Below are 72,089 nucleotides of genomic sequence, written 5' to 3' on the forward strand. Positions count from 1 at the left end.
TATTAGTGTTTGCAATATATCAGAACATTCCTCCTGATTATGCAGAGCTGAGGTTATAGCGCAATGCAGTAAATTATAACTTCATCATGTATGGAGAACTAAGGACAGCTGGATTACATTTTCCTGACTCTATTGCAGTGTTTAACAAAAATGAATGTCATAAATTTTTATATAACTTGTAAATATATGCGAACAATATTTTGTACTATGTAATTTTAACACATGTTGCCTATCTTTTCCATATCAACGATTAGAACGTTAGCAAAACACTCAAGTAGAAACCAAAAACATTTGTAGTCTACTTGTACTAAGTAATATACACGTAGTTAGCTAACATTGTAGGCCATTAGTAATTTCATACTAGTTATACAATTCTACTTGATTATCGTTCATAATTTAATTTATTTTTGGCGGTATGTTGACTTTTGACTTGATTACGTATCTACATTACGTCTAACCATACAGATTTCTCACAAATTATAAACACAAGAAAACTCCGAAAAATATGAAGAATAAAACATAAACACTAATTGTAATTAACACTGTTGGTAATTTATTTATAAATAAGTACATAGTTACAAAACTCATATATTTGTATAGTAAGTAAATTAATCAATCTCAAACCAAACCATGATGGAGAACCTCATAATTATTCAGTAAAACGAATATTTGTTTAATGATGAATAAGTATCCAATGTTATGTATACACATTTCACTACTCTAAACTAATATCGTATATACATAGTGGTGAACGAGGAACACTAATTGCTTAGTTAGTTATCAGTTGACAATGAAATTATATTAAGCAGCTCAATAAACCTAACCCGGTTAATTACATCTGATACAACAAACACTGTATTTCCATCGGTGACTGATTGGACAGTTGTAACATTAGATTGGCACATCCATACACAGTAGTTGTTGAAATACTGTTCGATAACGATAACTGTAAATCAAAACCTGTTTTGAATAAACATTTAAAAAGTGTTGGATAAAGTTTGTTAATTGTTTTCTATAAGTATATATCAATATTGAGCAACGATCTGCAAGTTAACACATACTCTGAAAAGCAATAACACAGATGCAACATTATTATACACAAAATCCAAGTAGTTTATCTCATCCAATGTACGTCTTCTCTGATATCTTACAGTCTTTTTTTCCTCAAAAGCAGTGTAATTTTCCTCAGCATTCTTACCAACATGTGGCTTTCATCTACTACATGTAGCTTTACCCTCTCTGACTTCACAACGTAAACTATATAAAAACTGAGGATCTATGTAAATGTACTATTTTAACATCTGTATACCTTATAGTTGAATATTTAAAAATCAAATAATAAGACTAAACGTGTAATACAATAATAGTCCGTTTCTGCCTCTCAAATAAAAATTTTGTATTTAATTTATTACCCATCTCGCGGCTCTAGATAATTTAAATTATTATTAAAGTTTAGTACCAGATGACAAGGTAATAATAGTAATAATAACATTATGCATAATATATTAAAGTACGAATAAAATTATAATTCTCATATCTGTATGTTGATCTTATGCGTAACTCTGGTAACGATAAAACTAAATAAAAATATTTAAAAAAAAAGCATAGAGTACAATAGAAATGTTAACCATATGACATTTTACAGTACGCTATCATCACATGTAATAAAGTTACTTTGTTTTATAGAAATCTTAAGTATTTTAATTTATATTAATATCTTAACTTTGAGAAAGATATTTTAAGGCAGTAATTTGGACTCTTGACCATGAAGAATCCACGTCTTCTGGAAATTTATTTTCTCCATAAAGTACTCCATGGGAGCTCAAATATCAACTTTTATTTTGGTCTCAGGTATATCCTTCAATGTCCAGGACAGTATTTAACTATTTTCATCTAGACGTCAGTTGGATATCTTATTTAAACAAAAATGTATCCTCAGTCCTTATTGGGCACTAATGGAGTTTTATGGGATTTTTTAGTCGTTTTTTTACTATAGGTTATTGGTTAACCAGATAACACGATTTTGAGAGGTTGTAATAAATTGGATAGGAAGATTTAAATTTTAAATTGCTACTCCATAAAATTTAAGTTTTGGAGAGAATTTTTGTTTTGTAGAATAATCGCAAGAACTTATATATGAACATCTTTTGAAAGAGGAGTACTAGCTGCTTCTTAAAGAATATTAAGAATACTTCATGATAAATTGGTCATGTTTATTGGTATTGTTTCCAGTATCTAAGCCCAGCATGACATCTAATAACACTCACTATACGTTAGATTGTAGTAATAGAGAATAAACACTTATCAATAAAACATATTTACTAATCAATAACCGATACCTGGCCTTTGCACGACATTCTTACTCATCAAACATGCATACGTTAACAGACATGGTGAACCAAAAATAATTTAAACAAATATACCATTTTCTCTAACTTCATTTGATATCAGTTATATACATACATATGGCAGTTTATTAACATAACTGTACATGTAGGAATTGAGAATTAAATTGCAAAAAAAATATTTTTCTCTTCCATTATGAGTTATCTAACTTTTGCTAGCTACTGTTTATTCGTCAACCTTAAGCAAGGAAGGTGGTAGACATAGTTATGAGAAACGACATCACTATTTTCACTTATAACCTAAGAATATAAACTCTTTATGACACGTTTTACCATATAGCAAAAGTGGCCTTGAATTAAATATTTAGTAATTCGTACTACTTCATGTTAACTGTAACTATTAAAATTTGATTTAGACGAACGATTAAGTAAACCTTCGTAAATATACTATATTGTAAGACAAAGATACATTATATAAAATCTCACAAAGATCATCTGAGTACTACAGTGAACTTTGAAACATTACGGAGATGGTGATACTGTTATTATGAAGGTTCCAAACTCACACTGTGCTCAGTGAACCGACTAATTAGATTTCTCCCTGTAACCTTCTCTCATTGTGTGTGTATCTGATCATACGATACTATAGAGTGGATCAGAGGTATATTTCAACCGTTATAATGTTATTGTTTTATAATTTAAGAGTGTATTACACAAGATTAACATCACGCCAAACTTCTGGTCAGCGCAGGAGACTTCCTTTATCGCCTAAAATCGAGGCCCGAAGAGTATCTCCTAATGGACCAATTTTATTATAGAGGTAGTAGATGTTAAGTTTCGATTCAAATTTCAAACCTCCAAATAATTCTTTTATACAGTTTCTTGCTTCTGGCATAGCTATTTTTAAGTATTTGGACATTTTTAAAAGCACAATCCTGGATTTTACAATTAATAAGTTTATTGTAACCTGTACACTATTAATACACAAGACCACACAAATCAGGTTCACTTGCGGCTTAGAAACCACGCAAATAAATAAAAAGCGCGTTATCAAGTGACAAACATATATTAATTTTAAGGTTATAGAAAGTATTCTCTCTAATATAAAGTCATCATTCTAGGAATATGCTAACACTTGCATAAGTGCATATATCTATTTAATCAAATGTGTGTGTGTGTGTGTGTGTGTGTGTGTGTGTGTGTGTGTGTGTGTGTGTGTGTGTGTGTGTGTGTGTGTGTGTGTGTGTGTGTGTGTGTGTGTGTGTGTGTGTGTTTTATATAAGAAAATTTAGAACATTTTCATAGAATATTTTAGAAATCTGGTACAATTTTAATATTTACGACACGTAATCCAAAGTGAATTGACACTTAACAGCTGTTGACACTTTCAGCTGAAGTTCGTCAAATAGGCAGAAACATTTGTATACATATAAATTTTAGAAAATATTAGAAATTCAGTGCTTAATCATTAGTGTAATGCACATTGCAAAGACGGAGTTACTAACTAATTTTTACCTTAGTGACGAATGAACCAGCTAATGCATTGAAAATTCTATTCACACGATACTATAACCCAGTTTAGTGATCAAAGCTGTCAATATTTTCACGTAAAGTATACGAAATTGGTTGGCTCCCTTGACATTGCATATAGTGTTTTTACTCTAGCTTAAGAAGTACTAAAGGGATAGCACACTCTTTCCCCTTAAACCGGAAGCAGAACACAAGCAACGGAAGTAGATATTTTATCAAAGTTGTGTTTTTATTTTAATTTGGATCCTAAATTCAAAATGAGTATTTATTTCCTTGGTCAGTGCAACAACATAAACTCAAATTTGTATCTTAAAAGTAATTAGACCGGGAGTGAATTTAATCAGCCGTAACTGACACATCTCATCTAACTGCAGTGATTGTTTTAACCGTATGCTATATTTTTTCAATAAGTCAAGCTCAAATTTGAGACCGTAAAAATACATTATGCTAGAAGTGAATTCAAACGACCTGAAGACGCTTTTTGACCGAATTATGCGCCTCAGAATTACGTTTGTGTATATTATTTACTTATATTGGCAGCATGTTAAATTTATAGGCCTCTCAGTCTGCCAATGATTCGCTTAGAGTGTGCGTTACATGGTCGGTGAACAAGAGCCCACCTTCCAACATAAGCATGATTCTTATTCCCTGGTCGTCTTGTTCTATACAAAATAGTGCGGAGCTAGATGAAGGGCACTGCACCTTCTTCTGTTGAGGGGACCAGGTAGTGGCAATCTCGCCCATGTAAAATTTACCGTTTTTAGGTACACTTTTCTCAAAAACTAAAAGAGATATTGCAATGAAACTTTCACACTATTTTGTTTGTTGCTCTGTTAACAATAATAAGGATTTTCAAACATAAATTTTTTACAACTTTTTTTTATTGATTTTTGAATCTTAAAACATTTTTTTTTCATAAAAGTGTTATAATTTTTTATTTTTTATTTTCATGTAATAATACATCTTATTATTGTTTATTGTGATAATACAAAGAATGTGTGCAAGTTTGGTCAAATTTGGTTCAATAGTTTGCAAAATAATGGTACCAAATGACAAAAAAAAAACTTTCGGAAAACCAACATTTAATTTTGCCCTAAAACTAACAAATGTGTATAGGCCTACCTACTTGAACATAATTAGTGTGCACCATAGCCATAGGCTGGGTCATCTGGGTCTTCCTCATTCTCAAGTATTCTACGTTTCACTGTTTTTCTGACTTCTTTTGCTTTTTTTCTATATCTTTCATGGCTTTTTCAGCTTCAAATATGCGGAGTTCATCTTGTCGCTTGAGTCCTACAACACAATTAGTTCCTGCTTGGCCACATAACTTATCAAGAACTTTTATCTTCCCAAGAGCTCCATCATTGTAACACAATATTGCATCTTGCACTCCAATTGTCAAAGTGGAAAGTCCAACAAAATTGTTTTTGGAAATCCTTGTCCAAATCATATTATTGAAGGACTCGTTTTGGTTTTGTGTCTTTCAGTGAACACATTTTTTTTAATAAATTTGGGTCTGCTAAGTCTTTATATATTGGTTTTATGTGCTCCATCACAGCAATTGGTAAATTGTTAGTGGGTGTAGGGGAAACTTTAGGGAAAACAAATGGGAAATCCTACTGATATGTGTATCAGCTCAGTGCGTTCCCGCACAAAAAAATTAAAATTAATATGAATTAGTGCTTAGATTTGCATATATTTGGTATCAAATTGTTCAGAAAAAGATTGGCAACAATAATAAATAATTAAAAAAAATGTTTTAAATTAAAATATTTCACTACCTGGTTCCCTTAATTTTTCGACGGTTCCTGACTAACCTCCTTAAATAGATTTAAGATCGTCATTGGTTGAAGGAACAGACTTCTTGGTCGAGAAAGGCTCATATAATTCATAGGACAAGTTCAGCTGACAATAATCTTACTGGTTAGCCTTGCAGCCAACTGTTGAAGTCGGATGTAGTCAAATTGAACAATAAAGCTCTCAAACAACTTCCTTGAGGCACACCTCTGCCTGATGAAAACAGTAGTTCACTTCTCACCTTTGAACATGTATTCATTCTTCCAAGTTAAATTTGATCTACTCGACTAATCTCATGTTCGGACGGACCTAATACGGTAGTTTCATCTTCTTCAATACAAGTTAATGAGTGAATAAGTCAAACTCCTGCGAATACTTCACCATTACCTGTAAACCTGTTCGATCCTGTTTCTTTCCGATCTAAGTGATTACTTAATGTATAATATAACAGGGCTGGGCAAATGTGATTCTTTATAATCCAAATTGAAGATCTGGCAAATTTATTCATCTTTCATAAAATAACATTAATGCCAAATTCTCTGCTTTTAATTTAATTAATTGGAGATTTTACATATTCTTTTGAAACTTTTGGAAAATGTTAAAAAAATTCCGTTTGCATTTCTTGTACTTTCTTTAAAATGATCTATCACGTAAGGACGTGTGTATAGATTTACTTTGCAATCATTCCCAATTTCGGGATTTCTTTTATTATCAATACTTATTGGTTTAGATGATTATGTTTTCTTTCACTTATTATTAAAATGGATCATTTTAAGCAGCCTCAGAGCTCTTTTGGAGTATTTTTATATGAAATCTTTCAGTTTAATATAATTCCTTTGTTTTTCACATATAGACCTTTGTTTATTTCGTTCCTTATTTTAAAATAGCAAACCGAGTCATTAAAAAACCCCAAATTTCATATTTTATATTTGTTTTTTACAATACTTTTTTATTTATTAATTCGTTTTTTATGTGGCTATATTTATTTTAATTCTCTTGCAAAGCACTATAATAAGTTTAACAAAAACTTTATTTCATCTCTATTGTGACCGAATGTTCTATTTGACCTTTCTTGTATCTGTTCCGAATCAACAAGATAAATCATGCATCTGTGGATTCAAGATAAAAAATTTAAAAATCGATGTTCCTTTCCATGGGATACTTCAGTATACAGACTTGTGGTCCGTTATACTCAACTCTCTATGGTCCACAACACTTAAGGTGTCAGTAACATCGGTCCTATTGACCTCGTCCTTTCAGTTCACTTTGATGGGATCTGACAAGATGAGTTAGGTTACAGTAACTATCGGTGGCTCGTTTATTAAGGTGAAATGTATTTCATTCCTTCAATAACTTGTGTAACTACTTTAGTTTGTGGGAAATTTTAGATATCATGTCGATGTTGGTGTCACCTAAATAGATGACTTCACATGAATCCAAAAGTTTAAAAATAGGAAGGGAAAAATGCTGAAAGAGAAGTGTGCATAACAGGCAAAGGCCTGTATGCGTGTCCAAGCTTAGCCAAGGGCTGTGATCGCTGTGAATAACACTAACAGACACGATATTAAAGCTGGAGCTCTGGTTATATAAAGTGCATGTGTCCACATTCAATGTTAAAAATTACATTCTCGACATCTCTTTTTTCAAGACTGCTATTTTAATACTGGCCTCCCCGATACCCTTTCCTAGAATAATTAATAAACACATTTATACAAGTAATAGGACAGCGTACACATAAATAAAATATAAAAATATTTTTATATATGAAATCTTGCCCACAGGACAACAATTAAGGTAAATAACCCTTGTCAGCACATTTTTGAAATCCTTTAATCAGCTCCACTAGATGATGTGAGATGAAAAGAGAGATGTAGAGTAGTGGTGGTCTCGAAGTTATCAGAGGATTCTGGCAGTCTAGTTGGCGGTAAGGGAGCGAGCTACGTGCTGTCGTTTCTTCAATGGATAGCTCCTCCAAAAGATTAGTATAAACTATTATATCACTTGACACTCCTCTGTCTATACTGATCCTTCTATCACCTATGTTGAGCATTTAAACATTTTATCGATAAAATCCGATGCTTCAAGCTCCTCCACCGTTGTTAGAAGCACACACAATTTAAACCATTTATAAGACATAGGGATGATTTCATAATGTGCTACAAAAACAATTCAGTTATCTAGAACACTATGAAGCATACTGAAGAATCTATTCCTGTGATGAAGTTTCTAACTCACATAGTACTTAGTGGACCAACTTATTTCCAGTGTCTTTTATGGCGTGTGAAGCGGTTTCGCCAACGGACATCTACTCAATAACATCGGTCGATCTCATTAGAGCCCTGAGCTAGATGTGCCCCCGCATGTGCCTGGCCTTGAGCGATTACGACTTTTGTGAGTTGACATCAATTTAACCCTTCTCTGTAACGTCTCCTGAATCACCTGTCTCCTTTAGCGGATAACACATATTATTCATTGCTCCACTGAAACCGGATCTAAATCTTATTTTATGCTTAGCTCGTTAGTATCACAGTATTCAAAGGATATTACGAAGTCCTTAAATACCTTCTTATTGTTCAGTGAAACATGAAATAATAACATTATAATACATAATATTGTTATTTTTAAGCTTGTAACAGGTTGTGCTCAGCGTACCGACTAATTCAGTATTTACCATCAATGCTTTCCCTTTGATTATAAACTTGAACCGTATTTTGACGGAATTACCGGTTTATTGAACAATTATAGCGATATTATATTATGAATCCGGAAGGATATTACTTTAAGAGTTATCAAGACCAGCGAATTGCTCTCTAAAACTTTGAAACATTGCAGAGCAACTCAGGATGTTATTACGAAGCTACCAGCTCACATTGTGTTCAGTGGACCGTCTAAGTCAATATCTTCCTTCAATCTTCTCCCATTGTGTGTGTTCTTGGACCGTATTATAGACCGGATCAGGGTTATGTGCTGCATTATAACGATAGTCTAATACATTTATAACAGGATTATGGATATAAGCATTATTTTCTTACAAACTACACATTTTTATTATATAGCAACAAGGGAAGGATACTTAATGAGTCATGATGAAACTTAACTGATCATAATACTTAATCAAAATATACATTGTAAATAAGAATAATTTTAACTACAAATAACTAAGTTTTTTTATTTTAATTTTTTAATCTTATTTTTATTTCTACAAATTGTAAGCGTGTGTGACCATTTATTGGTCATTAGCCAAGTCTATAACTCGAGTGGCTTGAAATTGTATTTCTGTATGTCTCTCTATCGTTCTTTCGACACGAAATGAATAAAACGAACTAATCTATAGGCTTGAAGTTTTGTATGAAGCTTTATTTCTATCTGTATATGTATATATATGTATATATATATATATATATATATATATATATACATATATATATCCTTCATTGAAAAAACGAACAAAAAACTATTGCACTGGAAATATGTTAAACAGAAAGTAAATATCAACAGCTGGGAATATACAGTTTTTCAAAGAAAGCAGATTTGTATGTATATATATATATATATATATATAATATATATATATATATTATATATATATATATATATTGATCAGGGCAATAAGGTAAACTCAGCTGTGGAAAAAAGGGGATATAATTTGAACCAGAAATGCTCATATACGCGCAAAACTACATAGGGTCAGCCCCTCAACCTCTGAGCGTCTAACCATGAATACTGAAATATGTACATATTCATATGCCTACTTACGTTTGAAAATATCATAGGGGAATATCATATTGCATCATAAGTGTTTGACTGACTACGTAGGCTACGGAGTTTTATTGTTTAAATTGTGTGTGAAGCCGTGGGTAACATCTAGGAAATAATACGTCTTTGTTACAACTTTTAGGAAATTATTATTATTTACGACATAAATTAGATGCGTTTTCACTGAAGTAGAATTTCCATACATTTGGTTACCTTGCCTACAAGGCAAATACTACTAAGGTAGGAAATATCTTTGGACGCAATTCGATTACAATGGCTGGAAATAAATACTTCAATATTGAAGTAAACTTCTCAAAACTACACATGTATGTACAAAATTTCTTGATCGATGCAGCAATGCAAACGCTACTACGGCACTGGATAATACATTGTACTGGAAATAGACAACAAGGGCTTAAAGTATACGCTTTTTGAGCGAAGCAGACTTCTCAGGCCTGTATATGTTTATTTTTTGTATCTACACCGCACTGTAACGCCCGTACTACACATAATTACTTTAATAACTAAAACATAATGTCTGAGAACGTATAGCCTACTACTACGACGCATAGTGAAAATTGCAACAAGCACGACAAATATGTACAAAACTGCGGTATTCAGCCTTGCTATTATTGAATTTACAATCGTTTTAAATAGCCTCGAATACCTTGATACTTCATATACATCAGAGCAGCATATCACTGTTTAACAGTTACATTTGAGGCACTTTGTGTATACTTTGCTGTTAATTTTCGAATTCAGACATTTAATTCGATAGAGTAAACATACAGTAAATCCCAGAGTAAATATACTTGAAGTAGTATTTAGGACCTAAATGCCATCGGACTTGTTCTAAAGCAACGAGGTAGGATAGGCTGCATGAAAATGTCAAGAAAGATGTTGGTATAAAAAGGCGTTAGTTTAATATTGTTTTTATATTAATTACTACCAAAGAAATAAATTTAGTTCGGTAACTGTTTAGAAAACTACGTAACCACACAAAATAATTTTATCTCTCTTAGAAACTGAAAACAAACTAATAAACTAATTACGAAATCATTTAATCAATAAATACCTAATAGCGACGGTGTCTCTATCTATGAGAGATAACATCGAATATTATCTCATCAATACCAGTACATATATTTCAAAGTAATCATTGTTATTAGAAGTTCAGTTGGAATAAATACTCCTACAACTAATTGAAAATGTTAAATAGTTAATGGAAAAACTATTTCAGTGGAATTGCTAATGAATAGAATTATGAATTTCATATCCATTAGTTGCAGAATGTAAATTGGTAAATTTATTGTCCAAGGTTCTCAGTTATTAATATACTAAAGTGTATTACTTTTACCATACAATTCTTTTTTCATTACGAAGTCGTTCTTGAATATGGATATTTAGTCCCAGTTCTCTCAGTGTGCGGTGCTTCGGCTACGATCACTTGAGAGGATATTCATAGAAAATCCGTCATTTTTATTTTAATTAATTTAAAACAATAAAGTAAGAAATACTTATCTTGTTTCTTTACTCGTGTATGATTATTAACACATTATAGCAATTAAATACATATTAACTAATTATCTTTATTTGTTTATGATTGTAGCGTAATTACCAGAAAACACGACTAACACTATAACCGAAGTTTGTATAACTACTATATGTAGAATAGTATTGAATTGTAAGTACAAGATCCCTGTCTACCACACCATGAGGATAATAAGTACTGGTATACAATAAGTTCATGCAAGATAATATATAAGCAAAAGAAAAGCCCGCACTGACTTCAGTCACTCATCGCTAATTCTCTAACTTATTAATAAAATAACATTTAATTTAAATTATGACACATGTAGGAGCCTAATCACTTAAATGGGTTTAAGTGGAAAATAGTAGCCACATATCCGCTTATTGGTTTTTAAAAGAGTTGAGACCCCGAGAAGAACTATATTTTTCTTCTTTTTTAATTAAATATAACCCATGAAAATGAAATTCAACCCAATAACATGTTTTTGTGATTTTAGAATTATGACTGTTCTGTTTTAATACGAATGAGAAGTAATTGTATTATTATGTTCTTAAAGAATTATGATGTAACTTTTTAGGTTGTAAACGTTATTGACGAAGTAGATATATCAGACAGACGTATTTATTTATTTGCTTGAATGGGGAAACAAGGCATACTCTACTAAGGCAGAAAATAGCTTTAACCGGGAGTCAATTACATGGCCGGAGGTGAGCACTTGATAATCAAGTAGTTTTCTAAGAGCTATGTATTAAAAATTAGTTGGTTTTAAAATTTAATTAGGTGGCCATAGATAAGTTACAACATTTTGCACCATTTCTCTTCGCCCAATTCCAGTGTCTTTTATAGCGTGATATCGGTTTCGCCAACGGACATCTACCCATGAACATCGGTCGATCCCATTAGAGCCCTGAGCTAGATGTACCCCCGCGTGTGCCTGGCCTTGAGCGATTACGACTTTTGTGAGTTGACATCAATTTAACCCTTCTCTGTAACGTCTCCTGAATCACCTGTCTCCTTTAGCGGATAACACATATTATTCATTGCTCCACTGAAACCGGATCTAAATCTTTTTATTTTATTCTTATCTCGTTAGTATCACAATATTCAAGGGATATTACAAAGTCCTCAAATACCGTCTTATTGTCCAGTTAAACAGGAAATAATAAAATTAGTATACATAATATTGTTATGTTTAAGTTTGTAACAGGTTGTGCTCAGCGTACCGACTAATTCTATATTTACCATTAATGCTTTCCCTTTGAGTGTATCCTTGAACCGTAGTTTGATAGGATTAAGGATTTATTGAAAAACTGTAGCGATACTATATTATGAGTCCGAAAGGATATTACTTTAAGACTTATCAATACCAGCGAATTGCTCTCTAAAACTTTGAAACATTGCAGAGCTACCCAGGCTGTTATTATGAAGCTACCAGCTCACATTGTGTTCAGTGGACCGTCTAAGTCGATATCTTCCTTCAATCTTCTCCCATTGTGTGTGTTCTTGGACCGTATTATAGACCGGATCAGGGTTATGTGCTGCATTATAACGATAGTCTAAAACATTTATAACAGGATTATGGATATAAGCATTATTTTCTTACAAACTACACATTTTTATTATGTAGCAACAAGGGAAGGACACTTAATGAGTCATTATGAAACTTAACTGAACATAATACTTAATCAAAATATACATTGTAAATATGAATTATTTTAAATGGTAATATCTAAACAATAAGTTTTTTATTTTAAACATTTTTATTTTATTTTTATTTCCACAAATTGTAAGCGTGTGTGACCATTTATTGGGTAAGCATTAGCCAAGTCTATAACTCGAGTAGCTTGAAATTGTATTTCTGTCTCTCTATCTTTCTCTCGACATGATATTAATAAAATGAACTAACCTATAGGCTTGAAGTTTTGTATGAAGCTTTATATTAATATTAAAAAAATATATTAAACCGAAAATAAATAACAAGAGCTGGACTTATACGGTTTTTCAAAGAAAGCATATTTGTATATATTTTCCTGATCAGAGCAACAAGGTAAATTCAGCTGTGATACTACAAATATAATTTTTTGAACCAGAAATGCTCATATACGCGCAAAAGTTCATAGGGTCAGTCCCTCAACCTGTGATCGTCTAACCATGAAAACTGAAGCTTGGTTAGTGAGATGATGATAAGTACTGATATACAATAAGTTCCTGCAATATAATATATATGTAAAAGAAAAGTCCGCACTTAGTCATTCACACATCAGTAATTCTCTAAGTTAATAATAAAATAAAATTTAAATTAAATCATGACACATATAGGAACCTAATCACTTGAATGGGTTAAAATGGGCAATAATAGCAATTATATCCGCCCATTGGTGTTTAAAAGGGAGTTGAGACCCCGATAAAAACTATATTTTTCTCCTTTTTAATTAATTACTATGAAAATGAAATTGAACCAATAAAATATTTTTGTGATTTTAGAATTATGACTGTTCTATGTTAATAAGAATGATTGGTAATTGTATTATGTTCTTAAAGAAATATTATGTACTTTTATAGGTTGTAAACATTATTGACCGAAGTAGGAATATCAGACTGACGTATGTATTTATTTGCTTGAATGGGGAAACAAGGCCCTCTACCAAGGCAGAAAATACCTTTAACCATGAGTCAATTACATTACCGGAAGTACGCTCTTGATAATCAAGTAGGCTTTAAGAGCTATGTAAAAACTCATTTTATACTTTCATTCTTATTCAGTAGTTAGCCATAAATGTGAAATTTCTGACAGGTTGGCTTCTTAATAGCTAATACTCTTCCCTATTTTCACTTTTGTAGCGTAATTACCAGAAAACTTGACCAAACTTATTCTCGAATTATATATTGGTATGTAACTCTAACTTATTTTTGAACCGTGAAAGTATACACACTTCCTCTCTTTTGTATCATATAACTATAAAACATAACAACCATTACATAGAGCAATAGGCTTGCTTAATAAACGTAAACTACATGTATATGCATTGATGTTTCTCTGGTCTGGTAGCAGAGGAAAGGATCAAGACTATATTCTGATCCTGGTCTGGAAAACCCAACGCTCGCTTTAACTAATTTCCAGATCTCGGTAACTTTTATAACTGAATTTGGATAGAAAAGTTACCTGAAATCTAAAACTATCATTCGTCAACTAATCAGCATCCCTCTCTGATGTAGTAAGGAATCTATGAGATTGTTTATATACATCCAAGTCTTCAGTACTTCGACAATTGCTTCTTGCATCTAGGAAGTCAGTACTCTGCTTTGTAGATAACTACAGCAATAAATCTCTTAAAATGGAGCAGGATCAATCGGGAGCATGAGTTTTTTAATCGTACACGGAAGAAGCCTACGAAAAATCAGCTTCATAGCCTCTGGACCGCTTCCATAAGTCTATATTAAGATCTTGATAGAAGATTGGCCTGCCATGAAAGGTGGGTTTCGATTAATCGTTATTAATTATTCTTTCGAGGAATCTCTATCCCTGTTTGCTTTGGAGTCTTGTATTAAGCGGTTCTTGTTTATTAGAATCCCGAGAGTAGATGTTACTTGATTGGACTGCTGTGAAATTTTTGGTCAGTATTCCTTCGAGGAATCCTTATCCCTGTACACTTTGTACTGCTGAAATAAGCGTCCCAGATTTGACTGCCGTGATAGCCACTCTTCTACCAACTAATAATCTGAGAAATAATTATCCCTGTAGTTTTTGAACTGCTGTAACAAGCGGTTCCGTCGTCTTTAAGATGCCGTTTTAAGTATTTTAATTGTGATTTTCGTCGATTAAGACTTTAAGTTCCCCTATCTATAGGGGGTGTTTAATTGACTCGTGTTTAGATAGCTTTTGTTCCGTAGGAAAGGTAATAGAGAGGGAATTATAGTTCTTTTGATCTCATACTTTAACTGCGGAAATATAATCTCACACTTTTGTTGTTGTTTCATCAAAATTACAATTCTTCAATATTCGACATTCAGGTTGGCAATATTTATCATATTTATCACTATTGTGGCATAAAATAACCGGCTCAATCTGCGGTGCCATCTGGTGTATTCAACGATCTGAGCTAACCAAGGGAATCAGTAACACTTAGGTCATTGAGATAAAGGTAAGAAATGGTAATAAGTGGCTAATCACGAGCCGAGCTTCCCCAGTATGACAGTTTATTTTCAAAAGTAGCTATGGAATTTGAGGGTCATGACCGACCTATTACAACTCCAGCCATATACGTGCATCATATAACGGATTACGATAAACATACGCCTCAATGTGATCAATACGTTTATAAGAATACAAGCGCACCTGCTATGACGACTCAGTGGAACGAGAACACACAACGTAGTAACAGCGCCCGAGCTGTACACAAAATTATCGCATATTAGAAGTACACGGTTTGATTACAATAGTGCGTAAATAAGGCGAGATACTTTTATGGAAGAGCTGATGGACGCGTATAGTGTCCCAGGAAACGGCTTTATAAAGGCTTCCCAAGAATTGTAAAAAAGTAAAGCTTTTCTCTGCTATCGAAATAATAGAGAAACGTGGCTTATTTATAATGATTTTAGGAGCGAGTTCCAGTTAAACTTTTTACCTCAGTTATAATTATAGTAGTGAATATGATCAAGAGGAGAACACGAACTTTCCGTTCCTTCGTTGAAGCGGAAACTACTCTGATGAGAGAGGGTCTATGACGCATACACAGCAGTTGATGTATATAAATCTTAATTAAAAATTAAGTATCATAAAACATGACCAGGTCTGTGCCTGAGTTAATACGGTTGGCGGAACAATACAAGTTATCTTATTACATTTAAACATCAGTTAACTGTAGCCAATATAAGCTCCATCTTCAACATTTCAACAATACAAGTTATATTTGAGAAAAAAGAACATGTATCGGCCGCCTCCGAGCCCAGCGTAAACTCTAATACCCGAAACTGCTTATCATATTAGAGGAAAACCGAATAAGGGAAATCAAGCAAAGGGTTAGAACCGAGTTTTAGATTCTTCGACAACCAAATTATAAAACGAACCCTACAAGAAACTCGCCCGTGCAGACGTCGTAGGAGCCGTAGAAGACGCCGAGTTCTCTGAACGGAAACTCAATAATGGTGATGAGAGAAGACGATAGGGACTGGATGTTATCTGCGGTTTTTCTCTATGCATGTAGTCACTCCCGTCGTATTTGCATCAGTTCTTTTTTTATACGCCAAACTTTTTACACAGACATCGTCAGGACATCTCGCCGGTTTTTATAGTTCTGTATTTAGAATATAAATATAAATACCTATGCATGGCGTACCATTCTTAGTTTTTCTATCTTGAAAGATATATTTGTCACAAACAAGTAATTTAATAATGACATCTTTTTGGATTGCTGACTAAAATATTTTCCTAGCTCATACATATAGGACACTTAACAATCAATTTACGTAATTCCTTACTCAGGATTGTTTTAAATCACATCACAAGTTTCTGTAAGCTAAAACACATGTGATGATAGCTTTTATAAAAAGCTCGAACATTTTAGCTTGATCTGCAATGCAGTCTTCATAACACGCTAAACGATTTCAATATTTTATTTTTAATAGACACCGCTAAGATGATGAAAACTGAGGTAGTTAGAGGTTAAACTAAATATTTTACCACGAAGGTGTTAAAATTAAAGGAAAGTTATAACCTTCATATTAGTGGAAGGTGCGCGCACTTCTGAGAAATTCAAAGTAGTGAATGCAAATACTGGATACTCCCGTGGATGATATTGAGGCCGACTTTTAACACTGTCATTTTTCGATGGGACAGTCGTGAAAATGTGATCGGCTGGTAGACGATACAAACTAAGGACTTCCGTAAACGAAGTTTCAGATAAGTAGGGTAAGCAAACATTATTCTTTTGCACACACTTTAATTGGCCTAAGATAGTCTGATTAGACTAGGTTATCCGCTCAAATGGACAAAACTTAGGAAATTCTCTTTTTAACGCGTGGGTTGGGAAATTATGGGCAATCGCCTCGTTAATAATGTTTACTAGTAACTTGAACACTCTGGTTCCTGGTCCGGTACTGGACTATCCGAGTGCACCGTTAGCTGTGCTAGACAAATTCTATCTTTCCGAGCATAGTTATGGTTCTGTACGGTATTTGTAATGTGCCAATTCCTATAGGTATGCAGGTACTCCTTATAACAATACAAGCAACTAAGCACCAAATCACCATCTGCCTGTCTGTAAGCATGCTGAAATTATTTACCGATACTGTCAAAGCTGCTGGGCTATATTCAGTTCAACTTACCGTGGTTTCTGGTTATCTTTGGCTTACAATTACTGTTGGTGAATACTCGTTACTACAATAATTTCCAGTTACAGAATACAGCTAATAAACTCTACATCTATTATTAATTATTACCCAAAAGTGCTCATTACTTACATTAGCGTGGATGAGATGGTATAACTTGAGTCGACCGCAAAGTTGATGGCAACAATCCGTCTGAATTTGGAACCCTCAAATATTTGTTGTGAGCCTGTTTCCATGGTTTAAATTGTGCATGTAATTGTTGAACTAATTTGCTTCCTTATCTCAACTAAAGTAAAATAATTCACAATATTTTATTTTGTCGACGAACACATAGAATATTACATTAAATAAATATATTTTACTATTAGAATAATGAATTTTGAACTAAAACCCTTTAAAAATGAAGATAACTCTATAATTGTGGAGTTAATAACATATTTTAATATATATCAATATTTGATTTTTAGTACGCAAAAGTGAATATAACAGTAGCAGTAAGAGCAAACAGTTGTACCGTAGTTATAATCATTCTGCTGAATCGCGGTAGGAAGTAGGCTCTATGTTAACTAGACGCGGTACGTGGACATTATTTTGTTGGTTTGACCTCTCCAGCTATTAGAGATGTCAACGGTGATAGGTTCCCGAGCCGGTCGCGGTTGGTTTGAAGAGAGAGGGGTAGTCTTCAAGTCGAGTGCAGAGCGTCTACACGTGCAGTTCAGAAGCCACAGTACTTCCTCTATTCCTATAAATTTGGGATATAGAGTTAATTTTTACCCGGTGTGTTTTAAGTCAAGTTTTAAATTTCTTTCTTTCCTTTAGTGCGTAATAGTTTTTCAGCCTCCATAGTCTTCAAAGTAGTAAGTCCCGTACCAGCGTTTAGTGTAACATCTTTTGTTTTATACTGTTGTGTTTAATTTTCTAAATTTTGCCATATAACAGAGTCTGATAATTAATTCAACTTTTTAAGTATTGTAAATTAGATTTTGATCCTAAAGTTTACATCAAGCATTGTGTAATTTTGATTTTGAATATTTTGATAAGAGAAATTTTTATTTTATTTTGTTAATTTAAACCTTTTTGGTGAAGTATACCTTTTTAGTTTCATTTTTAATTTTGATCAGACTCTAAATTATATTTGACCGATTGAGAGAAATTTTGAAGAAAAGCAAATCAAGATTTTGTAAAACTTTGTTAAATTTTGAGTGAAATTTAAAATTCGGAATAAATTAAGTATTTCCGAAAAGTTGTTCTGATTTATAGAAAATTACCTCCAGACTTTATAAATAATGTGTACTATAATAACGGTACACAGTAATTATTTGTTTCATGTAAGCATTTTTTTTTTCAGAAGTTATATGCAATTTTAATAAACCAAATTGATTCACTAATCACTTTTAAATATAATCTACGTTTATAGTAGAGAAAAATTTATTTTTACACTTTATAATGAAATTCGCTTGATTACAACTTTAATGTTTCGATTAGTGGATTCAATCAAATTTCCTTGGTCTTGAATATCTATATTTTATTAAGTTTATTATAATTTATTTTTTCAAAATATACACAATTGTTAACTTGTGAAATAACTTGTGTGTTCGAGTATTTTATCTTCGTATTTATCGTCTGAGCTATATCGATCGTTTGAGAATCTGGAAAAATTTATTTTCTGTCTGTATGTATGTAAATTATGTATGTGCCATGTGATAAGACATCTCGAAAGAGGTTTCGTCTTGTAGACTTTAAAATTTTATATGAGTCTGTTGGTGTATTTGCTCGAAGAAGATGAAGGATTGAAGGATTTATATATTAGACATTTGCTTGCAACCTCAGAGAAGGCTGTTACGCAACTCGTTGTATGGAGTATTCCTAATTTGTCTATACCATAAAATTTCACATTGAATCAAATTATACGAGATATTCCGAGTAAAAACATTAAGAAGAAATCTACTCTGAGATCGCAGAAGTAATATGAAGAGGCACAGGATTGGTGTGGAGATGATGCAGTCAGACCTAAAACAGAGGTAACGTTGGTATCCACACAAGTAGTTGCTGACCTGCAAATAATAAATTCCCAGTGCCCGAGAACTTTGATTTACGAATCCTGGAGATATGTGCGTACAAATGAAACTGTCCAAGCTAAAATGGATCGTCCACACTCGTACTTGCTCATTCTGAGTAATGGGGCCGCCGTCAACAAATACCTATGAGATTTTAAATGAGACCAAGTGAAGAAAGACGGCGGAACGGAGATCAGGAAATGGAAGGGCAATTATAAGTTAGCTCGGAAGATGGACTAGAACACAGATTTATATTAAGCTATCACACTTAAACAATATAACTATAAGGAAGGGGAGATGCGTTTTTACACCCGTATGTTAAGTTGATAAGAATATGGAATAATTTTGAATGTTTAATTCTTGTTTGAAAGACATATGGTACCTATTATAAATAAATGAGGTTCATGACAGAATGTAAAATTAGAACATTTGTTTTTCATTTTATTTCTGCTTTTTACAGAAAAATTAAATATCATTGAACAAAAATTAGTTGGAAAATTATAGTTTCATTCGTTAAATTAAACATGAGTAAAACTTGTGTCACTTATGAAATAATTGGCCAACACGGATGGTTTGATTATGAAACATTGTCATTAAACAGTCAGGAAAGTTTAAAAAGATTATAATGATATAAGCAGCCTTATAAGGATATTGATCTCACTCTTTTCAATCAAATTCTACTCTAGTTGAAGTGTTGGGAACTCAATCGAGTGTAAATTCCTTAGTAAATTACTTTGACAGTGTTTCAAGAGGTAGCATTGACGCGCAGTGCAATGACAATATGTTTCATCCTATCGCTGACAAGAGAGTGCTGAAGCCAAACTACGTTATAACTTCAAAGTTTTAGTTTAACATTTCGAAGGTTAAGTGAAAGTGGATGAACGTGTGTAATAAATAATAGTTAAGTTTGCCTTAGTCAATATAGGTAGTATTGTAGTGTAGTATATATTGTAGTGTAAGATACAATAATAACATTCCTTAAATACAAACTATGCTTGGTGCTCTTGTAAAGTAAAAGCATTGATGTTCATAAAAAATAATACAACCGTTTAAATAATAAACTTTTTAGAAGAAAACATTCTTGAACAAAACCATATACTACTTACTTATAAAATATTAGGATATTGCCATTGTATTACATAGTTGACAAAATTTGTAAGATATTTAAATCTGCTGGTATTTAAAAACAGATTACTTTGATAAGGGTAAAAATTCAGTCCCTCCTTTACAAGCTGTGACAGATTTTATATAATTGAGTTTGTAGTTACATTATGTGTCTTCACTTAAAGAATTGTTTATTATTATATAGTAGCCTATGCTTAGGTTCTACGTAACTCGGTTTTAAAATTTGTAAACTTTTACTATTATGAACGTTAAAATAACACAATTTTGCTATTTTTTATTATTACACTAAACATATACTCAGTATGTTTACCACATATCAATTACGTAGCTTAAAAATATGTAGTGAAAATATTTTGCAATAAAAGACTTACAGGACTAGCAGTGGGACCTTGTGATTTTTCTTACTTTTACACTCAGAATGAATTCCTCAAATATTAGTCACAATGTATGAGGCACTTTATAAATTACTCCTCTACCCCACCGCCACCACCTTCCCTTCCCACGACATCTGAAGACAGCCAGGTTTATTAGATTACTCCTCCTGTCAACTTGAACAGCACTTTGAAATGTGAGTCGAGATTTAATAACGTTTGTTTCTCAACACAAACTAACGCAATTCGAACAGTATCAATCTTCATTCTCTTCATTGTAAAGTTTAATAGGAATTTCCAGATGAAAGTATTATATGCTTACTGTAGGCCGTGTTATTTAATATTCAGTTATTTAATATTAGATTTGAATAATTTTTGTGGCACTGGTATTCTATAAAATCTAACTAAACATATTTCTTTTATTATTAAGTAAAATTACCAGTTCCTGAGATATTAAAAGTGTTAATATCCGCATTTTAAAAATAATCATAATATTGTTTATAGTTTTACGACATTTGACCTAAATTTTGTAGAATGTAGTTCATTATTTTTAATTTATTAAATTTAAAAAAATAAAAAACGCATAACGCACACAAACAGACCTAGAATAGAAAGCACCATGTCCATACGGTGAAATTGTTTGACTTGATTTGAGCAATAATGTTATATACCTTTGTCCAGAGAATTACGGAATTCTCTGTATAATAATAGTAAATAATACCTAGAGACTCTAAAGCCAAGGATTAAATAATGTTATCTAATTTATCTAATCTAATATAATAATCTTATCTCTAGCTTTTATTTCATGACAGAAATAAGTAGTGTGTAAAACGAGTATGTTTCAATACATATATCTTTGTAATTTATGAGGATAACAAAAGGACCCACTACGTAACGGTGACTCTAAGCACATGAATAATTTATTTATAATTATAATTTTTTAATGATAATTAAATGTTTTCCGTTTAATAGTCTATTAAAACCAAATTAACTTATGCTATACAGTAAATACAACTATTGATTACACATGTTTTCGTGGAACTATGTAATGTTCCAATGAGTATCCCTTGAATTACACAATTTGTTACGACAGATGTAATTTTTTAACAAACTTCCACCCAGTTTACTAAACATCTCAATGTAATTTCAGTATCTATGACTTAAACGAAACAAATATAATTAACCAGCTAGTTTAACCATCCATCACATTTTTCATGGGGAATATATTCCTCCTTGTGAAATATTCATCTTATATTTGATTTGTTTTAGTAAATACTACCTATTCAGTATCTCTAAAATATTTCATCCCTTGCAGTTAATGAAAATAATATAGATTTTCTAATAACTAATTAGTACATTATTGTATCACAATATTGTCCATTTCACACACGACTATAAATTAAAACTAGTGCCAGTTACATGTATTGATAATAATCAAGGGTTAATACTTGACAAATAAATTCTACTATCAATCAATGTCTCCTAACTTTGCTACTTATCATAAATACAATATTTCCAGCGTTTGGACTTGACAAACACTTTTCTAACTGTGCAGTGGCTCCAAAGTAAATAAGGTTAAACTTTAATTTTAAAAATCTTGATCTTATGAACTAGGTATTGGTTCTGAAATTTGTAGCCTACGTAATTTGACGACTAAAATGCCAAAAATAAAAGGAAATGGAGTTTTAACACTTCCTCAGTTAACAGTAACCCCAGTTTTACAGGAAAATCTTGTGAAATACAAATACAACGTTATGAAATTAATTATTCCATCTATTGTAGGTTGCGTAAACAAAGAATGAATGTAAGGTATAAAGAAATAAAAATCATTCAATATTAAAAAAGTTTTGTTTGATTTTATTGTTATGCCCTCTGCAGCATTTGTAAAATATTATTTCCAGGTTAGTAAGGTAATAGTGCTAACTTTATTTACGCTTAACCACAAAGTTAGAGTAGGCCTACACATAAGCCGACTTTTATTTTTTTCCAAAGAAAGACTTTTCAAAGGCAGCGATAATTGATCCATACCGGAAGCAAGCAATTAATACTACACACAGTATTCACAAAGGAGTGTCACTAACTTATGTGTGAAAAAAAATATAAACAGAGGTCGAAAAATGTCTCATTTAGCCGCTAGCCTGCCATTTTGTACTGGTTTTTTCTATTTAACTTTGAAAATGTTCAACAGACGCCATTTTTAATATCAAATAAAGTACACAATTATTTCTTAAAGTGGTTTCTTGTAAGTATTTAAATCTATGTATGAAATTCGGTTTCTTCAGTTTAACAAGTTTTAGAGTTAATAATTTTTTTACACCAAATGGCGGTTAGTGACCAAACGAGACATTTCTTGACATATGTTTATATTTATATGACACTTTTAATTTGAAATGATATGTACTATCACTCACTCAGTTTGTGACAACCATTTGTGAAATATGTGTTTGTCTCTGTGTGTGTGTGTGTGTGTGTGTGTGTGTGTGTGTGTGTGTGTGTGTGTGTTTCAGCATTTAAAGAAAGTTTATAACCAACGAGTTTATCTTATTTATTATTTATCGTTCAATGCTAACGGGCTCGGAGAAAACAGTAATAATATTTTATTCCGTAAATGTATTCACCGAGAGCAGATGAAGAAATTGAGTTATTCAAAGTGGAAGAAGAGGTATAAAATGAAACACGTTTTACTCAAATGAGATTCTAAAAATTTAATCAAAAGGTTTTCAACGTGCTTATATTTCTCTGTTTACAAATTTATTCCAAGAAAAACTGAAAATAAATATATATTTACAAGTGTATTACCTACCATATTTTTTTCATTTTAGGTTTCAGATCGATAATGTACAGCCACGGGGCTCGCCGTGTAGGAGAGGTAGTGCAAGTGAGATAATGTACAGCCACGGGGCTCGCCGTGTAGGAGAGGTAGTGCAAGTGAGATAATGTACAGCCACGGGGCTCGCCGTGTAGGAGAGGTAGTGCAAGTGAGATAATGTACAGCCACGGGGCTCACCGTGTAGGAGAGGTAGTGCAAGTGAGATAATGTGTACAGCCACGGGGCTCGCCGTGTAGGAAAGGTAGTGCAAGTGAGATAATGTACAGCCACGGGGCTCGCCGTGTAGGAGAGGTAGTGCAAGTGAGATAATGAATATTCCCCACCATAATGCCCATGCGCCTATTGTGTACGGTATGTTCAAAATGTAAATTTTATCTACTTATATCACATGAACATTAATAATGAAATTCATAACAATCAGATTTCAATGAACAGATCATTATTGAACTCCACACAGTTACGTAGTTATGAGTAATAAAATTGTCTATTTCTGTTTCTATTCTGATTTTTTTTAACTTTCTCTCTTTACTTTTCATAATTGCTCTACTTTCCTCGTCCAATGATTCATTGCTTCCGTTCTCGTCAGTTGTAATTAACAGCTGTAGTTGAGCCGTTATAAGTTTACTGAACAACTTGATTTAATTTTTAGTGTTATCTGGCTGTTAGTTAATTAACGATCCAATTAGTTTTAACTGGTTCACCGCTCTGTCGACATGGCGCACGTTGATTACATTTATGTCATATATTAGACATTTATTTTTTTACATTACTGTACAAGTATATTAAACGGGTTTATTTTTAACATTCAATGCGAATCGATTATTAAAAAACTATAGGAGATATTATAACTAATGTACGTAACTATTATTCTAAACCTATTTTAAGGATATTTTGTAAGTTTATTAATGTAATTTTGTAGCGTGAACGAATCACCGGATGAAACCCAATTAAATGTAATTACGAGTGAGATTGGGAAACATAGAGGAACAAGTCAATAATACCAACCACAAGAATGTACTGTTAATAAAAAAAAGTAGAAAAACTATTCAAGTATCGAAACTTTCATGAGTTATACAGATTATAAATTACAAAATGGTCATAATACAAAAATTTATTTATATTATAAGGCGAGATACATAAAATCCGTGACTAAAATAACGTTCTTTTTCGCATTTAACTATATTATTAGGATTAGGATAATAACTTAGTTTATATATGTGTTCAATATTTAATAGTTAATAAACTGGGTTGAGTTTCACTATGAACCAAGACGTAAAATCTGACGATTGATCCCAATTGTCGAGAATAATATTTATTTCGATATCACCTGAGATCACGTAATGGTCTGATCGGTCGGCATATCGTCGCCTGTACGCTGCCTGGCCAGCAGTTGTTAGAGATACGACCCCGCGGGTGGTGGTTTCTCACTCGTTCTCTCGTGTCTTTGTAATATGTAATTACACAATTATTTAAAGATAAAGTGATGGTATCTCGAAAGCCCCTCTTGGCCCTCGTTAGATTGTGTGGAGTTTCGTTTGTTCCTAGACAGGTGTGGGCTCCCTTGTAACCATTTCTCACCCCTCTCCGATGCCGTTAATTGTTGGTGAGAGGCATATATACAATGTTAGCTGTAACTGTAAATGCCCCTCTACCAATGGACACCGAGTCGACACTATAAACGCTCCTTCGCAGGACGCGACGCCAGAAGTATCACTGACTTGTGGGAACTACGTCTGTGAGTGGCATCATTCCATAAACTTCTTTACTATCATCCTAACGTTCACCTTCCAAACCATGTCTGCCTCTTTTATTATAATTCTCTATTATCAAATGAACCACCTAGCCCTATTCTTGTATAAATACATACATATAAGAATAATTTTGCATACTTTTATATGTCAAGCTTACTATAAAAGTTGATATTTAGGCTCATCAAGTGATCATGGTGAGCCTAAATATGGCTGGTTTGTGGTTCCAGGGGTATATCAACGGTAAGTTTACTTTTTCTCAACTTGAAGTTTTAAAGAGATACAAATCAAATGTTGGTTGAAATGAGTATAATAATCATTTTGGTCTACAATCAGGACCCCATAATTGCACTTACTTGAGTTCTGTATTTTTTTTATCTGTGGTAATCCTTCATTTTCACACAGGTAATAAAGTACGGACTACATATTTAATATACTTTTATCTTTTTGTTCTCTAATGCATTTTGTGGTCCAAAAAGGCTATAGTGTAACATATTTAGGAAAGTGTTAGTGTTTTATACAGTATCTAATCCATGTAAACTAAGGAATTTATATTTTGACATCGAATATTTAATTAAAAGTTTGTAAACATGTTGAAAATATGAATAGTTTTTACAAATTGAATAGGTTTACTGAAGTATTTCATTTTAAAACTTTGCTATCTTTTAATAGAGTGACCCGAGGAAATGCACTTCATATGAGGTAGAATTTACAGGGAAAGATGAATTTCGATTTTAAATATAATAATTTCAAGCATATTCTGGCTATTAAAACCACAGAACTGTTACTATTGGCTATTGAATTTGGAAGTCCTTAATCAGAATAAAATATTTATTTCCAGCCAAACGGGTACAAATGACACTTCAAATTAAATTTTACCTTTAATAGATAATAGAACATAACAATAAAGTGAAAGGTAACTTTAGCTCTATTTCAAATTCCGCTTAGAGTACCGTTTAAAATCACTGTCACATTAACTCCTGAAATCTGGAGTCCACGACCGTCTGAGATCTAACAAGATTCCAGGAGTCACGTTGAAGCAACCCGCCCCACCATAGCTGTTTTATGTAGATAACGAGACTAATGAACCTATTTTAAAAATGTTTCGTTTTATACGGATTTACACAATTGAGGAGATAAGATAAATTATGCATTAATATATATGAATTATAGGTAATTACTAAGAACTTGGTGACGTCAATATATAAGGCCTTTAAAGAAAATATACGGATAAATATATTTTTTAGACTTAAATTTACAAAATTTAAATTAAATTTTAAGAGTAATTAAATTCCAAATTAGTATTTTGTAAACCACTAATATAGTACACAGGGGAATAATAACGTTTTTTTAATTAGTACATCAGTCCGTATTTGTAGTATTAAAAGCTTTTTTGAAAAGTATACTAGTAAATGAGGATGAAAAGAACAACATGTTCTCGGTTATAAATTTCTTGATTGTCTCTTTATCTCAAGGCTAGTATTACCGTAAAATAGATTGTAGAGTGTATAGCTAACACATCATGCTTCCATCATCTATTGGCATCGTCAATGTACAACATTCCCTCTAGCTTGACATAAAATTCTCTTAATATTGCACTGTAAAGAAAATAATAAATTTAAAAATAAAAAGTCCATGATAAAGGTGTTTACACCAAACCTGTTCATTGGAAAAGTTTCTCAGAACATTTAATAATTCTGTAAAATAACTGTAATGTTTATGACACCTAATCCGAAGTTAACTGACTCTAACAGCTCTTGACACTTTCAGCTGAAGTTCACTAAAGGGATAAAAACATTTCTTTAGATTTAAATTTTATAAAATATTGAATAAATATACAGTGCTTGATCAGTAATTTTATTTAGATTTCAATTAAAAAGTAACTATATAATTTTTTTTAGATTGTACCAGTGACGTGTAAACAATTTAATTCGTTGAAAATAATATTTAAACAGTGTTCTAAAACTCACTTTGATAAACAAAGCTGTAAATGTTTTTCACATAAGCTTATCAAAACTGGTTGTCTCCCGTAACAATTTTAGTTAATGGAAAAGAAAAGGGATGGCACATTCTTCCCCTTATACCACAAACCCATTTTGGGGTTTGCATTTAAAAAATTTGACTTGACCCCCTAACCCCCCATTTTTGGTTGAGGGGCTAAGTTCTCATGTAGCGCAAAAATCATCATTTGCCATTATATAACTACCCCCCAAAGGATATTGGTTTGTTTAATTCCGTTTAAGAGTTAGAAGGGGGAGGGGGGACTTTTGGGACACCCGGTAGATAACCTAATATTGTATCATAAATTGCTTTAGTATATCATCATACTTATCATTGAAATAAATTTATAAATAATATTACAACTAAATTTTTATTATTCAGAACACGTGTGTTTATCATCTACAACATTAGTTAAATAAAACTTGGTACAGAAGAACTGTTATATAGTAAGGTAGTAAACCACTGCATAGACGAATCATATCAATAAATGAGAGACTCCCCGGGAGCAGACCTTATAGTTTGACAGCAGATGAGATTCTATGTTGATGTGCCCCAGGACACCTGACGTCAGACGGAATGATTTCGGTACTGTAACACAAGCTGTAAGCCTGCAGCTATTGGTTTCATACCTTCATCTCAGGTTATCGCCTTGAACTGAGTTGAATTAAAAATGATTAAATACTGCAGCAAGCTGCATTATAATAACAGATGGAATGATTTGACCTCTGAAACGTTTAAAATATGCGGTTTTCTATATTCTCAATCTTAACTACGACTAGAAAAAACATTATCTGCACTAAACTATAAACATAATTTATTTCTGTGGTAATAACTATTTATCGCCGGTGTGACGATTTAGATGACTTTAAATTCATTATTACATGGTAAACGAAAAACCCTAACACGTTATAGCCAAATTTCACTGATTCAATACATTGAACACTATTGATATAATAATATAAATAAGTATATATATGCTAGTAGTTACCCGTGGCTTCACCATTTACGGGATTCAATCACGCAATTTTGCACGTATAAGAGCACTCCTGGATCGAGTGAACCATATTTCCGTCACTAATGTTGAGTTTGCTCTCTTGCCACCATGAAGAATATGTGTCAAAAAGTTTATATTTATGACCATTGTAATTTACTGCGGTCTTTTAATTTTTATTCCGTAATGAATTTTACCTGGCTGCCCGATTAATAAAATATGGATAGATACATATACAAGACAGAGAAGCCTACTACTGTCAAAAGACAACTAAAATGGGTTTTATAACAGATGTGAAGACAATTGGTACATGCATGTACTTAAAACCTATAACGTGTGGTAATAAACTAAAACTAAAATATTAAAGAAAATAAAGGAATAATAACCAATAACTAAGCATTTTCACTGAACAGAAAAACATTTTCTGGGCAGGTAAAATATGTAGAAGGATATTAAGTGTCCATATAGCTAAGGAATGGGTAGTAGAAGAACCTTTTTCACAATACTTTAATATTTATTCCCATTTTTGTATTTCAAATAACGGTTAATATCACTTTGTGGGATAATTTAAACTATCAAGCCGTCAATAATTTCCTTTTATTCCATTTAAGTTCCCGATGTGTTCTGGGTCGTAGCAATTTACATGATTTTCTCGGACCAGTATTGATGATTGAGTTCGGATTCTATTATAAGAAAGTGACAGTCGAGATTGAACAAAGTTAGATGGAGTTGTAACAGTTCTGTGAAACTACTTCGTCTCATTGTTACTGTTGATTGCTGAACTATTGTGTCGGAGGTTTATCGTTTCTTAAGTAAATTTGTAGAGATTAGTTCCTATTATCAGTTATTCATCCAAGGAAGATATCAGATTACAAATATGGAAATGAAGTATTATTAAATTTTATATCCCTGAACTACTAAAAATGTCTGCAAAACAACCATAAAATACAAAGGAGACACTAATAATTACAAACTCTGTATGCAATCTTTTGCAATAAAACGTTGCAAATTTAATCATTTCAAAGTACAGTTCAAGTAAGGTGACAGTCGAGATGGAACAAAGTTAGATGAAGTGGTAACAGTTTCTCATTGTCACTGTTGATGGCTGAACTATTCTATTAGAAGTTTATCGCTTGTAAAGTAAGTTTGTAGATCTTGGTTCCTATCAGATAGACACTACTCCTCAATGTTAGTGTCAATAATTAGATCTTACTAAATACGTTTTAATACAGTGTACATCTTTAGCTATGCTTGCTTACATTAAAATTGTTTGCCGAGCTCCTTGTAGACCATCCGCCATTGGATTTGAAGAGTCAATAACTACCTTAAAACTATTTTTTTTTAATCCAGTATTCATTTACTAAGTTTAACTTTCACAACTTGAGCCAAGACAAGAATATTAAACTACCATGAACGTGACCTATATTGTAAATATTTCAATCTTAAAATTTAGCTTTATGTTTCAAAGAGTGAACCTTTTCACGTCGTATTTGTGGTATTGTATTCTACTAATGGAGACCTTAAATTTTATGTACTACTCGACCTATGCTCTAATCTAAGACTTCCTTCTGATTCCTTGCGAGCTATCCCCCTGACATGAAAAAATTGTAGTAGTTTAAAAATATGTATAGTGGTACAAATTATATATATATATATATATATAATTTTTTGCAGTAAAACGTTGTGAATTTAAAATTTTCAAAGTATAGTTCAAGTTAGGTGACAATCAAAATATCATATATAAATACTTTATATACATTATAAATAATTAAATAAATACACATATATGTATGTATATATATATAACATTTCTTTAGACATTGAGCTATTTCTGCTAGTATTATTTTCATACAGCATATTTAAACACTCAGAGGTACAAGATTTATAATAAACGTGTTACTTACCTAGTGAAAAATTCTCTGGTCTTAATGTTTAATGTAAAATATTTAAAACGTAAGTATCAATTATACATTCAACAAGTAAACATAATATATCAGTTGTATAATTTCATGCATAAAATTACTATTTCCTTTTTTAATTCTTAATTATGTTATTATTTTTCTACGGCGATTTGGTGATTAACACAGTAGCTATCATGTTTTGAGTGTAAAAATAATTTATAAATTTGTGACTTATGTCTGCATAGGGTTTTAAACGGGGTTCACAACTTTAAGTATTTCACAATTTAAAGTTAAGTTGGACATCGTATCAATAGAACAATGATTAAAGTGTTTTTATTAATCTTCATCCATCCTTACACTTACCTTAGTCTCTAACTCAACCATCGTCCCGTTTGGAGACAGTTTATTAAATTACGTTTCCTGACATCCTGAAGACATCCTGTGACATGTCCTGAAACTTATCTAATTCAATTTGAAACGTTTCTGAACTCTGCCTCTGCCTCAAGAGGATTTGAGCAGTTCTTCATGATTAGATTTTATGTGTTAAATAAATACGATAGAGGTGACTTAACTATGAATCTAAGTTGAACCTTAGCTTTATATTTAATTTAATTCAATTTTATCAACAACTAAATAGACAGACTGTTTGAATTATTAAATTGAGATCCAATCTATTTGATTCGTCCATTACTAAATTATTTTAGCGCAATTTTTAAACATTCCCTAACTTCTACTATGTTATAGGCCTATAATGGACAAGTCTTAAGCATATGTATAGCAACGGAAATATACGTCAAGCGAGCCCTGATAGCATTTAAGCAGTTAAGTCGTCAGAGTTTTGGCAAAAAATTAAAAACCGTTCTAAGCCTAATTTCCGTTGCAATGATTTAAGAATAGGAGCACCGCACAGTTTGACACGTTATCATTTTTTCATTATTTTAATAGTTTCCAGTACCCATCGATTAATCCAATATTTCAATATATCTCTATTAATACAATACCTGGCTTATGCCAATAATTATTTTCTTTGTTATTTTTTCTACTGGCTAATTTACAGAAAACTTAAATTCCTATCTATTTATTAAAATACTTTTATTTTTAAATTTTATTTCTTTTGCTAAGTATAATTATTTAATCGTTTTCTATTTGTTTTTCATTCACAGCTATCAAGCTGTGGGCGCCACTCTGCTATTGTGTAGGGAAAGGTTTTTAAAATTTTCTTTTCATTCCTTTTATTGTCTTTTGTCAAGCTAGATTTCAATTTCATTTAAATAACTGTGTATTTCTACATTGTTTATGATTTAGTTGCTTACTTTTTTGTCATTGTTGTGGTTTATTCTTGCTTCTTTCAATTTATTTTTTTCTTACCATTATATTTATATTAACTTGTTTTATGGCCCTGGGGAAATGCACCACCAAGACGTCCACTAGCCCTCCATAGTGTGGGACTCCCCTTTATCATAGGAGTGTCTGCTAGTGTCTTTGTGTTTACCCAAAAAAACCACTATTTATACCACTATATAAACCACTATTGGTAGAAAAAAACCACTATTTACATGTCAGTAATAGACTACTCAATAGCATGTGTACATTCAGTATGTTAATACTCGATGTACTGCAATCTGTTATACAGAGTGAGTTTTATGTCCTGGCACACCTGGATATAATTTAAACAGTTTGAACACCTGCTACATTAAAACAGGTAACTGTTTTTAGAATTTGCGTTAGTGTTGACTCATGTTACGATAAACAGGACAAGACAGTTACTGATTTTATTATTGTAAATCTGTCATACAATCTGTTAAAATAAACGTAGAGACCTCTAGTTTGGATTATTGGATTTACTTTTTTATTCCCTTTAAAATGAGGGTCACATGATAGAGGTTTGTATTTGAAAATGTTTAGTTGCCCCTCTTTATCCCCCTTTAGAAAAGGGGGGCAAAAGTTTTCAACAACTTGAAAAATATGTTATAATAGGTAGGGTCAAGGTTTCACATAGATATCTCGGGCCGTGTAAATTATATCCAGGTGTGCCAGGACATAAAACTCACTCTGTACAACAACTTTCTAAACAAGTTCTTCCTTTGTAGTTTCGCTTTCATTTTCCTCTATCTTTCAGAACCAAAGTTCCATCAAAAGACTCAAAACATTCCAAGGCAGTGCTATGCTGTTCTCGACCACTGTCTCATAGAGCATACTTCTCTCTCTTCCATATGCTTCGCTTTCGATAATTCCATGTAGCGGTCCAATCTTCCAATCCACAATCTGGACAGGCAGTCGTATCTGTCTTTCAAAGCCTTAACAGATAATATCCACCACTACAGCCAATGAGAAAATAAAAGGTTTGTTAAGATACCGCCACGCTTCTACCGACACGAGATTCTAGGCGGCACTCATACTGGCAACAGGAGAACAAAGGGCGAGACCCGGAGCACGTCTTGTCAGGACAACTTCAACTACCGGCTCGGACCTTTAAGGGGCGCTTAGGACAGCAGGCAACCAGACGAAGAGTTTCACCAATGGGAGAAGTGATAGCCCCTTCGATATCAGGGCCAAGTTATACTGTATCAGCTCATCGATTTTCTCTGCACCAAAAATACAAGTTCCAAAGAAACTATTCTAAGTATGAAACTAAACTTACTCTAACTAGACCTATTGCAAATGTTATACAATTTCCTTTTATGACATCGGATTGTTGATATACCCAGCCTTTGTATTCTGTACTATCGAAACAAGTACAAACTGTTTCAGAGCAGAGATGTCCACCAATACAAAACCAGACAAATTCCGAAATAAACACATATTTTCGGTTAAAATATATTGTAAAAAGTATTAATATTTTAGTATAGTGAACATTTTTTGTTGTCTTTGCCATGTAATTTGTACTGATTTGATGAACATACTATTACTAATAAAATTAATCTTTTTATCTATCTAAGTCTTCAATAATTTAGGCTGGATGTTATAGTTAATATAAAATGAAACTATTATATTAATATTGAATATAATAAAATTATATATATATATATATATATATGTATGTATATATATATATATATATATATATATATTGAATTAAATTGAACGCGACACGTCTTCCAGCATTATGGGTAAAAACATGAAATGTGAAAGCGAGTGCAAAATTTACTGCACTGACTAAGACAACAGTAAACCTACTAATATCTACTATATGCGTGAAGTATATATACAAACTTTTGTAATTGTATTACATTTACAAGCAAAAAACCAAATAAAATGTCTGCAATTACATTCTGCTGAAAATTTAAGAGGAAGAAATTACAATTAAAAATTATCCCATACACAGAAATTCTATATTTTTAAAGAAAATGTTGCACAAGGAAAAATTCTGCCTCGATCATAGTTAAGATCCTCAAACTATTTAAACTAAATTTCATGAAACAAGGCAAGCTAATTTTGAATAATTTCTAAAATTAAAGAGAACAATTATTTAACTAAAGTTGTGCCACAAAACGAAAAATTTAATATATATTTAAAACCTTTCAATACGTAAGTATTTATTTATTTTGTCAAAGTCGTAATTTTACGCACTTGTAAAAATAATGTAAAAAGTTCTGTTTATTGAAATATAAATATAAAGATTAAAAAACCTAGGTTAATAGTTAAATTGTTATGCAAAAGAATTTAACCCTGCATTAATTTTTTTAAGTTCAACTAGCATTTAGTTAGGACAAAGCAGCACATCCCCATTTTATCATAAAGAGACCGAAATTATTTAATTTGTAGGTTTTAACAAGGCAGTGTTTAACCATATTTTATTTGGTAATTTCAAGAATGTTCTAAAATAAATATATTCTTAATGCAATGTTTTGCATACTGATTACATGAAGAAAGTTTAAGTATCACTTTTACAAATTAACAAAATACTTTTAGACTATTATTTGCCCGAACAAAGTTGGAACGATTCATCAGGCCAGGCATCTTTGGAATGCAATTCGCACCTCTACACTCGCACGTCAATATTCCTCTCTATACTAAACTTTACCTTGTTTATACCATCTTCTACACAACCGAGTACTAATAACTACATAATACATTTCAGAGTAAATCATCATTTTATAAAATACAGTTATACTGGTTCTAATAATTATAATTTTACATTTTAAGATGTATTGAAATATTAGTATACTTAAGTATCACGCTATAAAAATATACAATAATAAGCCAAACCTACGATACTTTTTTGAGTAGGATTCTGACCTCAATATACATTTATTGAAATACATAAAAATATATGTAAATAATATCAGACTATATACCATTTTAGAGATAGAATTGTTTACGAGGTTTATTAATTTTTCAAGAAAAGTGTTACAAAGTAAAAATTAAAAGAATTCAAAAGCTGATTAAAAACTGTTTACAAATGCTTTTGGTGTATTTTCTACGTACTTAAAACAACACTAACCCCGCTCTCATCATCATCTGTGTTTTAATAGAAGATTAAATGCACGTTAAAGTTAACATTCTTCTAATTTATTATATTATATAAACTTATATTATAAATAATATGTAAAATAGAGAGTGTTATTGACAAATCCTTGATATATTATACTATAGTAGGTTCTAAAAGTTTGTTTGTGAGATCGGTATTTTGTGATGGATACTTATTACACTGGTTATACAATCATTTTTGTTATTGAACTTTTCGAGCCATAAATGAGATTAATAGTTTTCATCACAAATATGAAAAGACACCATAATATATATTTTAACATTCAATCCACTAAATGAAAGTTTATAAACACAAAAGTAAACATTTCTTTACCATCATATTTCACATCGAACCTCATAATTATAACACATAAAAATACATCAATTGTAATATTTGTTAAATGTTTTTGCACTTATTTTCATTACAAACTTTAATCGTTTCGGATCGATAAACAAAAGGAAAACTTTATGATGTCGTTGTGTCGATGTATCATGCCATCAGCATAAAGCGCTATAAAATCAGATTGTAAATAAAGTTGTAGTAATTTTGCTAGCTTAGTATAAAAAACCTATATTTAATATAAATTTGGGCAACCCTATGGATGTTCAGGAGCAGCTCCTTACTCACCTGTAACGTTTAAAAATCATTGGTGTAGTGGGAGTGTTAAAGGAAATTGCTAGCCTACATATAAGAGAGTGCCACCCCTGCCCGCTTTGACTGGATAGACGACCACCCCTTCTTTCAAGAAGGTATGACTGATATTAATGCCCAAAATCTTGTCTCATAGGATCTCGATAGGAGGCAGTCCCTACCCCCAAATCTTACCCATTCAGAATATCCTGTAACTTCGAAAGCAGAGAGTAGGTCATTTTAGGACTAAGTGCAATATCTAAGTTTCTTGTCCGTCGAGAAAATATAAGTAAATATTTCAAGCAATTTTCAACCAAAATTTCAAACTTGTTCAAAACTTAAAATAGACAAAATGCAATATTGAATGAGAAAAATAAGAATGTAAATACTATTTTTCTCTGTTCAACTATACTCAGACGCTCGTTATTTATTTATTGTGATTCCAATTGTATAATTTGCAGTTTCCTAACATCGTTAAAATCTGTGACTATCGTTGGAATAAGTCACCGTTTTCACACCCGAACTCTATTCATATCACCAGCCCGTATATTCGTAGGTTCAAGAGAAGTAATCACGCGCAGCCTGCTCAGAAGCCATGACGTCAGACACCAAGCGTGCTGTCTCTGTCTCCCAGGCCAGGCGGCGCGGCTTCCAGGTTTTAATTACTTCCTCTCAAATATATTGCCTTGTACATGTTTGTAGTGCATAAACCTACTTATAATCAATATAACTATAACTTGCATCAAATGATGAAAGGGAGTATTTTGTTTTAATACCAAATAATACGTACGAGTTTTATATTTAAAATTCAGATGGAAATATTTATTTTTTAATAATTATGCATTTATTTATCTAAGCTAATATATAAAAACAGGAATTGGGGTAGAAAACAGTAATTTATAAAAGTGAGCAGAACAGATACACGGGTTCGAATTACTACAGGAATGAACTTTAGGGTTTATTATGACCAATATTCAACATTACAATATAAAATTATTATATTATATTATAAAATGTGCTACAACATAAGCACTGTCAAAATTTTTGAGTAAATTACATGATACAGTTACAAAAATTACTTATTACATAATTTTATTGTACTGTTTTTATAACTTCAAACAAAAATTTAAGTTTAGATCAAAATAAAAAAAGAAATTACTAAAAATCAGAAAGCCACAGTCTAAAAATATTCAGCCATACTGCTAGGAATTATGAAAAACTAACGCTTGAATAAGTGAATAAGCAATTTCAACAAGCGTGAAATCACTGTGTTTTTTTTCACTTAATTTGTAATTTTTCATGAAATATTAGAATTTTCTCTATAACTAAGCTCTTTCGTTTTAATAAAAGAACGATTCCTGACGTAGCATATTTCAAAAACAATTCACTTCAGGAAACTATGGCTTGGTAATGTCAGTCTTCCTCATTACTGTTGGATTCTTATTTAAGCTGTCTGTGTGAAAATATTGTTTGAATTCCAAAACAGTCCCTACCTAAGGAGGAGATGGACTTATTTAGAACTCTCCTTGACAAAACTTAAAACCAATCTTACCTGTTGAGAACTTATTTCCTCGTTTTTCGCCATAAAAGAAGCTTGCCTTCATAAATTTTTCACATACACGACATACTACATAACAACAATATGAGTAAGTCAGTTTTTTCATCTATGCACAACCAGCTCATTACAACTTTTGTTACTGCTGCTTAATTGCTCAATAAATTATTATACAAAAGAATATAATTCTTGTTCTTTCGTATAATTCACATCTAAGTTGCGTTTTTAATTTTTTAATTTTCACTATTAGGTAAATAATCAAGAGAAAAGTAACCGCTTTGACTTTCGCATTGTTCACTTATATAGTTTCCTCTTTTTATTACGTTCGATGGGCTTATGCTTATTATCAGGATTTTTTATTATATGTGTCGCTCTCTTGTGCTCTATGTGTTACTCTTGAGGACGAACATAAGTCATACAACTTTTCAAAATTATATCTTGATTTTTAAGATAGTTCCATACACACATTACAACTAATTTATTGGATTTTGAGATATTGTTGTGTTCAAAAAAATGAATTATAGCTCAAGTAATATTACCATTATATTAAACTAGTCATTGAACACATTATGGAATTTTAGTCAGAACTGTATTTCCTTGTTGTTTTAATTAAGTTCGTAATTATGTGTTAGGTTACTTATTTACCTGACGAAGAGATCAGATTGCAGATCTCGAACGTAGTGTTACTGATTTTTTGTATCACTGAACGATGGCAAATGTCCGAAAAATCTTGTTTCCTTCACTGAGATCTTAACGAACATGTTTTCCATCAATAGCACAGTACATCGTAAGATTTCCGTGAAAGTTTCGTTTATTTTATAGCACTTTAGAGCAAAAATACAGACGCTGCACTAACTAAGTTTACAATAAAACAAAATGGAGTGAACTTTCTGAACCAACCTTATGAAAAAGTTCTTAGAGTTTTCAAATTGAGGTATGTAACAATTAAGTTAAAAATAATAGTCATTGGCAATAGATGTTTCAGAATTTTAGCTCTTTTCTTTCTGATTTCATGTGAATTAATCAAGCTGTCAAGAACATCTACCATGATAAAAGTTTTGTTGGGCTTTTCACATTTGAAGATCATCATGAAAGTTAAGAGTGTCAGTACCAAGAGTACCAAGTACACCAGTGATATGTACAAGTTTATGTATTGATCGGGATACTCTGACACATTACAACGGACTAAAAGAGCATACGCTGTAATATTGGGAAATGTCATGTGATTGGCCTTCCGGGTTTCGTTCATCACAAACTGGCGGGAGAGGTTGATTGTTTATCTTAGGCAATAAGAATGAATATGTATTTACATAATACGTTTAAATTTAACTCATTTGTAAAACTAATTAAAATAGTTTCATATTTTGGTGCTAAAGCAAGTCATTACATTAATACATCATCCATTTTACATCAAAATGTAAAATTATAACAACATTCACAAATGTAAAGATGGAATAGCGCGACACAATACAGAGACCCCAGCTAAAAGTCACGTATACAACGACATCTGTGGTCAATGCTTCAGTTGACAATATTCACTGGGTCTGAGAGTCCTAGTAAAGGTATTATAACAGTTAGATCCTCTCTGTTCAACTTCAACATGAGCATTTATTTAAATTTATTTTAATTTTTTATAATAATGTTACCAGAGGCTATAAATATAATTATTTATAATCACTAACATGTCATTAGCATCCTTAGAAAATTGAATAAATCAAAATAAAATACATCATTTTGATTAAAATTATATACACGTATAAAATGATTGTCACTAAACTGTATAAGTACTTTGTAAATACTAGCACGTTAATAAAAAAGTTATATTAAAATGGTATTAATTATTATAACTTGTTTTAAAATTAAAATTATCCTCTTTATGTTAATAAAATATAAAATTAAATACTAATATTGTCTACATACAAACAAAGTTGTGAAAATGCACAAAGACACTAAAGTAAATAAATATGGTGTTTTGATTGTTTTCTAAAAACCTGAGTTTGAACGTGAGAGGAATGTAGATAGATCGATCAATCTTAAGGTAAATTTTTGCTACATCAAAATATACATTTCATCAGTAATTAAAGACATTAACTGGAATAATCAGTACACTACATAGCAATTTAAGTACTTCCTCCATAGTACACTCCGCATTACCATATCAAGGTTGATAAAAGTAATATACTTTGTATGGCAGGAAATTTGTAAAGCAAAGTAAAAATGCACAATATGATACTTAATAAAACTATTGTATATTGTACAAAAATGGGATTGAAAATGAGATCATTGTTGTTAAATTTGAAATAATAATAATAAGATTTTTGCATTTAACAGTGCATGTTAGACCAGGAATTTGCACTGCATGCACTGAGTAGTGTAAATACTCAAATCACTTTGAAAATACTCCCCAGTATTTTAGTCGGCATTTTCAATTTGTTAACAATCAGACAAAATAATTTGTTCAGGTGCCATGGGGGAATCTTACGTTTTCTATTGACTAAGTTGTGAACTAATAGAATAGAAAAGTATCCATTTTCTTTGAATCGTAATGAATCTAATAATCATCTACAGGAATACCGAATGCCGGTCAACGTGTGGATAATAGCGTGTCTGTACTTCTCGCATTCACACTCATATCGTCCACTGTACAATGTGCTTCTTTAATAATTAATTATCACTGAAATACGGGTCAAAGTGAGGATTTTTGCGAATCTGTATTTGCATTCATACTTTTATCATCCACTGTACAATGTGCCCCTACATAATTAATCATCTACGCACATATTGACTGTGGGTTAACGTGAGAAAAATCAATTTTAGTTTTAAAAGTAAAGACCTATTTTAAAACATGTATATGAGTAAAATTAGCTATATTCATAGACTTTGTTTTATTAATTCTTAATTATTAATTCACATCGTTTATGTTTTTTAATAGTTATACTCGTTTTACTTTCATCGCTGTAGCCATTAGATGCTTAAACCAATACCACATAGCACATTTGCTGAAAAGAATTTTAATAAAATCATTCAATGTAATTTTGATATATACAACTGATTTAACTCTCTGTAAAATGTTATTCTTAATATATTTTTAACTCAACAAATGTATTTATATCCCAAACTGAAAATTGTTCTAAGAATGTAAGGTCAAAGTTTCTCGTGATTGGTCACGACCCATGCGCGTCCCTGCTGGCAAGGATCAACGCTTTCCAATCACAAGTCCACACGTTTTACAATGTGCTTTATATTTTATAGCTTTTATGACATTAAAATCAATATGAACTATTTTTGAGGTTACACAAGAATAAAATACTTATGTAAACACTTAAGATTTCTTAGGTTGTCATGCTTTCTATATGATTTATGTTAAAAACCAATTGCAATCCTAAGTACCGTATCACTGTATATAAATTTCATTTAATGGTCACAAGCATAGGATATTTTATTAACAATCGTATTATATTATTCAGACAGCACGCCAAACACAAATCAGTAAGTTTTATAATATTAATATTAAAATAAATTTAATAACAAGCGTGTTTATCTTATTAGTTTATTTATCGTTTAATGCTAACAGACCCAAAGTAAACACTTATAAGATTTTGTTCCGTAAACGTATTCACCAAGAGCTGATGATGAAATTGAGTTACTCGAAGTGGAAGAAGAGGTATAAAATGAAACACGTTTTGCTCAAATGAGATTCTAAGAATGTGATCAAAAGGTTTTCAACGTGTTTATACTCAATGTTTCTGTTTACAAATTTATTCCAAGAAAAACTTAAATTTATAGATATTGGCAAGTGTAATACTTACAGAGAGTGTTTTATTTTAAGTGTTTGATATTTTTGTTTTCCTGGTAATTTCAAAATCTAACTTCGTCTTACTTATATTACATAAAGATTTAAACAATAGAAAAATCATCAAAACATATGCCATGATATGTGAAGCAGTGCTTAAGATATAGACAATTTGGTGGACAAATGAGTTAAGTAAAAAATGTTGACACACATTTTCATACTTTATAATAATTATAAGTTTATTAAGTCAGGTGCTAAATAAATGTTTTATTTCTATAAAGAAGTATTCCTTCTAAAATACTGACATAACCTTAAAAGATAAGAGGTTTATCATAATTTCAGAGATACATCGGCCATAACTGTCTAGTTTTAAGCTTTAATTCTTATTATTATGACATAAGTTTTGTATTTACTACAGTTAGAAAAGTTTTCGAATCTGAGCATCACAGATTATTTTAACCATATACTATTAACCAAATACATTATTTAGTCCCAAACTTTACTGTATTTTGCTGTTTTAGATTCATAAAATGTTAAGTTTGTGTTTGACCAACAGTTTAAAATTGTTTATTCGTAATATTTCACCACAAATTTTGTTTATGTTTTTATTTGTGCACAAAAGCAGGATAGACCCTGCTTTAATGTAACAATAGGCAACTATTGATACACAAGTAAACAGTTATATGTTTAAGTTTAGTCTGTTTAGCCGATAAATTAGTACCTCCATAAATATTGATACCCATTATTCAATTCCAGGAGATTATGGGGATGATCAAGGTAATCTGAATCAGGTAATCTTTCTGAATCATCAGAAGGTGACAGCAGGGAAGAGGAGCAATCAGCTAGTATTAAATCCGCTGCAGTTGAGCGCCCAAGAAAAATATAACGTAAAGAAGAGATGTGGAAAAGGAAAAGAGCGTCTAAATTTAGAATAATAGTGATATGGAATTCTGGGATCGGCAAGGCAGACTGCATGCAGTGAAAATACAACTAAGTGCGTTCATCGATGCAGATATGGTAATGATAAGTTTAATGCTGAAGAAGGCTTTCAGATTTTCCATTAATAAGGGGCATTTTATAGCTGGAATTCACAAACGTCTGTCCTGTTTAGTGCAATTGCTACAAACTAAGTATTTAGAAACCCTTAATGCGAACAAAAATAAGAATGTGAGTGTTCGGTATAGTTTTGGTGGAAAATTTTGTAAAATGTCTTTGTAAAAAATGTTATACTCGTATTTAATCGACGGTTTGATTATGTTGTACAAAAAGCTACATAGAACTGGTGCTGTAGTCTCTCCAAAATATTTGAGAGATAAAGACATGCCATGAGGTAATTGCAGAAAGAAGAATTTAGAAAGAATTGACCTTAGAGAGGCTGAAAGTGCACGTAAATCAAAACAAGATACAGTGGAATTGACAAATCAAGATGAATCTAAAGTGTTAATACTCTTTGATCTCCACAAAATTACACCAAAACCAGTTCTGTGACGTAGGAAAGTTTATTACTTTCGGAAATTGTCGACGTATAACCTGTGCACATACTGGACAAGCAACTATATTCATGTGGGATAATAGCCAATATTCTAGAGGATGCCTTGTATATATAATCCTTCTAGGGATAATATTCTATATACAATTGCTTAGTGTATATAACAATTTTTAAACAGCTTGCCTTGTTGATCATATCATCGATTTTAGTGGGGGACGATATAAGAGCTCTCTGACTGAAAAGTATTCGTCCTGGTTAATAAAATCAACAAATATTTAATTCCTTTTATAAGTATGATCGTGACCTTTGTGTGATCGAGAAGGCCAAGACATATAATTCAAGAGATATTTTTATTCCTCTTCACTGGGATCATGGCAAAGAGCAACAAGAAGTTCATGATAGTAAATATGAAAGATGAAGATTTTATTAATTTGCAACAAATAAAATTGGTTTATCAGAGACATGGCAGGAATCATTAAAATCAAGTTAAACTTCAGAAAAGACCAACCTTTCACTCTTTTCCATAGTTCTTATGTGGTAACAGAAACACTTTTACAATAAAATTAATATTGTGGTAAAACACACATTCAATAACAAAGAAGTACATTTCTTTCCTCCGCTTGGAATCAACACACAAAAAAACAAAATTCAATACAACAAGTACATTGACCTGCAAAGCCTTCTACCTTTTATACCCCCAATTCACCATGAGTTTTACATCCATCTGCCACATCTTGAGAAATGTGAATGATCACTTTTTCTGTAAACAAGCCAGGTACTCGCAAACATCAACTCAAGCTGGATCTTCAAAGGAAGCAAATGAACCCCTTGAAAAGGAGGAGGTTGAATTTGATAAAATAATGGAATCTGAAGATGAAAGTAACATGTAACTCATGGAAATACTGGAATATTTAAGGTGGCATCTAAAGTAAAATGTTATTAAATGTAAGACCTCTCTTTGTATAGTAAGTAAATGTTTTGTTCTCAGAAAAATATTATTAATAAGAGTTATTTATTCTTCACAACAATCTCATTTCCTGAAAATGTAAGAAGCTAAGTGGCGTAAATGATGCTTTCGAGTAAAAGAAATAGTAATATAAACCCAATTACTGAATTTCTGTGTTGATTTGTATGTCAAAATTATCTAAATAACACAGATAGCTGACTATCAAAATATATTTTTAATCAAATAAATATAAAAGTTCTGTGGTATAAATAACTTTACACGCATTTTTCTCTACAGAGAGAAAAGTGCACTTAGCCCACTTGGCATCTAAGGCCTCACGTGTTTTAGATCAAAGCAAATGCATGTCACTTTTTTATATTATAAGATGATGATTTCATAAAATGACTACTATGGTGGATGGAGGAGGAAAGTAGTCCATGCACGAGCGCTAACCAGGCGCCGAGCACGTGGGCCGTACTGTATCCTAATTCGTGTTTATGCATCTATTTATAAATATTAATTAGTTCTTAAAATATTACATTAACAATTAATATTTCTGGTTAATTTTGATATACATTATTCAAATTAGTACTAATGTTTCAATAAAATATGGAACCCACACAGATACATAGAGTAAGGAATAAATATTTCTATTTATTTTAGTCTGACTAAAAACAATTACTTTCCCTTTTTACTTTCCATAATTGCTCTATTTTCCTTATCCAATGCTTCACTGGTGTTCTCGTCAGTTGTAATTAACAGCTTTAGATGAGCCGGTATAAGTTTACTGAACAACTGCATTCAATTTTAGTCTCATCTATGTGGTTAATTAACAATCCAATTAGTGTTACTGGTTCACCGGTCTGTCATTTATTTAGAAAATTTTTTCACATTCATTATATTAAAACTGGTTCATTTTTGGGGTTCATTTTTGTAACGATTCGGGTGAAACGATTATTATAAAATTATAGGAGATGTAACTGCTTACTAATTTAAGTAACTATCGTGTTACAACTATTTTAAAGATATTTTATAAGTGTACTAATGTAATCTTGTAGCGTTAACTAATCATGGGATGAAAACTATAACTACATAAATGTATTGTTTAAAAAGTAGAACAATATTGAAGTATCAAAACTTTTATGAGTTATAAACATATTTACAAATACTCATAAAACAAAAATATATTTGTCATAAGGCGAGACACATAAAATCTGTGGAGGCGCTTGACGTGCGCAAGAGGCTCTGCAGGGATACAATATTTTAATTTTTCACATTTTAAGTTACATTCAGTTGTGAAAACTATTTTAGCGAAAAGAAGAGTTCAGATAAAAAACTTCTATGTAATTAGTTAAATCTGGTTACAAAAAAATCAATGAAATGACTTCATTAAATTCCTTATTTCAGTAAACCCAAATGAAATATATTCTAGCAAATTTTAACAAAATGTGTTACATTATAAAATGTAAATATATTTAGGCACTAGTTTCCATAAGACAAGGTGGATGGTGAAATTAGAGAAGAAATTTCATTAAAGTATTCCAAATAATACCTTAAAATAACTATCGTACTGAGACATGTTATCGATACAATTAACCAAGAAAAAAATCATCTCTTGTACAAAAAAATGTTAATAAAATTAAATAATTATTTTTTAGTTTGCGTAATAAAAGTATCGTTTGCATTATAACATTACATTAAAATGTATTACTGTTATTGGGTGAATCGGAATGAATGGTAGCTAACCATGACCAATATCAGCCACATCTTTATTATTGATTAAACTATTTACTGTCAAAAATAAACTAGATAATCGATAAAGACATTAATTTGGCCCGAGAGATCGTTATATGACCACACAAGTTTAACTTTTTATGTGCGGTTAATTAACCCGAAAATATTTCACATTGTTAACGTCTACTAAGAATCAGTTTTACGGCGTTATCAATAAATGAAATTATCTGAATCAAACATGTAATCCAAAGACGCTAACCTTATTTGTGATAATGAAACTGTTAATAACTTCCTACAGTTACATTTCTGATTCTAAATAAATGTTATTATGAGAGTGGTTCCAATACATTTTAATTTAGTATAATAATAGTGTTCAGTATATTTTGATAATGATGGGTTACGGCCGTCACATGAACCATAAAATGAATTCGATCGTTAATAATAATTGTAACTAACATTTACATTTTTGAAGCATTTAAGTTTTGCTTTATAATGCTTAGTATTGTATGTGTAGATGGCATCTATACCCTTTAAATCACTGTTATCTTAAAGCATTAGAATATATTGGATAAAGTGTATTGCTTTAACTGTTAAACTGCTTTAACATTGATGAACAAGTTTTTTAAGCATTGTGTATTTGTATATATTATACTAGTGCAATATATTTTACTGTTTAGTATCAAAGATACAAATTTTACACAAATCTGAATTACTGCAATCTTTAACGTCTTGTGTAAAGTTAAGTAAAGTTAGTTATAATTGGATAAAACTGGCTAACAAATATATCCAAGCCATATTTATATAATATTTTGACTTAATCTAATAAAAAATCATATCAAGATATGATCGCATTTTCATGCCAAGGATTTATGAAAATTCAATCATGACAGTGCAATAAGCAGATTTCTATTAAATGTATTAAAAATACACACAATTTTGAAAATTAGGCGGTTTTAAGCATATTATAGATTAATTAAAATATAAAGTGATAATTCACAAAGAACACTCTTGAAATTAAATAAACTAATAACGCTATTCCAACTATTTACTGTGTTATTTATATACGGCGAGTTGTACTAGACAACGTATAAATAAAACGACCGAGACGCTTGCAATCTTATTAATGTTCCTTGTCACTTCAAAGCCTCCAGTTTTCTTCAATTTTCTAAACTGACTTGTCCCTTAAGTAATTGGCATCAATCTAATGTTTCGATACATAATTTACATCATATTTAATATAAGTGAATTTATACCGACAAATAAGAACCACTTTTATTGTACTTACCACTTTCAATAACAAGTCATATCTTTGTATTGTTAAAACAATATTTGACTTTTATATTATTGTTACACTTAACCTGTATGAGCACTTCTGGTTCGAGTGAATTATATTTCCGGCGTAAATGTTGAGTTTGCCTAGTTTCCTGATCAAGAATATATATATATATATATATATATATATATATATATATATATATATATATATATATATATCAAATAGTAACTTTGTTTTTGTATATCTAATACTTGATATTTGCTAAAAATGTAGAAGTCAACAGTACATTAACGATGACACTATGTGCGTGCTTATTTATTTATAGAATATAAATATTCTTAACATTTATAAACGTTTAGAGCTGGAATTTGTACACTAGTTCAAAAACATACATTTTATTTTAACGCCCAAGAAGGTTTTAGATAATAGATGTATAATAAAATTCTCGTTTGATATAGTATCTCACCCATGTAAACTAAAAAAATTATATTTTTATGGTAGTCATTCTATTATTCTGTTAAATTTTTATAAAAATATTGACAATACAGTAGTTGTAGTTTATACTAACCGAATAACCTTACTGAAGTAATGGATTTTTTAAACTTAGCTTTTTTAAAGAGAGTGGCCCGAGAGGAATGCTCGTCACACGAAGTATAGTTTAGAGAGAAAGAGGCATTAAGGTTTGAGGAAGAAGCATTCCAAGTATATACCGGCTGATTGAACCACAGAACTGTAACTAGTGGGGTATTCATTGTGGAAACATTCTGTCACAATAAAACATTTATTTCGAGCCAAACGTACACAGATGACACTTTAACCATGAACTTTAAAAACATTTTATTTCTAGAATAGAATATAATAGAACATGTCATTAGAGTAAAAATTGACTTTAGCTCCATTTCACATATCGCTAAGAGTAGCGTCTACAATTTGATACTGTCACAGTAATTACTCCTGGAATCTGAAGTCCACGTCCGTCTGAACAAGTTTCCTGGAGCCAATTCTATGACAGTGTCAGATTTTAACTCAATTTTCACATTAAAGCAACCCGTCCCCATATATCTGTTTTATGCACATAACAATACTAATAAAACAAATTTGTAAAATATCTGGTACTATGTGAATTTATACACTCGTGGATATAAAACAGTAATTCATTAAATTATATATGAACTTAAATTAACATTTACTAGTAATTCAATTCCAAATGTTGCATTTTGTCTACCGATAATACAGCGCACAGCGGAAATATAACGTTTTCAAATAGTAGTATAATATGTTTTGCATTAAAAAGTTGCATTGAAACGTATACTAATAAATATGTAACATAAATATGGTTAAAACGAACAACATGTTACCCGTGATAAAGTTTAGCACCTTTTTATCTCAAAGCTAGTGTTACCGTAAAACTAGGTACAGTAAATGATAACTTCTACAGTAGTTTTATACGATAGTACTAAAACAATGAAATAGTTTACGAGCTAATATATTGTAAAAGTGCATATCAGAAGGCAATAGACTGAAATATAACTCACGATTGTTTATAATTTATAAAATGCATAATGAATTAGATTATACATTTTATAGATTTTTAGCTATGAAATATTCAGTTAACGTGTTCCGTAATTCTAGCATTTATGTGTTTTACTCTGATGTTTTGCTACCTTGTGAGCTATATGTTTATGACACAATGAAAAGGCAATACTGTTTCTACTTTCATGCGTGTATTATCAAATACACAAAACAATCAGTTTTGTTATAAAAAATTTACTAAACAGCAACTATTTCAGCAATTCTATTCAAATTATAACTGTACTTGTTTCAACGAAATCTGTCAATGTGTAAGTAAGCACGACCACTTTTAAGGTATGCCGATTGCAGCAAACATTTTGTCTTTTGATGAGCATTATCTGGTTTACATAGGCCATAAAAATTTTACAAGAAAAAACTATTTTAAATTTTTGTATAAATTCAAACGGTAATTTTTGGACTATACTGTATTTTGGTTTCAATAGCTTAACTAGTTCTTGAGATAATAATTTTTTAATACAAAATAAAAATGGCGGTTAGCGCCTAAATGAGACATTTATTGGCCTATATTTATAACATTTATTGTTTGAAATGATAAATAACATCACCCACAGAAGTTTGTGACAACCTTTTGTGAACACCCTGTATATAAAAATGAAATGACGTTTCTTAGTCTCACTAAAACTCTAAAACGACTGGACCAATTTGGCTAATTTTTGTTTTTAAATATTTTCATTTAAGCCCAAGAAAATATTAAAAGGTTAGAAATATTGGGTTATCAGTATATTTAAAAATTCTGGAAAATCATTATAATATTTACAACACGTAATCCGAAGATCTAAACAGCTGTTGACACTTTCAGCTGAAGTACACCAGAGTGGTAGAAACATTTGTTTACATGCAAATATTAGAAAATATTGAATAATTATACAGCACATAATCAATAGTGTTATGAAGATTGCAAAGAAAAAGTTACTATCTAATGTTATTTTTAGATTGCACTAGTGATTAAAAAACCATCTAAAACTTTGAAAACAATATTTAAACGGTGTTCTAAGACCCACCTTGATGAACAAAGCTGTAAATATGTTTCACATAAGGTTATCGAAACTGATTGTCTCCCTTAACAATTTTACTACAGTTAAAGGAAAAGTAAAGGAATGGAACACTCTTACCTAATATCAGAAACAGAACAGAAGCGACTGAAGTACATGCATTTTGATTAAAGTAGTCCTTTATGTACGTATTTTCTTGGTCGGAGTAAAAATCAATATTACTTATATCACCAGAAACATCGCAAGTAACTTCTTGATAAGGGTACAAGTCAAACTCAACTATGGCTCTTGAAAATAAATCTAAACAAACAGGATTTGACACTTTTTTACTAAATTAGGTTTTCGAGACTTATATGTATGAGTATGTATTTATTGATAGAAAAAAACCTTAAAACAGATCCAGTCAAAATTCTATTAATTTACATTATCAATCTCTCACCATGGATACTAAAATAATATGCACACAATACATGTACTTGCTTTTAAAACAGTTAAAGAGTCGATGTAATTATGATATTACATCATAATTATTGCTTTCACTAAGAAATATATGGCATTCCATTTTGAAAATTCCGTGTGAAGCCGGGGGTAACTGCTACTTATCAGATAAAATTAAAGGTTTTGTAAAACATAATTAAATGATATGTATGACGTAAAGGTATTATACCACGCAGGCTGGCTAAAATGAAAGTAGAGAGATGCTGTGTTATGGCATGGAGATTATGTAAAGTGCGGAGGGTACATTGTGGAACGTTGTGATGTTACCGAGCATGTATTTTACTTGCTACAATTTCACTTAACATTTTCATTGGGGAATATATGTACCTTAAAATGTATTTTCTGGACAAAAAAGCAATCTATCATTATGGTACTTTCTCATCTAAGGTTGCACATCTAAGAGTCTAAAGTTTAATAAAGAGAATGAAAAAAAGCTTTTGGGGAAATTGCACGTAAAATCTTATGTTAGCTATATTCTAAACATTCACAAGTGACGTGCTAGCTAGTTTACTCAATTAATGTACTAGCTAGTTTTAGCAATTTATACAATAGCTATTTTAAACAATTTAAATACTAGGTAGTTTAAACAATTGCTATGCAATCTAGTTTGTACACCTGACGTATACCATATACACGTTGATATACTCGTCACAGCATGTATTTCATGGTGATAGCACTACACTATTTTGTTAATCCTGTACATAATAATGTATCCATACGGCAACACTAGTCTGTTGCTTGTTAATAAAGACAAATGGTTGGTATTTGTACCATAGCATACCTAACATAGCCATAGTTGCCTTATCTTTCCTTATTGTTTAGGGGTCCTATCATACAGATCGTGTTAGTGTAAAAGAGATTCTAAGGAATCATTTTTTTGGTGTCAACATCTGGTTGTTAATTTTTTTATTTTCGACGTGTGCAATTACGACGCATGTTAGATCTTTTTATTAGCCTTTAACGTTTTCCAAATGCGTTTTTCACTCTTTCTTAATAATACATACAGCAGAAGTATTGTATTCTATGCGATATTCCGGAACTAGGGTGTTTTTTATACTTTAAGTCAGCAACGTTGTAGTTCGATATGTTGCATATGTTGTTTTGATTGTAGACACTACTGACTGTTTTAGTGTTTTGTTGCTGTTTTCAATTATGTTCCATCTTATCAATATTGAAAGTGAGCAAAAGAAAGTCACCGATAGTGAAGAGTGACCTTCTTAGCAAGAATACAAAACTATTTATCTAGAGGATGGATTTAAATATTCAGATTTATGGGAGGTGCTTATATTTTAAAATTATTGTAGAACTTTCCAACGATCTCATGATTCTTTACGTGTTCAAGATTTGGAATAAGATTAGGATTAGGACTGTGTTAAGAATGAAATTAGAATTATTAACTCAATCAGTAACTCGTCTAAGGGTATAATAAATTATATATTATATAAGTTCTGAAAGGTTAAAACTTTCTTTTATACCTTTCGTGTCTGTATGCAGCAATAAAACACTCTCATACATTGATATAGAAGCCGTATTTTATACATCAACGTTACTTTGCTCTGAGGTTGTTTGTCATCATTGACTACGTCACATCACTCTCCATAATATAGGCTATTACTTCTTGACGTTGCTGTTCTATAAATATGCATTTTTCGCTGTTTGAGTTGAAGTAAAAAAATTTGTAGTTTATAACGTTAACTTTTTAATGCTTTCTCGATAATTTCTTCATTTTAACTTGCCAAACTTGAACGCATTTTTATTGTAAGATGTAATAAAGCGATGCAGAGTGTCTCTTGATTAATACGAGTACTTAAAATGTTTTCCAATCTTGTTTTTGAAGTTGTGAGGAATTTACTACACGTGGATACCAAGTAAGCTGCACGTTCAAGGAGAAAAATAGAAAAAGCTTATTATCACGGTTTTCAAAATTTGATTTGGACAATTAATGATTCCTACCCTCCATCACCTGTAAAATCTGCACCAAATGATACAATATCTTAAGTTTACTGTACCAGTCTCAACTATTTACTGTAGTTTTTTATATACTGATGTATATAAGGTGGTACGACTTAGAAGGCCTTAATGGTTTTTTTCATAATTTATGAAGATTAGACTGGGAAATGACTATGATCTTTATAATAAAACGAAAATTTTTAAGTACAATTCCTTCATTCCCACTAATGGATTAAAGGAATATCATTGATCTATTATTTTATAATCTGGTCTAATATTCTGGCTTTTACAATACAATGTTTGAAACACAATAGTGTTAAATAAAACTAGATCACGATATTCCTCGAGTAAATATACAGTACACATTCCTCGTATTAAGACACTACTTTATAATTGTAACTGTTTTGACTTTAACAGCATTGCTTTGTTTTATAATTTATATTATTGTGAATTGCTCACTAAAAATCCTCTGACATAAGGTGTTTAGTGTTTGATATGTTCATATTGATATTTATTTTCATGCAGCTCAATTAATTATTTTAGATTATAATACTCTTTAAAAAATTGTGTTATTGCATATCTAAAGTTATATTTCCTAAGAATCGAGTCACCTACTTACTGGCTGAAAGTATGTCACTAATCGTCAAACTCTAATCGTGTCGAGCTCTTGCGGAATCCACATCGTTAAGAGTATCTCTTCTTTTTCCATCATCTCTTGGTATGCAGCTGCCGCATATACAATCCTCGCCCTAAACTCCGTAGTATGAGTATTCGTAGTTCACGCTATATATACAATTTATCAATTAACAACGTTATTATTTAAGCTATTATGATATTTATCAAAAAAAGAACGTTTATGCTTTACATAATAGAAATTGTACAGTTCAAATAATGTTGAATTGCTAATATAGTCAAAATCACATTATTTTGAATCATTATGATTGTCAAAAAAAGCAGAAAAATCCTTTTAAGTTTAAAAAATAAAAGGATAGTTAAAATAACATTTCCTATCGTTTTCTGCCATATAAAAAACACACAAAAAACACACTGACATATAAAGTCAAGGATTGGCACCGATACAGGTATAGTAATAAGTAAGCACATGAAACTTAAAAAATTATGAAAGTATAACGATGACTTCAGTGTCTAAACAACACCAGAACAATTTGTACGTAAAATATACAATATTAAATAAAGAATTAAATATGAAACCTTATCAAATTGTAACAATCAAATCTCAACCAATAGATTGTAAACACACATTATTACTTTGAAATCAAGAACGAAAACGTTAGTCTGAAGGTATTTACTCTAATCCCCTCCCACCACCAAGATATATTACAATTCCGTTCTTTTGTTTCAGTTAACGTGCCACAGAAATTGCAGTATTGAATTTTCTTCAGTTATACTAGTATATGATGCATGTATATATATATATATATATATATATATATATATATATATAACCTTTTTAACACTTTTTGATGTATTTTTTCTTTCGTACAATGTACATTTCAAATTCTAAGAATACATAATCAGGTACCTGATGATGAATTCTTAGAATTTATCATTTAATTTAGCGTATATATTTATCAAACACTTTTCGAGGTTACATCTCTAATATATTATGCATATTTTTATTCCGTCGTTAATTAGAATTTGGCAAACCATATTTTATTAGTTTTTTTTATTTTTGTCTTTTCAATTTTTTAGATCCCTGAAGAATAGGATATAATCCAATCCTGAAAACGCAGTGTTCTATTTTGTAACAAACACCTACGGCATATACACGAAATCTTGCTATACTTTTATATTATTGGTTATTTCTAAGAAATGTCTTCTTTAAGATTTTAATACAGATTCCAACTATTACGACTTTAATTAAATTAGCTGTATCTCGTCGTCGTTGTTTATACCGAAAACGTAGATGATAAACATGTCTAAAGTTCATAAAACCTTTATACATCATTAATTGGTAAATATTGGAAGTTGTGATAAGACCTTAGTAGTCAGTAAATCTGCAGAAATGAAAGAAAAGGTGAGCGGCTACCAGTCACATGATCTCTTCAAATCCTGAATTATCCTTGAATCACTAAAACTATATTTCTTAAAGCTCAAAAATATGTATAAATAAAATAATAGTTCTATAACTGTCAACAATTTTATTTTATTTGTCTAAATATAAAAACCTAGATAAAGAAACTCATTAAGGTAGATTGCATTATATTAACAAACGTAAAAGCGTAGCAATTTAAATAGAAGGACTCATTATACTAGAAGAGGAACCTCGCAAATCAAATACATTTAATTTTAATTAAGTAATTACCATGCAACTATTATGTAAAAAGAGAAATGTCCCCTAATGGATTTAATGAATTGAAGTTGTAAGACACGAAGTGTTTAGGGTAACATATAATTCGAAAACGTATGTATTTGTATAAAAATACATAATGATACAAATAATTTCCTACCACAATGTATAAATATCCGCAAATAAAGTAACAGTCTTAAAATGTTTAATACACAATATTTGAGCGGAAGTTTGGTGGTGTATTGTACGTATATCTTATCACAAGTTTGTGTTTCACTCGACTGAGCAATATATCACGTTGTTAAGACTTCATATTAACACGGAATTTCAAAATATCTAATCATGAATTTCGTTATTTTAGAATGGTCTTAATCGATAAAATATCAAAAACTGCAGTAAACCCCGAATGAAAATTAATGCACCCGCAAATTTAAACCTATACTGTTGCTTAATATTATGAAATCAGTTTAGAATGTCTGTACAAAACGTATTTTAGGAATCACCTTACATTCTCTATAACGTTAATTGTAAACATCCCAGCTACTTAAAACGTGTGAAATCAATTAAAACACGCTCAGAAGCGAATACATATGCTTTCAATTAAATAATATTTAAAATTTATTATTTAAATGTTCCAAAATATTTCCAATCTAATATTTTATAATAAATTAATTCAGTATGCCATTATACTTATCATTGAAAATAATTTATAAATAATATTACAGCTAAATATTTAATATTCTGAATACGTACAACATTAGTTAAATAAAACGTGGAACTGAACGTAGAAGAACTGTTATATAGTAACATAATAAACCACCGCATAGACGATTTATATCAATAAACGGGAGACTCCCCAGGAGCAGACCTTATAGTTTGACAGCAGATGAGGTTGTATGTTGATGTGCCCCAGGACACCTGACGTCAGACGGAATGATTTCGGTACTGTAACACAAGCTGTAAGCCTGCAGCTATTGGTTTCATACCTTTGTACCGTTAGTTAGTTAGATTTTATATAATGTAACATTTCACAACCTAGTCAGCCAGTACAATTTAATATTATTTTTTTTATCCAATGTTCCGGAACTAAATTATCGGCGGAGTAACTACCTAATTGGCACGCGTATGAATATTTTATTCTAACCCTTTGTAGCAGCCCAACTACGTGACCGATCTGACCTCGCGCGCCTTGTCCGTAAGTAAAATTTATCTTTCCGTATTATTAAATTAGCCCTTTGATGCCAAACATATAAAAATGAATGTAACATAAAGTAAAGTTGTAAATAGTAAAGTAACTTACCCTTGAAGATCTTTTATTTGCTTGATTGAAATAGATACAAGTTGTGGGGTCGTCCTTCTGACGAGCACGTTGTTGTAATAAGTTTTTTGTCTCATTAAATGGCTAATACCGTCGCGAATTTGTTTTAGGCGAGCTCACGTATCTCACGTATTATTTGAGTAGATGGCTACCACTTTCATAACTTCTACTCCTCTTCTAGTAATTACCGACAAGAAATAACCCTTCTTAGACTACAGCTTCAATGTCTCGTGCCAAGACGCCGACGCCCGGGTTGTGAGTCTACATATTGCGAAGGGAAATAAAATCTTAAAGTTTTATAAAGTAAAATATCGTAGGCATAATTCCATAGAAGATTGGATATTTTAGGCCCACCTATCAGATATACATTTTTAGTTCTTGTACTCTAATTGGCAGCAACGTGGCAAGGCATACATTTAATTTACCAACTAAAAGTGGTGCTCGTAAGTTTCATTAATTAAATTGAACTTATAAGTAAACTTTGCAATTCGAGTATTTATTACTACGGCCTCAGAAGTCACCACCCCCATGTGTTATCGTCATTCGGTACACCTTCATCTCAGGTTATCGCCTTGAACTGAATTGAATTTAAAATGATCATGTACTGAAGCATGCTGCATTATAACAACAGATGGAATGATTTGGCGTCTGTAACTTTTTAAATACCTGTATGTGGTTTTCCATGTCCTCAGTCTACAACTTTTACTAGAAAACACATTATCTGCATTAAACTACCAATATAATTTACTTCTATGGCACTAACTATTTATCGCCGCGCCGTTATGACGATTTAGGTTACATTATTTTAAATTAATTATTACATAGCACATTGAATTTAATTGCACAATTTCGTAGTCTTTACACAATTTCGTGTAGTGCACGTGTATGGGCACTCCTGCTTCGAGTGTACTATATTTCCGTCGTCAATGTTGAGTTTCTACTGTTGCCACTATCAACAACATATGACAAATGTAAATATTTACTATGGTCTTTCCATAGTTGATTTGCCTGGTTGCCCGATCAAAAAAAAATACGTACATACACAGGACAGAAAAGGCTACTTCTGTAAAAATACAACTGAGATGGGTTTTATAACAGATGTGAAGACAATTAATTGATAGATACATTGCCAATTGTACAGCGTTATAAAAAATACCTCCAACTTATTAACACAAAGTCATAGAAAGGACAGGAGATAAAAACTAAAACTCAGGGATTTCCAAAACAGTTACCAATATTCTACCTTGAAATATAATTGGGTAGTGTTGGTTATATCTTAGGGTTATAATACAGCATGTTTATATATTTTCATAATTATATATTATAAAATAGAACGGAAATAACTCTCAGTAGCGTAACAACATTTTTACGTTTAAAAGAAAGAGGCTCTATTACAAAGAATCAATAACACTACGTTTCGAGATCTGCAACCTGATATCTTGCTGAGATATGCAACTGTCCTAACACATTTCTACAGTATATTATTTGTTAAAATAAACAAATCGCGTCAAAGTGACACGCATTAGGTCTGGAACCATATAAAACCTATTTGATAACTCAAAGGACTTTATATCTAAAATAAGCTCTTAATAATACCAACACTGATTGTTTTAAAGTGAACAATATTTCTGCACTCAATAACCAACAGTTGAAACTGAATAGCAGCTAATAGTAAATTACGTACTAATGTCATGGCAGAAACAAGATGGCGGCAAATCGTAGAGCGGAAGTAGATCTTTGTATTATTAGTACAAGGCCGTCCCGTAAATCGTCAGTGCGCTGTAGATGATCTTCTTGGAACCATTCTCTTTAAGTGTCCTTTTAATTAGTTTTTTTTTTCAACCACTATTTCAAATAACGGTTGAGAAACTTTGTGAAATAATTTAATCTATCAAGCCGTCAATAATTTCCTTTTATTGAAATGAAGTTCTCGATGTATTCTGGGTCGTAGAAATTCACATGGTTTTCTCGGACCATTATTGATGATCGAATTCGGATTATATTATAAGAAAGTGACAGTCGAGATTGAACAAAGTTAGATGGAGCTGTAACGGTTCTGTGAAATTACTTCGTCTCATTGTTACTGTTGATTGCTGAACTATTCTAATTGCTGAAGTTTATGTTTTCTGAAGTTATTTTGTAGAGCTTAATTCATATTATCAGTTATTCATCAGAGAAAGAGATCAGATTGCAAATATGGAAACTAAGTACTACTAGATTCTGTACCACTGAACATTGATGGCAAATTTCTGCATAAATCCTGATAGTTTTGTACCTTTACAAAACCATCATAAAATACAAAGGTGGCTCTCATAATTACTAACTCTGTATGTAATTTTTTTTGTAATAAGGAGTTGCAAATTTAATCATTTCAAAGTACAGTTCAATTAAGGTGACAGTCGAGATGTAACAAAGTTAGATGAAGTGGTAACAGTTTCTCATTGTTACTGTTGATGGCTGAACTATTCTATCAGAAGTTTAGCGCTTGTAAAGTAACTTTGTAGATCTTGGTTCCTATCAGATAGACACTACAGCTCAATGTTTAGAGTCAGTAAGTAAATCTTTTAGTGTAAAAGCGAAATCTCAAATGAACTGTTTTAATTAAGTGAATGCCTCATTACTATTTTACATTAATATTAAAGCAACAATCTCGAGCCGCAATTTGGGCCTGATGTTTACATCAGGCCCATTTCTTGACTAACATTTCTTGACACTATAAATATTGAATCAAGAAATTATTTATCTTCGTTAAACGTTGCTATCAATAGTAACATTGTCAAAGATAATCAACAATAACTCACATAGCAACCATTATTCCCTCATATTAATAATCAAAAGTAAATTATTTTATACAGTTTTAATGGTCTATTTCAAAGTATATCTTTATTACTTCTAACCATGAAACTTAAATCATTTCTTAAAAATAAGTTGAACTCAAAAAAAGTCCTTAAGAATAAAACTTATGCTTAGAATGTTACTTTAATATACAATAACTAAGTTTTTCTTATAAAACTAATCTAAACACTATATCACAAATTTTATTTAATGGATGTTCGACCTAGACATTATTATTAAGTTATTGTATTCACTTATTTGTAACTCAACTGGTTACAGGACTTTTAGCTGTAGTCGAATGGGTAGTTAAACTTACGTTGAAACATTCCTTTCTGCATTTGGTGCTCATCTTTCTTTAAACATTTATAGGTTTTATTTACGAATCAATTATAAAATGCTGTACAAATTTCAATCCGTTTTTTTCCAAAAGCATACTTTTATTTTTGAAAATATATGTAACCTGTTTGTACCACATTTAATACATCTATCAATAACCGATGTCATGATTTTATGTTCATATAAATTTGACCAATATATTGATATTGGTCAAAGATCAATATATTCGCAATTATCAATTTGTCAGCAATTGAAAGAAAAAAGGATTTTGTTATAAGTTTTTCTAAGAAAAAAACGTATTTTATTTGGAAACCAATATTTTTATAATAATTCCGTAACAAGCTTAACGTGCACGACGAATGCTGTAGAAAACAAAGCTACAGAGCCTGCCAGCGTGAACTGGCTGCAAGTGACAGTATTACCGGGAGGGAAAGCCACCCTACAGGGAAAGTCAAGATATATCGCTACCCTTGCCTAGGTTTGGCTTTAATCTCACGTTTCGTTCCTATATTGTACCTCCATTCACGTTTATCTCACCGTATCTGTTCAATGTAGTTCCATAACATGGCTGGATATTTAGATACACGAGATTCAAGTACCACACCACGTTCGTGTAACAGACTACACTGAAGTTGATTGCACAATTTCTAGTCTATAGATCATTTCACATTCGAGATGTACTTCGAACAAACAGACGATCAGACACAAAAACATTTACAGCTCCCACGTAGACAAAATAAAAATCCTACCATCCTAATGAATGAATTTAAGACGCCCAGTGATATCCCACGAATATACATGCACCTTCATCCAACATAATCCTGTCTGTGGAGAAATGCAGATTAAATCGAAATTTAAAGTCTACTTATGAAATATTTCTTGATATATCCTGCAAATAGTCAGCCTACACAAAGGCTCAGCAAATTCTAGCGGTCTTTTCAGTATTAAAAAAACATAAAAAATGTTTTTAAAATTTTTAATGTTTTGCATATTAAGGCTGAATAAAACCGCAACAAGTGCAATACTCTATGAAGTGTATTACCATTTTAAACACGTTAAATAACACAACATATAAATAACTAAAAGTTTTAAAAGTTTTTTGTAAATTTGCATGATAAAAACAAACAGATTATTGTTTTATATCGGTCTAAAAATAATGTTACCTCTGCAAATAGTTTCACTCTGTTGCATAGTGTACATTTAGCACCAAGCAGTAATACACTGTCAATGTAACCACCAGCCTTAATTAATGGGGTTCTCAAAAGAATCCTACACCATTAGGTCATACAGTAAAACTTCCAGGAAACCATCACCAGAACAATGCACGAAAGTTACTTTAGAAACAAAAACAATAGTTCTATAGATTAAAAAAGTAACATTTTAATTTTAGTAGGCTTAATTCTACCAGTGAACCAAGGTTCATTCACCTTTAACTTACTAAAGACGTTGTGGGAGAGCGTTTCAAACATTAGATGTAAGTACCAGTAATTTTCTACGAAACAATAACTAGGCATTCCGTATTTGTTTATTTATTCCATTGTGCCTAGTAAAAATGTGTTTAAGATCATTATAACAGCAAAGCATTAAAAGTATTTTTGCAGATATAAATCAACGGCATACTGTATTTATACTTGCAAAACACGCAAAGCAGACGTGGATTATATTGTTTGCAGAGAAGTTCAACGGCTACCCAGAGATTTCTGATACCCTAGTGAGTACAAGCTGGAAGTACATCTCGTTGTTTTTATCGTGCAATAATAAAATTGTCATTTTAAAGTATAAATACACGACATATCTAGATAGTACATTTCATCTTCAATTTTCGATACGCCTTGTGACAAGACAGAATTACCGGTATTTTTATTATCCAGTTCTGTACTTCAAATAACTACCCGTGTATGGTTATAACAATTTTTTATTTTATTTCATCACCTATCTAGAAAATGAGGTATGTAATAAGAAAATACATGTTGAAATTAAATAAGGTTTTGTTTAAAAGGCATATATCAACTTTCTTACACGAACCATTACAATATTCAAAAAGTATTTTCATCGGTTAAAATTATGCTTAAATACACATTAAAAATAATTTCAATATTAAGTTAATAAGGAAAACCCATAACTTTTAAAACATCCGTCATTGAACAAGTTTATATATATATATATATATGTGTGTGTGTGTGTGTGTGTGTGTGTGTGTGTGTGTGTGTGTGTGTGTGTGTGTGTGTGTGTGTGTGTGATATTTTTATTAACAGAAATTATGGAATGTAATACAAATATTCAATTAATAAATCTTTAACTTTTTCACAAGTTCTTTGTGTAGTGGCCACTTATTAAAAATTAAATTATAGAATGTCCTGTGACTACTCTTCAGTACTTAATCTAGTAGGTTTATTCTTTAAACCATTTCCAAGATTTTTTTCTTCAAGTCCAAAGCACAATATGACAGTGCCTCGAGGTTATTGAACAAACGCTATGTAATAAAAACTCATATACATTGTTAATTTATTATACGTTCATATTATTTAATTATTTTTCAGAAAACTAACCCAGTTTTTGTACATTAAATTTATATGTTTACAGTCATCCGGTCTGTATGTTAGTATAATTGAAAAAGACTTTAAAATAGGCACACTAATATTGTAATTTATTTACCACATGTATAAAGGCTGTAAACGAGAAATAACATTAATATGGCATCTCCACTATGTATTTAATTGAACACTTAAATATTTCCAAATTTATTTTCCGAATATTAAGCTATATTTTACAAATAATGCTCATAATGTGTTGTACCATTAAAAATGTTAAGTAAAAATAAAAGCGACATTTTTAGTTTATTGTTGTTGCTTTTAATAATAATAAAGGATCCTATCCTACTAACTTCAACTGCATTAGCATTAGCATTATTAGTAAAAAAAGAAATATATAAATATATATATATATATATATATATATATATATATATATATATATATATATATTGCTCTAAATCTCTATTACTGATATTATTAACATATTTTATCATTATTTCTCGAAAACAGAAAACATCTGAGGAGATTGATAAATATTTAGTTTAAAATCAAAGTAAGTTATTTTTGTTACCCTGAGACACACAGCTAGATACGATTATAATATTTGATAGAGCAGTCAAGCTCCTCTTTTGGTAATGGTTCGAACTTACTGCTGTCGAAATTCTGAGGGGATTGTGGATACGTGGGTGTGTGTTGAAAGGATAGCGCACCTTAGGGTATTAGTACTGATTCACATTTTTATCCAAACATAAAACCCAAAAACATGTTAAAAGCAACAATAGCTTGCTTGTATTAGGATAGCATCTAAACCATTGTGATCTAGCAAAAAGCGTTTATTAAGTAATAAACTAAGAGCAATTATGTGTCATGCTGCAGTTGACGCGCAAAACAGCGTTTGTACTCCCTCCGGAATAACGTTATAACGGAAATACCTGTTTTGTATTGCAGTAAACTGAGATCGTCATGAAAGGGATTAATTTTAAAAGATTTATTTCCAAATTTTTGATTACTTGGATCAGTTGAAAAATATATTTAGTCAATACTGAAATTGAGTTTTTAAGACATGTTCCTGATTAACGGTCTCAGTTCCCTGCCATAATGTTTAATTTTAATTTATTTGCATTTATTTTTAATATTAAAATATATGTAGGTTTGTATTATTTGCATAGTTACATGCAATAGATGAACTAACAAACACTTAGTGTGTACAATATGCCTAGTATACAAAAACAGGCCAAAATGTACACTTTAGCTTATAGTCTCAGAACTGTATTAAAATGTTTAAAATCTATTTATTCTTAAATAAGATATACAAATATGTTTCAATAATCATTAGTACATAAAATACCATTATGTTTATAATTTTTTGAAGCCCATTTTACTAAGCAAGTCAAACTATTTGGATTTTCAGTCTTTCTTCCAGTAAAGAATAAAACTGCCTTCAGATTCATAACATAAATACACAGGTAAAAACTTGATGCCACCTGTAAATTATCTGAATCAAATACTTTATATAGACAAATATTCTGTAAGACTTTCATAATCCTTATAATATAACTGCGAAAGGGACTTTGTGTGTTTTCTTTTCTTACATGCGTAAACTATTCTACCGATTGTACTTACATTTTACAAGGGCATATTTAGGGTTTCTGGTATGAATAAAGCCCTACTCATATTTCGAAATCTCTCCACGCTACGCCCCACTGGCTTTTAAGGTAGCGAAAAATATCGTATTGGTCATTAAAGTTTCAAAATATTAATTGAAATATTGTGATAAATTTAATCTTTTTTTTAGATATTCTTTTATGAGACCACAACGATATATTAGTTAATTTTATCACAATTTTTAATTTGTTTACATTTATATTGTGAAAGCATAGGGTAAGGTTGATAGTAACAACATCTTAACCTATTTTGCAACCGCTGATGATCACAGAGTAAAAAATTATGATAGAAGAAAATTAAAAGTTGTAATATAAATATAGTATGTTTAGTTGTATATCTTTAGCAAATATTAAGTTTTAGATATAAAATACAAAGTTACTATCTAACTAATACTATACGTTTAAAGACTCTTATAAAACCAATATATATTCTAAAATATGAGAAACAAGGCAAAATCAAGTAAGTACAAAAATACTAAGACCTGAGTAAATTACAATATGCACAAATATACACTTTTTGACAGATCTTATTTAATGTTTCATCAAATAAAACCCAAAATTTGCATCGGAAATATAATTACTCGAACCAGATGTGCTCATATAAATGCAAAGTCTACTAAATTGCGTGCAAAACAGAGACTTTGTGATATATCAAGTAATATCACAAAGCAACACAAGACACAGAAGTTATATAAAAAAACGACTAATAAGAAAATAAAATCGTTGCAGGACATTGCACCCATTTTTCACTCATATTTCATAAGTCCTTACATCTAAGAAAGCTAAGAACTTCAACATTTGGGATTCTTAAAATTGGTCTAGAATACTCGCAGTTTCAGTTACTGAAATCGTTGGAAATTTTCAATCAAATACATTGAATTTTAAACGTAATACAATGCACTGGAACTGCGGGTGAAGTCAGGTATAATTGCTATTAATTCTATGTAGATAGGATAAACTGTTCTTTAAAAATATAACTATTTCTGTTACCAGTATTTTATACAACATATTAAAACAATGAATACAAAAGTTATTATAAACGTGTTACCTACCCATACAAATGTGTTTATAACGGTTTGTAGTTGAAAAAGTGAACAAATTCACTAGTCTTTTTATTTCATGCATAAAACTACTATGTTTTATATCTTCGTGGTTTTATTATTTTTAACCTTATTAATTGCCAACCTTCTTCAATATGGCAATTTCTCACAGTAGGTTGTATGCGTTGAGTGTAACAAAAATAACATACTTGTGTGTCGATAGGAATATAACAAAGTCTGCATTTGGTTTAAACTGAAGTCCAAGAATTAATTACAAAAATCAAATTTTATTAAGCTCATCGCGGCTCTTCAAAAATTCAATGACAGAGATCGACGCTTGGTGTGTGTGTGTGTGTGTGTGTGTGTGTGTGTGTGTGTGTGTGTGTGTGTGTGTGTGTGTGTGTGTGTGTGTGTGTGTGTGTGTGTGTGTGTGTGTGTGTGTGTGTGTGTGTGTGTGTGTGTGTGTGTGTGTGTGTGTGTGTGTGTGTGTGTGTGTGTGTGTGTGTGTGTGTGTGTGTGTGTGTAAAAACTGTTACAGAGTATACATATTGGACACGACGTTATTTCATTTACGTGTATCTATGTTTTATAAATGTCTGTTAAATTTTATACTCTTATTTTTACTCTTTAAAAAAGTCTATAGTGTAAGTTTTCCTCATGCTTATACAGCAATTAAATAATCTGTAAAATAATATTGCTCTTGTTTACCATACCCGAATCTATAAGGAAACTGCACTTCAAAAAATAAGATTGTGTAGCGCTTACAAATTATGTTTTTCCCATACTTACTTAAGGTTTTTACCAACAACTTGAGATTTGTGTAATTAATATCAGGTTTAATAAATTTCAATTTTAAATGCTCTAAAGTTAATATTTGGAATTTAAACATTTCTTTTGAACCGTTCTCAAAGAAGAAATAAAGAATAAACGACCTAAATGTGTATAATAAATTATGTACAGGTACATTCTATTTGTTGAACTGTATTCTATTAAAATTACCATATGTCCCAGGAATTTATTATATAAAGTATTTAATTAAATACTTGTATTTTGTAGTAGGCGCATTTCAATGTTGTATTTCATAATTTAAAGTCAAGTTGGACATAGTATCAACTTTATGATTAATGTGTTTCGATTGATCTTCACCTCATCCTTACACTTACCTTACTCTCTAACTCAACCATCGCCCATTTGGACACAGTTTATTGAATTACGTTTCCTGACATCCTGAAGACATCCTGTGACATGTCCTGAAACTTATCTAATTCAATTCGGTACGTTACTGAACTCTGCCTCAACCTCAAGAGGATTTGAGCAGTTCTTCATGATTAGATGTTATGCGTTAAATCAATTTGGTAGACGTGGCTCCGTTATCAGTGAAAATTTGTAGAACTCCTTCTTTATATTTAACTAAAATTCATTCTATTAACAACTAAATATAAGGAATTTTACTATAAAATTGGTACGCTATTCCATCTTTGTGGTTTATCCATTTACTACTGATTTTAGCATTTGTTACGATCAATCCCCTTATTTATACTACGTGTTGTGGTGGTGCAGTTTTAGAGAAAACGTAAACAACAATACATTAAATATACGAGACCAAGGTCCCAAAGCTCAGATGTACGAGACATTAGCATTCACGCATTCAAGTCGTCGAAGGATTTTGGCAAACAGTTAAACACCTTTCTACATCTAATCACTGTTTCAATGACTTAATAATATGAGCACCGGAAAGTCAGACAACAAATCTTTTTTATTTGTTACAAGTTTTTAATTATTTTAATGAAAACTCAAATTCACAATCAAAATTTTCTTTGTTGCATTAAGATGTTCAGAATGCATGAAACAAAATTAAGAAGCTATTCTTATAAGAGCTGGACATCCTCGTTTCCTGCTAATAGACGAGGTTATGGCCTGCCATGTTGAATTGCATCTTGAAATTTTAATTATCTCTAAGCATGGATACTTTACATGAAAAACGTTTGTTCTTTTCAGAATCGATATTTATCAACTGGCAAAAATATTTAATCTAACACAATAAATAGGGGAGGTGTGCCTAGTTTTTTTTTTTTTTTTTTTCAAGTCAAAACTAGATTCCAACCCACCTTCAGAGTTTTCATAGCTTTGAATTAGAATGAATACAGGTCAATCTCTATTTATCAGGGAAATATGTTTATAATTGGACTATATAGATCCAAACACGGGCGCTGCAAAACATGTTTTTGAAACTTTGAGTCTATTCCAAGGTATTTGAAATTGCTCTTTCATCATTATTGGTAACATCGATGATTAACGCTGCTTCAAGAACATCTCTTCTCTAATTAAATTTAATAATCTTTACTTCGTCCAAGGCGATATTTTGTCTTTTATCATCTGCTTTGGAGACGGCAAAAGTAGACTGATTCTCAAAAAGTAATTTATGCATCACGAGTAACTATCTTTCTGTTTTTCCATCCTCCGGTACTGACTAAAATTATAAAGACAGTTTACGATTGAATATTCGAAGGTTTTCCTCAACGGTTCAAAATTCTTAGTTCTGAAAAATCGGGATTTTTGAAAAACAAATCGACCATTGGAGCTGTCACAAAATTCATTATTTGTCTTGTTGGCAGCTTTGGGAGAGAAGCACAAGTGCTCAGTATATTTCTCAAACTTTTTAAGGTCTTTGACTGCATGAATCACATTTTCTGCATAACTGGCTTTCGTTTTAGCTTAGAGGCAAAAGTCAATCACAGAGAGATCGAATACTCTCTCAGGGAAAAGTAAAAATGTTTTATGATATTCCCCATCGTTCAATACTGTAGCCAATAAGTTAAAAAAAAAATAAAGTTTTTCAATATGCGAACGATATCAGATCAAAAATGAAACAAGATTTTACAGATTGTGCCAAACTTTGGCACTCAGCCTTTGCCACAGTCAAGCATTTCACGAATATTGACCAACTTTAATGGCATACGAAGCTATCTCATAAGAAGCTAAATTCACGAAGTATTTCAACAGTTATAAATTTACATGATTAAATATAACGCAATTGCTCAAAAGGAGCTTCAAGCATTTATGTCTTACACAAACTGGCAAAATTCTGGTCGTTAAGTATACTTAAGATAAAAAACCTACATCTGTCTTACACATTCACATTTGGCATACGCTTTTAGACTATGACAGCTATAAAAATTTGATTGAGTATTTAGACCACTGTCAGAACTTTTTCGAAATGAAAACCCGAAGAGTCGTGAAAGATTTCCTTTTAGGAATTTGGATTGCTGATATACCCAACATATATATTCTCGATATTCCTTACTGTTGACTCAAGTGCAAACTTTTTCAAGGCACGGACGTCCACCAATAAAAAAAACAGAGGCAGGGAGAGCTTCCGAATTTGCTTTATACATAATTACTACTTCAGAAAACCTGCCTTCCCAAATAGCAGAGATGAATAGTGAAATACTTAGTGAAGTAAACTTATTGGATATGTACGAGATGAATCAATGAACATCAACAATTCCAATCTCAACTGTTATATCTTATGATGAAAAATGCAATAAACCTATAATTATTGGGCTTCGGCCATTTTCTATCGCTATATGTTACAAAATATATAACAAGTTTCGAGGACTGAAATCCATCATCTACGTAAAGCAATGAAATTATTAGTTCATGGAAAAAGAAAGGAAGGAAAGGAAAAGGAAGATAAAAAGGGGCTGAACATAGCCGAAAACTGCTTGGAGTCCACACTGGAGATATTGAACCCAGGCTTTGTCACAGTACAGGATGCAAGTCACGAGCACGAAACATCAAAACCACAATCGCGCTGGAAAGTGAGATACTAACAAGACAATAAATTATATCCCACAAGTATCTCACTTAGCCTGTGCTGGTGTGACGTGTAATAGTGCTCTTGAATCGTCGTGCTTGTAACTTGCATCGTGTCTGACACCTAACCGTTTTCGGCTATGTTAAAGCCGAGTTCCAGTTCTATGAATAGATAATAAATATGAATATCTAGGATGTAAAAAGTAACTGAAGTGATTGAGATAGCTACTATGTTTGAAAAACTATGTTGGAAATGTAAAAACCAGATTTCAAGATATTTAAAATATCTTCAAATCTCTTCAAATCCATTACATATATATACCAAAGTAAAAACCAATTAGATGTCTACAATTAAATTAAATTTTGCTGAACATTTATTAAAAAACTAACAATAATTTTAAAAGTTAATGAAAACTCAGAAATACCAGAGTTTGTAAGAAAACGTGTACAAATAAAGAAGTAAGCTTTCACTTCGATCATGTTCAAGATTCTCAAAATATTCTAAATTCAATTTTCCAAAACGAGGCGAACCTTCTTATAAAAATTTAAACTTCTTAGCACTAAATGTGTGCTACTGAATGATATATTTAACCTTTTTATCATTTAAATATTTATTTATTTGATGAAATAAGTTATTTGTGGACTGTGAAGATACCGCAATGCAACACATATATCGTGTTTAGTCTAATATAAATATTCAAAGACGAAGACAACACTTAGATTTTTGTTGTAATGAATTCTATTCTTGTATTATTTTAGTTTTCCTTTAACATACTACTATTGAAATGATGAAATAATGAGTTTATTCCTCCACAAAAATACAGTTTTACAATAATCTACGTTCTAGGAATATACACTGTCACTTCATCCAGTAGTGTGGCAGCGCAATAATAAAAAAAATGTTTAGTTGCTATCGTCCAAACTCTACTTTATAGACTGCTCACTCGTTTATACTGCTCAATCGCTATACTCCTATTTAAATATGATTAACGATTTTCCACGTTAATCATTAAAAGACCATAATTCTGTGATGCGTTACGATTCGATGATTTTAGCATTACTAAATTTTGTGTAATAACTTCAAGAAATGTGCTGTAAGTACATATATGTTTAATGCAATCGTCTGCACAGTGGTTGCACTAAGAAATGGTAAATATCACTTAAGTTCTCAACAGAGTCTTTTACAAATTAACAAAATACTTTTAGACTATTACTTGCCCGAACAAAGTTGGAACGATTCATCAGGCCAGGCATCTTCGGAATGCAATTCGCACCTCTACACTCGCACGTCAATATTCCCTCGCTATACTAAACTCTACCTTTGTTATCCTTTATCGTACATATTAGCTACAGAGAAGTATTAATAACTATACAATATACTCTAAAGTAAATCATAATATTTACTGTGACGGCTGTTGTAATCTTATCGTATGTTATGATCAATTTAAAAATAAGTAACTTCGATCTTTATCAATGAAATGATTCAAAAAAGTAGTGTAATAGTACGATTTCGTTAAGGCATCTGTGTAGTCTCTTTTACATTGTATTCAGTTTACATTCTTTTAAAGATTCAGGTGAGATTGAAAATATTATATGATTTATTTTACGTTTAATAACTCGGCAGTTAACCTTTAAATAAACAACTCTATGAGAAGCAATTAAATTTAATAATTTAAAAAGTGTAATATTTCCATTACATATATTTACAAATAACAGTGTAAAACATATCATATAAATGAAATTCATTCTATAATTGAGTAATCTAGGACAGTGTTAATTAGTAAAAAGTATTGTAATTAGTGGTAAGTTAAATGCATACTCCTCCGTTCACAAAAATATGCTATTTTAAAATAACGTTATTTTATGTGTTTTATGTATTTTATGTGTTATATATGTATTTTCAGCACTAGGCTGAACTTATGTGAACATTCATAGTTAATTATTTGTTAGTTAATGTGTCAAAAACCCAAAGATAGAAGGTAAATCATACAAAAAACTTACAAACGTCAAATTTTATAACTGAAAATCCAGTGTGGTCTGAAGAACCTCAATCCATGTCACTGCGCAATACAGACTACATGCATACATATTGTGAGAAACTGATAAATACAATAAATACATTCATAATCATTCATTTTAGATCAAAATATGAAGTTTAACGAAATTCACAGATGTAAACATGGAATTTTCGACACAATATAGAGACACCAGCCAAAGTCACGTATACAGCGACATCTGTGGTTAATGTTTCATTTAACAATGTTCACTGCGTCTGGGAGTCCTGGTAACGGTATTATACTCCCTCTCTGTTCAACTTCAACTTGAACATTTATTAATTTTATGTTTATGTTTTGTAATAATAATATCAGAAACTATAATACAAACATTTACAATCTCTAACATCGCCTTTGCTCACTATTATGAGAAAATTTAATAAATTTAAAATAGCGTATATCATTTTCACTACTTAAAATCGTATATAAGTAAATATGTGCTAGATTAAATGGTATTTATTTTATTTCCAACGGTATCCATTTTACATTGTAAGAAAAAAAGAAAGAAGAACAAGATAGCTACCACTAGGTTTAAAGTTTATGCTTTCTTCACATTAACAGTGTGTAAATGTCTTACAAACTAGAAAAGAGAAACACCATAATTTTCATCCAAAAACTTGGTATTAATCATTATAATCCGCTTTCAAATTAAAACTATCATCATATGTTTGTAAAGTTTAAAATAAAATAGCTGTTAATGTATATAGAGTAAAACGAGTGTTTAAAATGCACAAAGACAGTAAACTAAATAAATGTGGTATTTTGGTTTTTATTGCTATCAAAACCAAATTATAGCAATAAAAGATCATTTATAACCAATTATAACCAAAACCAGATTATTCTAATCTGAGCTTGAGCACGAACGGAATGTTGATAGGCCGAGCAATCCCAAGATAGCTATGGGTTAACATTTTACACTAAAATATTAATTTCAGTAGTATTTAGAAATGTTGGCTGAAATAATCAGAACACTACATAGTAATTTAAGCACTTTCATATTCCACAGTTACACATCATGCTTGATAAGCGTACAAATACTTTATATCATATAAATTGTAAAACAAAGTCATAATGCACAATATGATACTTAATAACATTATTGCATACAAAAAGAAGATTGAAAATTATATAAATGATATTAAATCTGAAATATTAATCATAAGACTCTCTGCATATAACTGTTATAAGTTAGATACGAAAGAATCCACACTGCATACAATGTAATAATCCCTCTACAGTGTAATAAACTTAAATCGCTTTGAAAATACTTTTCAAAATCAGCAAAATTTAGCCGCCACTTTAGGGTGCCATTAAGAATTGTACGTTCTCTATACACATTTGTATTAGTTAAACTATCGGTTTTCTTTAAATCTTAATAAAGCTAATAATCATCTACAAAATAAATCATCTACACAAATACCAACTGTGTAGTACAATATGTTCATTCATAATTAATTATATAAACAAATACCGACTGTGGGTCAACGTGAGGATATTCGCTTGTCTGTACTTCTAGCAGATACACTCATACTTGTATCACCCATTATACAATGTGCTTCTTCATAAGTAATAGGCGTAGATTGTTCACCGAATATCCTACAATAGGGGTGAACAACAACACTTTCTGAAAACGCCACTGGTACGGTTGGGCACCCTCCCCTACCTTAATAGTAGACCTGTTTTACGCTTTCTGTAAGCATGTAGCATCTAATTCACTATGCAAATCATTTACTTTTCGTTTCAACGAACATCAAAAATTGTTCAACTTTTCAATTTGTTTGCGAGCATTTCATTTTTGGTGATGACATCATATCATCCGTATAAACCTATGACACTGTAATGTGGTATATATCGTGACTAAGTTTTATCATATAAACCTGTAATAAATAGTAGCTTAAATTTAAATATACACACGTTATAAACACGGACTAGTTCAATTAAGAACAGAACTAGATCTCAAATATGAATGCTATTACTTAATATCAAAAATATTAATGATCTAGCCAGTCAATATAAAAAATTAAAGAAATTATAATAACAATTTGATTATTTAGAATTTCTTTTAATTTTGATAATATTTTAAAAGTTGTAAAATTGCATAAAGTACATCTAAACTATATTGATCTAAAAGAGAATTGTTTTTACCAGTCACTAATATTATGATTGTGGCCAAACTCTTTCATCAATTTAAAGCTTTATATTTCGTAAACTGTAATAACTAAAATACTCGTAATGTCTGTACAGTTCTTAGTAAACGAATTAAAATAATAATATATCTTTAGTCTATACATGTATCTAGAATCATACGTTTAAATTAAATTTTATTTAAAATATGAGCAGCAGTATTTTGCATCGAACAGTTTTAGATTGGCTATTTGGTTACTTTATGTGGTATTCTGAGAATCCTCGAGTTAGGAATTAAAATTAACGAGGAAATCAAAGAAAATCCTCACTTAACTATTCATAAAAGTGTCCAGAAAGAACCTGTTGTTTCAGTTCAAGGTTTATAGTAAGTAAATAGTTTATAGCCGTCTAATATTAGTGGGAGGTAGGTCAAATGATTTGTATACCTATATATTTTACAAGACAATCAGTCAAAAACTGTAAATTTTTCATTATAACCATTCTTTTCATAAAAATAATTTAAATTATTACTTATGATCAACAATGAACGGGGATGCAGTATAATAAGCATCCAACACTCGAGTAATCGATATTACTGAATCATCAATTAGAACGATTTAAATGCTGTCCGACATGTTTACTCTGTTAAGTAGGGGTTTTGTAATTGCCTTAACGTAGTATAGAGAAAATTGTATTATTTCCTATAATCTAAAATGCACATATTTCTTTGCCATATAAAACTATAGCTCCACTAAAATACAATACTATCTGAAAAGACTATAACGTAATTCTGCTCGACATTATTGCTCCAAAGTAATTG

Source organism: Homalodisca vitripennis, chromosome 2 (assembly GCF_021130785.1).
Source record: "Homalodisca vitripennis isolate AUS2020 chromosome 2, UT_GWSS_2.1, whole genome shotgun sequence".
Classification (NCBI taxonomy): Eukaryota; Metazoa; Arthropoda; class Insecta; order Hemiptera; family Cicadellidae; genus Homalodisca; species Homalodisca vitripennis.